Source organism: Oryx dammah, unplaced genomic scaffold (genome assembly GCF_014754425.2).
Source record: "Oryx dammah isolate SB20612 unplaced genomic scaffold, SCBI_Odam_1.1 HiC_scaffold_15, whole genome shotgun sequence".
Classification (NCBI taxonomy): Eukaryota; Metazoa; Chordata; class Mammalia; order Artiodactyla; family Bovidae; genus Oryx; species Oryx dammah.
In genome coordinates, this window is record NW_024070199.1 from 43,654,353 (window position 1) to 43,721,817 (window position 67,465).

Below are 67,465 nucleotides of genomic sequence, written 5' to 3' on the forward strand. Positions count from 1 at the left end.
TTCAGCTAGAGTTGTTTGAACAGGCCGAGATGGTGTCTTCAGGTCTCTGGAGAGAGCTGGGAAAGGATGGGGAGGTTTGTCCCACCTGAGCCTATAGGGCAAGATTAGGACCAAGAGCGGGGAATTACCCAGAGGCGGGTTTCTGTTCAGCCAGCACAAGACCTTCCTGACCATGTGAGGTGCCCACAAAGGGACTGGTGCTCAGGGGGGCCTGCTGAGCGCCCACCGGGGGCTGGTGTCCCGGAAGGGCCCCCGTGAGGATGGGACACAGGCGGCAAAGTGAGAACCAATTCCTGGATGCCTGTGGAATATCTCACTGTCTACAGCAAGATGGGAAAAACGAGACACAGTCAGTCTTCTAAGGCAGAATTAATTCCACGGAAGCACCACCCTTTATTGTGAGATTGGGTCCCTAATATTTCTTTGGTAACAAACATTTCTTGAATCAAATTATGGTAATGGCAACTGGAAAGGTGTTTTTTATTTTTTCTTTTTATTTATTTTATTTTAATTTTTTTTTGGAAAGGTGTTTTTTAAACTTCCTTCCTAGCAGGAAAAAAAACAGGGGTGATGTCATGCCCACGCTCCCCTTTTTTCCCCCACATATATCCCCTTTGAGAAAGCTCTTTTTAAACATTTTAATGGACCATGAAATCCCAAAGCTGGGAACCACTATACTGTAACCACTGATCTGGTATCTGGGGGGGAGCAGGTGGAGATCTGTTCCTGACGCGGATATGTGTCGGGTGGGGGTGGGGAGAACAGGGCCCCTGGGCTACTGTGACCCCAGGCTTCTTCCTTCCCATCTTCCCCAGGCAGCCCAGCTGGAGGCGGCTCGGGCCCCCCGGCTCCGCTACCTGCTGGTGGTTTCCACCAGAGAAAGCCTGAGCCAGGATGAGACGGTCCTTCTGGGCGTGGACTTCCCTGACAGCAGGTGGGGGCAGGGGGAGGAGGAACAGGAGGGCCTGGTGGGGAGGCGCTGGTGCTGATGGACCTCGCCCTCTGTCCCCGCCAGCTCCCCCAGCTGTACCCTCGGCCTGGTCCTGCCTCTCTGGAGTGACACCCAGGTGTACCTAGATGGAGACGGGTAAGAGGTAGCACCTGGAGGAAAGGAAGGGGAGGGGCCAGAGGGAGAAATAACCAAGTACGATGTCTGCCCGGGGGGTCGGTACTTGGGAGCACCTGCAGAACTCCAGGCTGGGCCTACTCTCAGCTCCACCTGAGATCCACCGTGTGAGCCTGGGCGAGTCACCCAACTTCTCTGGGCCTCAGCTGCCCCACGTCTGCAAACGGCTTATTTTGAAGCTCAGACGATGTGTATATATTCTGAGGACCAGCCTGGTGAGGTGGCTAGTGGGTAGCCCTCTCAGAGGTGCTGTTCTAGAGCCAGGTCCCACCTCACCGGGTCTCCCACAGGGGCTTCAGCGTGACGTCCGGGGGTCAGAGTCGGATCTTCAAGCCTGTCTCCATTCAGACCATGTGGTAAGGGGTGTGGCTCCACCGTGGCTGCAGGGTCTGGGGAGGGCCTCTGGGAGGACCGTGTGACCCAGCCTCCCCTCTGTCCCAGGGCCACACTCCAGGTGTTGCACCAGGCCTGTGAGGCGGCTCTCAGCAGTGGTCTTGTGCCAGGGGGCAGTGCCCTTGCCTGGGTCAGCCACTACCAGGACAGACTGAGCTCTGACCAGAGCTGCCTCAACGAGTGGATGGCCATGGCCGACCTGGAGTCTCTGCGGCCTCCCTGCGTGGAGCCCAGCCGGTCAGTCCGGGGAGGGGGCTTGGGGGGAGGTGCCGCGGCAGAGAGGGGAAGGGGCCCTGCACTGACAGGCTTGGGTCCCAGGCCCTCAGAGCAGGAGCAGATGGAGCAGGCGATCCGGGGCGAGCTGTGGGAGGTGCTGGACACCAGTGACCTGGACAACGTCACTTCCAAAGAGGTGGGCCGGGTGTGGGGATGAGGGGGGAGCTGGGCCCTGGGTGGGGGCCCTCCGGCTGGGCGCCAGAGTGGTCCCCTGGTGGAGCCTTCCCTTTAGCGCTCCTCCTGTCTGAGCTGTTCCCACATGCTTGGCCTCAGCTTCTCTGCTGTGATGGGACGCAGTACTGACTTCAGAGGCCCCAGAGGGGAGGGTGGGGTGAAGGAACCGTGCAAGGCACCCCAGCCTCGCTTCACCCGCCTGCCTGCAGATCCGCCAGGCCCTGGAGCTGCGTCTGGGATGCCCTCTCCAGCAGTACCGCGACTTCATTGACAACCAGATGCTGCTGCTCATGGCCCAGCAAGACCGGGCGTCCCGCATCTTCCCCCACCTCTACCTGGTGAGCTGCAGGCTGGGGGTGGGAGGTGGGGACAGCCAGAGCCAGCAGAGACCGAATGACGCACTCTCCCCGTTCCCAGGGCTCAGAGTGGAACGCAGCCAACCTGGAGGAGCTGCAGAGAAATAGGTAGGGTTTCGAGCCCTCTCAGGACTGCCCACCCTCCCTCTTCCCCAAGGGGAGACCTGGCCAGAAACTCCCAGAACCCTCTCAGCAGCTAACTCTGCTTCCAGCTCCGCCCTGGGGCTGTTCCCCTCCTATGGGCTCAGGCTGGCAGCTCCCTGGTCCTCTTTACCCTCTCCCCAGCTGTAAAGCAGAAAAGCCCCTCTCTGCCTGACCACGTCTCTTGGAGAAGGAAAGGCCCCTCTCCGGCTGCCTGCTCCCGACATTTCAGTCCCTTGTCCACCATGGGCTTTTGGGAAACCTATGACAAGGGTCATAGGTTTTAGCTCGTGCACATCCTGCCAGGCTCAGCTGAGCTCAAAAGCCCTTCTCTGGGGACTTCCCTGGAGGTTCAGTGTTAAGACTCTGCACTTCCAATGCAGGGGGTGTGGGTTCGAGCCCTGTTCAGGCAACTAAGATCCCACATGCTGCACAGTACAGCCCCATCCCACTCCCCCCAGCCCCCACCCCCAACCGCAAAAGCCCTCTCTAACTGACTTCTGATGATAAGATAAGGACTTGTAGCCTGCAGCTACCTGGAAGCAAGGCGGGGCGGGGAGGGGACAGTACTCAAGCCCAGTGGGGTAAACCGATTTGCTCAAGGTCAAAGTCACCTCCTCTTCCCACTGCAACTGTACCACCTCCACCCCTGACCCTGACCCTCAGCACAGAGAACACTAAGTGCCCAGGGTGCGCTGGCTCCAGGTCAGCCTGGCTCATGCCTGGGCTGCAGGGTGAGCCACATCTTGAACATGGCCCGTGAGATCGACAACTTCTACCCCGAGCGCTTCACCTACCACAACGTGCGCCTCTGGGATGAGGAGTCGGCTCAGCTGCTGCCCCACTGGAAGGAGACCCACCGCTTCGTGGAGGCCGCCAGGTGGGGCCATGCCACCCCGCCGCCCGCCCCACCTCAGCCGCCTGCCCTCTGCGGCCGGTGCCCACCGCCAGGCCGCCCTGCCTTCCGCTTTGCTGGCCCTCAGGGCCCTCGCCTCCTTCCCCTCTGCTCTGGGAGGCTAGCCCGCGAGCTGCCCTGCCCCCACACGGCACAGGACCGATGGGGAAGGGGAAGCTGACCGCGTGTGGCTCCACAGGGCACAGGGCACCCGTGTGCTCGTCCACTGCAAGATGGGCGTCAGCCGCTCAGCTGCCACGGTGATCGCCTACGCCATGAAGCAGTACGGCTGGAGCCTGGAGCAGGCTCTGCGCCACGTGCAGGAGCTCCGGCCCATCGCCCGCCCCAACCCTGGCTTCCTGCGCCAGCTGCAGACCTACCAGGGCATCCTGACTGCTAGGTATGCGGTGGGGGACAGGGAAGGGGGCGTGCGGCGGCCGCTGGGGGTGGCCGCTGGTCAGGAAGCTGACTCAGGGCCCCCCTCACAGCCGGCAGAGCCACATCTGGGAGCAGAAAGCGGGTGGGGCCTCCCCAGAGGAGCCCCTGGCCCCCGAGGTGGCTACACCGTTCACACCTCTTCAGCCAGAACCGGGGGGCAGTGGGGAGCTGAGTGTCGTGGGGTCAGAGGACAGCCAGGCAGCCCCAAAAGAAGCACCTGGGTCACGGCCCCGTATCAACCTCCGTGGGGTCATGAGGTCCATCAGCCTCCTGGAGCCACCCTCCGAGCTGGACAGCCCCTCCGGTGATGCTGACCTGCCAGAGGTGAGGCTGCGGCCATGGGAGGAGCCAGGCTGAGGCAGGGTGGGGGCCCGAGAGGAGGAGGGGGCAAATGGCGGGAAGACAAGAGAGTCCAGGACTGAGGCTTGGCTTGGCCCTGACCAGGGGGCTCCTGAGCATGCGGGCCATGCCCTGGTCTGCTCCTTTTCATCCGCTCGGAGCAGTGGAGGAGACACAGGGAGGACAGGTGACTCCGCTCTCCACAGGAGCGGGAGCACAGCCTTGGGACAGGGCCATCTGGCGGGCTCCACGGCCGAACAGTCCTAGGCTGGCAGCTGCAGGCAGCTCTCAGCCTGAAGAGGGGACTTGCTTCCTGAGGCTCAAGGCTGCCCAGACTTGGGGGAGCATCCTCCCCAGGCCAGGAGCTGCGCAACCAATTGCTGAACCCAGATGGGTGTGGACAACCCCTCAGCACCCGTTCCCAAAGCAGAGGGGCAACCCATTGAAGGATGGGGGTACAGAGTGGTCACAGCAGTCACACAACCAAAGTTATGGCTGGATAGTTGAGCGCTCTCCCTCTGCTGAGAGCTGCAGGGCACAAGTCTAAGACCAGAAGCTGGCCTCTGCCTTGGGAAGTCACCCCCTGCCCCCGCCATGTGACTTGCAGCCAAGGTGGCTAACCCGGAGGAAAGAAAGAAAGCCGGCTCGTCTCACAGAGGACGGGGACATTTGGGAGAGGCTGCCTGGAGGCGGCGGCGCTGGGTGTGGAAGGCTGTGGGGATAGATGGTTGATGGGGGTGTCAGTGTTTCTAAAGGCAGGGTGTCCTCACCCAGCACCCATCTCAGGGCCTGGCCTGGAAGGTGTGTCCCTTGGGGCATACGGGACGGACTGTACAAAGCAGTGGGGGCAGGAGGAGGAGAGGCGGGCTAAAAAGGGCTTCTTGGGGCCACACAGGGGCAGGTGAGGAGCGGGGGCAGGAGGCCTGGGGTGCTGCCTTCCCTCCTAGGGAAATCTGACCTGTGAGTAGCTCAGTGTTTCTGAATTCATTCAACAGACATTCTGCATCTACCCTTTTCACAGCCCTGCCCTGGAAAGACCTCCCTGACTCTATAGTCTCACTCTTCCAGGTTTTCTCTTCAAAAGAATCTTCAGATGAGGACCCCCCCCCAGCCCTTCCCTCAGCCCTCAAGCACCAAGGGAGGCCGGCAGGTCCGCAGGGGGCCTTGGCCTGCCCTGAAGTCCCGCCAGTCTGTGGTGGCCCTCAACAGCGCCGCCCTGGTGGCCAGCCGGACCCGGGCCTTCCAGGAGCAGGGGGAGGCCGGCTGTGCGTCCACACCCAGGCACCAGAAGATTGTGAGGCAGGCCAGCGTGGACAGCAGTGGAGAGGAGGGCGAGGCGTGAGCCCCAAAGCGTGCCCCTGCCCCCTTAGACACAAGCAGAGGCGCCTCCCGGGGCGAGCGCCCCTCAGTCCTGCCAATCTGTTCACAGTCCTCTTAGGAGGAGGCCGCAGGCTCCTGTCACTACAGCCTCAGTGCCTACAGCCTTAAGTCTCCGACCCATGTCCACTTCTCCAAGGGCTCAAGATTTTCTCCATATTTGGGGATATGGTAGAGACTGAAGGTGCCTTTGCGGGCAATAGTACCCTAGCTTCATTCGCAACTGCTGCCTGAAACACACACTTGAAGCCACAGATGTAAAAAACAGAGTTTCCCAGTGCAGAAAGGCTCAGGCTCCCTCCCTCTCGCACTCCTGTCTGCCTCATCCCCCCAGCCCCGCCATTTCATTCCTGAGGCCCTCCAGAGAACCAGTGGGCCCCCCTGCCCCAAAGGCCGGGAGTAGACTCAGTCCTCGGTGCCCAGAGCCCCCCGATGGGGCTGGCGGTCGGCCGGCCTCACGCGCCCTGTAAGCAGCCTGAGCCTGCTGCGGCCCCGGCGCCTCACCAGCACTGCACTGGAGCCCCGGGCACCAGGCCAGAGAGAGTCTTCACTGTGCTTCTCTGGCCCGTTTTTCATGGTCTTAATAGTGTCTCGCTTTGTACTCAGAAATAAAAAACATTTTCATACCATTTTCAATTTGACGATAAAGCTTGTCAGTCCACTCTTTCTCTGGTTACACGAGGAGTCTGGCCTCGCATTACCGCTTCCAGTCTCCTCACAGTTCCCAGGTATCTCGTGACAGGCCCATGTGGGCAGTGGTGTGTTTGGGGTGGGGTGGGTGGGAGGAAGAATGGGGAGAACAGAGGAGGCCAGAGCTATCTCCCTCATCTCCCAGGGCAGGGCCTGGGTAAATGCTGGCTCCACACACCCCCTCAGGCAGGTCAGCAGGGGAACAAGTCTACACTGGGCAGGAGATGCTGACGCTGCTGGGGCAGCGGAAGGGAGTTACCTACGAGGAAATGGAAGCTGCCAATGCCTATCTGGACAGGACCAAGCCTGTCCCGGAAACTAAGGTTCCTTTTGGACACTTGCTGCTAGTTCCTGAGCACACTTTGGGTCCCAAGAATCTTCCTGCTACAATGCAAGAGAGCCTCATTTTCCAAGCCAGCCCACCACTGCCAAGGAAGGAGCCGCGATGGCCCTTTCCTCTGCCAAGGGGTTCTTTCTGTTCAGTGGCAGTGTTCAAGAAAGAGTAGGCAGGCCCACCGCTGGCACTCCTCTCCCCGCTTCCCAAGATGATGCAACACGGTGCCCTATAACTCTAGTCTGGTTGGGGGCGGGGAGTGGGCGGGTGCAACTCCTTCCCTCACAGCAGAGCTCACAGATGGGAGCTGGTGGCAAATGTTCTCGTTAATTGAGACTCCATGCTCAGTTCTAGGAGTGACTCTCTCACCCAGAGCCTGGTTGGACCCCCAGCACTGCTGTAACCCTGGTGGACCGAGACTTGGGTTCTAGCCCTAGCTTTATCATTTGCATGTTACTTCACCTTAAGTCTCTGTTTCTTTCTGTAAAACAAAAGGATTAAACCAGGAAATCCCTAGGTCTCCCCTTCCTGCTTTGATATTTTTACAATACATGTCACCTGTACATTGACAGAATTCAGCCTCAACGTGCCCTCTAGAAGAGGAATCGTTTTTCTGTGGGTAGCAGGTTCAGGATCACAAGGTGAGGTTCAGAAAAGCTAGATCTGACTCTTGATCCACTAGGCTGATCCACCCTACTGAGCTGAGCCGAGAGGGGGTGGCCTGCCATCTACAGGCAACCATGGTTCCCACCCAGGCATCCCTTTCAGCAGTCTAAGGCCTAGGCTGGGGGGAAGTGGGGGTGACAACTCCCTGCCCTCCTAAAGTCTGCAGCTGGGAAGGCAGGATCCAATCAGGAACTCAGAGCTGCGGGGCCCACCATAATCTATGGAGGACTCTGAGAAGTAAGAATTCACCACGTGGAGAAACAAAAATTGGAAGGGCAATTATCTGCATCAAAAATGCAGATAAATGATTAAGAACTATATGTATACTGGGAGCTTCCTGGTGGCCAAGTGGTTAGGATTCCAGGCTTTCATTGCTGGGGCCTGGGTTCAATCCCTGGTTGGGGAGCTGAGATGCCTCAAGCCAGGTGGCACCCCCACCGCCTGCACCAAAAAAAAAGCACTATATGTATAGATAAAGATCACACAAATTGCTAATGGGGCAAAAAATACAGTATCTTAAAAAAAGATATGAAATGAAAATAGTGTCTCCATCTGATCTTGCCCTCCAGTCCTTCACAGGCAACCCACTGTTACCAGCTTGAATCCCTCCAAAAACATTCCATGCTTAAGTCATCAAATATATTTGTATATTCTTTTTAAAATATAAATTAAATCATTATTAACATCCTGCATTTTGACAATTTTTTTCATATCACAGAACTGCACATCAATGCAGTAAGCTCTAATTTTAAAAATAACCACACATATCCTCTTTAATGGTATCCATCATTATTTAAATGGTCATCTATCAATGGTGATTTGTTGTTTTGTTTCCATTTCAAGTAATGCTTAATTACCCTTGTATATACTTTCTTGTGCACACATGACCACTAATTTCATAGTATTTCTAGAATCGCTGAAGCAGAGGCTATCTGCATTTGTTTTTATTGTTTCCATTTATAAAATTTTATTTTTCTTTTTAAAAATTTTTATTTATTTTTGGCTGCTCCGCCTGGCATGTGGGATCCTAATTTAGCGACCAAGGATGGAACCCACGCCCCTGCACTGGAAGCGCAGAGTCCTAACCGCTGGACTGCTAGGGAAGTCCCACTATGTGCATTTTTAATTCTAAAAAGCACTACCTAATTTTCTTACCAGAAATTGCACTAATTTACGAGAATGGGAATGCCTGTTATCTGCACAGCAATCATCTCATATAAACCTTGCAACACTCTCAGAGGAGAAATGGGAGCCATTACAATTATCACGGTTTTTAGAAATAAGGAAACCGAGGTAGCTCAGGTAGCTCCTGGGCCAGCTCCCACCTCCACATCGTTCTTCCTCCGGCGGGCCCGGCTCGGCCCGGCCTGGGACGAGTCACCAGGCAGGGCATCCGCTCCTCAGGGCAAGTTTTCAATCGGCAAGACGAAACACTCCGAAGACCGCGAGCCCACCTCTTCACCTCGCCTCCCAAGAGAAACTACCTTTCGGCCTCCACGGCCTTCTACGCCGGCAGCACCCAGAAAGGGCCCAGGCCGGCCAGGGAACGGGGCGGCTCAGAACGGACTGCGACGCTGGGGCGCCATCTTGCGTCTGTTCTTCCGGCCGCCGGGTGACAGTCTGGAAACCACACTTCCCAGTGTGCCTAGCGCCTTCGCGCAGGCGCAAAGATCTCCCCCCGTTTCCATAGGAACCTCACCCTCCGGGTCCCGGTGGCTAGACTCTGAGAGTCAGTTGTCGGTCTCTCTGTGGTATCCCGACCCCGGGAGCGGGTCTATAGACTGTTGAGGGGCAAAGTAAGAGCCTGAGGAAAGGAGACCGGGTGGCCCTGCCTCCGGGCTGGGGCCAGCGCTTTCCAATTCTCCTCAGCGTCCAGGCGTCCTGGGGCCTCGGCGTTCTGAGGCGAAGGAGCCTGGGTTGGCGAGACCAAGTCGAGCACTGGTCTGCGCGGCCCTGCTGGTCCCACTCAGCACTTTGACATCCCCTGCCAAGAGCCCGCGCGCCGCCGACAGGTATTCCCGGGGCGCGGGGCAGGTGAGTTGATGATTGGCGCCCCAGGTGAAGGTGCCGGTAGCATCCGGCAGGATAACGGACGCACCGGGAGTTGGATCCCGCTCTGCCTGTGATGGATCAGGACCTGCGCTCAGGGCTTCACGTCCCCCTCGTAAAATGGAGCTTGGACTGGTACTCTTGTGCACATTGCCATTCCGTTGCAGAGCAGTTCCTGGCTCTGTGAGACCCTTTATCTCTCTGGGCCCGTTTCCTCTCTCTAAAGTAAGGAGAATGAAGCAGAGGATCCCTAAGGTCTCGTCTAGCAAGTATGGGGTCATTGTCCCTCATTGCAGACCAACTGCAAAAAGGAAAAAAAAAAGGAACCTGTATGGTGTGGCCAAGAAGAGCCAGAGACACTTGGGTATGTGACTTTGGACAAAGTGGCTACATCTCTTGAGGCTCAGTTTCCTGATTTGCAAAACTAGGGGTAATGATAGAACCATCTCAGATTTTTGATGGTTAAATGGAAGTGAGTTTTTAGCCTACCTGTAATAATTGCTCTTCCCCATCCCAGCCATCAGTTCTGATATTTTCAAAAATATTCCTTAGCCATTGTGAAAACTTAATTTTTGGAGTCGCTTCCTCCCAGGCAGGATGGTTTTATAGGCTGATCCAGATGGGAAAACCTAGGCATTTTTACTCAAGGCTGGATGTTATCTCAGGGCCGGTGTATTTCTTCCCTTCAGCCTCAGTACAGCACAGGATTAGGAAGCAATCTTGAGGACCAGTGATGGACACTCCTTTGGCTCTTGGGGCTTTTGTGTCATTCTTGGCTCTTTTTTTTCAATGGCCCACTCTTCCCCAGAGATATTTCTCTCCCAGCTCTGACCCACCTGGGAGTGGGAAACTACGTACCACACCAACAGATTGTTGAGACCAACAGCTGCTGCAAAGGAATGAGGCTGGCTCAGCAGCACCATCTTCAGGCTGGCTTCTAGGCCCTGCCCTTCCACAGGCCCGCCTAGGGCTGAACTTGTGCCAGGAGCTGATGCTGGGCTGATGCTGAAGCAGACCACTCAGAACAGCTGTCCAGTGACCTGGGGAGTGGAGAACTTCTTTAGGATCTGAGATGGAGCTGTTACTTGAGGAAGGCAGAACAGAGAAGATTGAAGGGAGAATGGCTTGAGGACAGGGCAAACCCTTCCAAGTCTTATTTAGAGGTCCCCTGGGATCTTCTGTTGCTCACAGAGGATGTGGTCATCCTCTGAACAAGGAAGCTGAGGAGAGGTTAAGTGGGTACAACCTAGGAAAGGATGGACCAGAGCTGACACTCTGTTTTCTCACTAGATGTGAGGTGGTGCAGGACATCTGGGGGCCACAAATGCTCCTTTTCCTGGAGATGTGACCCAAAGTGAGCTGTCACACCATCTTCCTGGTAATGTGTGCGCCCACCCTGGGATCCTGCATGTCCCCTCCTTCCTGCTTCTCCAGTTTGCTCTACTGCACTGGCTGCAGCTAAGTGCCTTCTGGGTGTGTCAGGATTCCCATGTAGTGAGGTGCTCCAGGAAGCCTTAATTACTCCAGACCTGGTGCAGCTCAGGGCCAGCCTACGTCAACCTACTGCAGGGTCATGGTGATCTATTGCAATTTACAACAGCTGAAAAGTCTTAGGACTTTCACTTTCCCATCTGAGGGATATTGAGTTTTTAGGTTTAGGTCCGGAGAAGGCAATGGCACCCCACTCCAGTACTCTTGCCTGGAAAATCCCATGGACGGAGGAGCCTGGTGGGCTGCAGTCCATGGGGTCGCTAAGAGTTGGCACGACTGAGCGACTTCATTTTCACTTTTCACTTTCATGCTTTGGAGAAGGAAATGGCAACCCACTCCAGTGTTCTTGCCTAGAGAATCCCATGGACAGAGGAGCCTGAGAGTCGGAAGAGAGAGTCGGAAAGAGTCTGAGCGACTTCCCTTTCACTTTTCACTTTCATGCATTGGAGAAGGAAATGGCAACCCACTCCAGTTTTCTTGCCTGGAGAATCCCAGGGATGGGGGAGCCTGGTGGGCTGCCGTCTATGGGGTCGCACAGAGTCAGACACGACTGAAGCGACTTAGCAGCAGCAGCAGGTTTAGGTCACAGAGCTAGTGATAGCACTGAGACCAGGGCTCTTTCTACAGCCTTGGCTGTCACTGAAGGCATGCCATCTGCCTCTTGATAAGGCCACAGTCCGAGGCTAACCTGCAGTTAAACCAGAGCTCTCCTTCCTCCCATTTCAGCCAGAATTCCCAATCCATTTCCCCCAGTTTTCCAGCCCAGCTTCTCTGTCATTGAGCATATTTGACCAGAGCCTCTCACTCTCACATCCTTGCAAGTTGCTGACTTGTTTCCATGGCAGCAGGTCGTACCAGTGCTGGCAATTCCTCTCCTTTCTCTGCCAGGCTTGCTGGTTCCCAAGCAGTGGGCTTGGAGGGTTAGGACATTTTAGGGAATTCTGTATCTGGGCTTGAAGACCAAGAATACGAAAGCTGTCTTCCCAATGGGTAGGGGGGCAAGGTGGTAACATCTGCCCAGTGGGAATCCCTGGTCTGGGCAGTGATGTCACCCCCCACCCCACTGGCACCCCTCAGTGAGCCTTGGAGGTAAAGTTGGGGAGGCAAGAGTGGCAGGGATGGGGCATACAGAGCAAACCCTGGCTAAAGCAAGGCCCACATGCTGGCCTAACTCAGGCCAGACATAATTGTGGAGGTTGGGAAACAGTTTGGGTGAAGAAGGCTGCCCTGGAAGCTGGCATGGGGAAAAAGAGCTGATTGTATGCACCCTACATTATTGATCTTCACACAGCCTGAGACAGCGTGAAGCTGGGCCTGTCTTCACGCCACCTGTCTCCACAGGCTGCACTCTGCTGTGCAGCTCATCTCTTGGTTTGGAGAACTGGCTCTGAGACCTCTGACTTTCTCCATGGCTTCCACTCTCACTGTTGGCTCAATGCCTTGTCCAGTTCTGGGCACAGTCTGATTGTCTCTGTGTCCCAAATGTTCCTGCACTAGACTGAACTCTGCCTCGTGAGAATGTCCGCTCTCCTGCCGACCCCAGGCTTTTATTTCCTAAACAGAAATGGGAAGTTGGGGAAACTGGGAGGCTGAGTGCCGTGGGGATACAGTAAATGGTTTGGGGGCAACAAATAGAATTATTTGAGGGTCAGTGGGATGACTGATCCGGTCAGCAGAGATCCCCCCAAACCCCAGTACTGCTAGGTGCCCTGTGTGGCAGGTGTGGCTGGCTGGAGCAAGGCCTACAGGCTCTCCCTGCAGCCAGATATGCCTCGGGTGGCCCCTGATGCCCCACCCACCATCCTGCTGCAGCCTCCCCTCAGCTCAGCCCTACTATGTCCTCTCTTCCCTTTCCTCCCTCCACCCCTGGCCCACTCATGCCTGAGCTGCTTAGGAGGGCTGAGCTTGGCCTGCATGCTGGAGGACAGGTGCTCTGAGGCAGATACCTGATTCCTCTCCTCTTACAACGGAAAAAGGACTCCGAAAAGAAAGGAAGTTAGAGCAAGCGGACAGAACTACCTGAGAGGAACTCGGGGTACCAGTCAGTTCTAAGGGCCTGCTGGACTCGGGGATGGGTTGTGGGGCCAGGTGAGGCTGGTCTAATGGAGAACTCTGTTTCAAGTTGGACCGCTTGACAGCCTGGGGGTCTGTGAAGGATTCATTTGACAGGAAGACAGGCATAAAACTAAACCCTATTCCTTTTTCTTATAATTCTTCTCTTCAAGCCTTGAGCTTCAAACTTTTCTCTCCTGTCGACTTTCCCACCTCCTCTATTTACACCCAGGTGTAAATCTCAGGGTGATAACCCTTACTTTTCACATTTAATCAGTTATCAAATTCTGTGAGTCCTCCACAAAGCAGTTGCCTTTTATTCCCACTTCCTCTACCTAACCCAAGCTCCTGCTCCCACTCCTAGACTACTGTAATAGCCTCCTAACTGTGATGCCCTTTGGTCTGTCCAGTGTCCTGACTAGATTAATCTTTCAGGAGAATTACATCACTTCACATGTTACTCCCATGTTTATTGCCTTCCATGGTGCTGCTGTTGCTTGCCAACTACAGTACACACTCTCTGTTCTTTTGTTCAAGGCTTTTCCCAGTTTGGCACACAGCCTACCTACCTTTCTGACTTATCTCCCAGAACGTCCTAGTATGCACCTTTGACTCAAATCAAACTAGATTACTCACTGTTTCTTGAAAACAACTTTCCCTCCCGTTAACCTTTGTTCCTGCTGTTCTTTCTATCTAGAAGTGTCCTCTGTCATGTTCATTTATTCACTTAAAAATATTTATTAAGGGACTTCCCTGGTGGTCCAGTGGCTAAGACTGCCCTCCCAATGCAGAGGGCTTGGGCTTGATCCCTAGTCAGGGAACTAGATCCCACATGCCACAACCAAGACCCAGTGCAGCCAAATAAATAAGAGTTTATATATATATTGAACGCCTTTTTATTTTGAACATTTTCAGATTTAGTTGAAAGTAGTAGTACAATGAACACATATCTAAATTCACTAGTTGTTAATCTTCTGCCATATTTCTTTCTTTTCTCCCCCCTGCTACTGCTGCTGCTAAGTCACTTCAGTCATGTCCGACTCTGTGTGACCCCATAGACGGCAGCCCACCAGGCTCCTCCGTTCCTAGGATTCTCCAGGCAAGAACACTGGAGTGGGTTGCCATTTCCTTCTCCTTTCCCCCCCTAGATTCACTAAAAATAAGTTTCGGGCATTAAGAGACTTCACCCCTAAATATTTTGGCCCATATCTCCTAAAAATAGGATATTTTCTCACATAACCACAATATCCTTTTTAAAAATTGTGGTAAAATATACATAACATGAAATTTACTATTTTAACCATTTTAAGTATATAATTGTGGCATTAAGTTTGCAATGCTGTGCAACCATCATCATTATCCACTTCCTGAACTTTTCCATCATCCTGAAAGGAAACTGTACCCAGTAAATATTCCATTCTCCCCTGGCAATCTCTATCGTACTTTATGTCTCTATGAATTTGTCTGTACTCAGTAAGTGTAACCATGTAAATGGAACCACGCAATATTTGTCCTTTTGTGTCTGGCTTATTTCACTTGGCATAATGTCTTCGAGGTTCACCCATGAAGCATTATCAGAATTTCAGTCCTAAGCAATATTCTATTGTCTGTATATATCACATTCTGTTTAGCTACTCATCTGTTGAGGGACAGCTGGCTTGTTCCACTTTTTGGCTGCTGTGAATAATGCTGCTATGAACACAGGTGTACAAGCATCTCCTTGAGTCCCTGCTTTCAGTTATTTCAGGTATATCTCTAGAAGTGGAATTCCTGGGTCATATGGTAAGTCTATGTTCAACTTTATGAGGATCTGTGGAACTGTTTACCATAGCAACCAAGAAATTGCACCATGCAGTATTATTATCTAGGCTAATCAGGCCATAATAGCTTTCTCCAAATATCCCTAAAATCTAGTTCTCCTGCCTTCTTGTTTTTCATGACGTTGATATTTTTGAAGGATCTAAGCTAGTTTTCTGGTAAAATATCTCTTGATTTAAATTTTCTTTGAATGTTTCTTCACAACTAAATTCAAGTTAAACCGTTTTGCAAGAATACCACATGAGGGACATGTTCTCTCTGTTGCGTTGTTTTGGTCATTTAATGTTGGTTTATCTCATTAATGTTGATGCTGAACCAAGACACATTACATACAGAGGTACTATGAAAGGAAGAAAAGACAGATTGGAGTCAATGAACCACACTTTTAAATTGCTGACAAAGGGAGAGTTTCAGTCTAGAGTTCTATATCCATTGAAAATACCCTTTAAAATGAAAGAGAAATAAAAACATTTTCAGAAAAATGAGAGATAAGAAAATTTATTGTCTGCAGACCTGCACTATGAGAAATACTATGAAATTATTCAGGTTGAAAGTAAAAATTTGGAAACTTGGATCTATAGGAAGGAATGAAGAGCCACAGAATTGATAATTCTGGGTAATTATAAAATTTTTTTTCTTCTCTTAATTGCCATAAAAGACAAATAATTGTTTACAGCAAAAGCAATATAAGTGTTCAGTTCAGTCGCTCAGTCATGTCTAACTGTTTGTGACCCCATGAATCGAAGCACACCAGGCCTCCCTGTCCATCATCAACTCCCAGAGTTCACTCAGACTCACGTCCATCAAGTCCGTGATGCCATCCAGCCATCTCATCCTCTGTCGTCCCCTTCTCCTCCTGCCCCCAATCCCTCCCAGCATCAGAGTCTTTCCAATGAGTCAACTCTTCGCATGAGGTGGCCAAAGTACTGGAGTTTCAGCTTTAGCATCATTCCCTCCAAAGAAATCCCAGGGCTGATCTCCTTGCAGTCCAAGGGACTCTCAAGAGTCTTCTCCAACACCACAGTTCAAAAGCATCAATTCTTTGGTGCTCAGCTTTCTTCACAGTCCAACTCTCACATCCATACATGACCACTGGAAAAACCATAGCCTTGACTAGTTGGACCTTAGTTGGCCAAGTAATGTCTCTGCTTTTCAATATGCTATCTAGGTTGGTCATAACTTTTCTTCCAAGGAGTAAGCGTCTTTTAATTGCATGGCTGCAGTCACCATCTGCAATGATTTTGGAGCCCCCCAAAATAAAGTCTGACATTGTTTCCACTGTTTCCCCATCTATTTCCCATGAAGTGATGGGACCAGATACCATGATCTTCGTTTTCTGAATGTTGAGCTTTAAGCCAACTTTTTCACTCTCCACTTTCACTTTCATCAAGAGGCTTTTGAGTTCCTCTTCGCTTTCTGCCATAAGGGTGGTGTCATCTGCATATCTGAGGTTATTGATATTTCTCCCGGCAATCTTGATTCCAGCTTGTACTTCTTCCAGCCCAGCGTTTCTCATGATGTGCTCTGCATATAAGTTAAATAAGCAGGGTGACAATATACAGCCTTGACGTACTCCTTTTCCTATTTGGAACCAGTCTGTTGTTCCATGTCCAGTTCTAACTGTTGCTTCTTGACCTGCATATAGGTTTCTCAAGAGGCAGGTCAGGTGGTCTGGTATTCCCATCCCTTTCAGAATTTTATTGTCACAGTTTATTGTTATCCACACAGTCAAAGGCTTTGGCATAGTCAATAAAGCAGAAATAGATGTTTTTCTGGAACTCTCTTGCTTTTTCAATGATCCAGCAGATGTTGGCAATTTGATATACAGTTTATGATATATGTAAGAATACAATATATGATAATACAAAGGATGGGAGAATAAATGAAATTAAGGCTTTTTTAATGAAATATGTTGAATTACACTGTGATAAATTAGTGATGCATATTATAATTTCTTGGTAGTGTCTTCTTTTTTTGTCTCTTAAAATTTTTTAAATACTTTGGAGGTGGAATCTTTATAGAGGTATTACGTTAAAGTGAGGTCATTAGGGTAGACCCTAATCCAATATGACGGGTTTCCTTATAGGAAGAGGAAATCTGGACACAGACATGTACAGAGAGAAGACAAGGTGGAGACACAGGGGGACGATGGCTGTCTACAAGCCAAAGACTGGGGCCTGGAACAGATCCTTTCCCACCCACCTCGGAAAGAACCAACCCTGCCAACACCACGGTCTCAGACTTCTTGCTTCAGAGCTGTGAGTAAATAAATTTCTATTGTTTGAGACCCCCAGTCCATGGCACTTTGTTACGACAGCCTTTGCAAACTAACGCAGACTTAAACCCAACTGTATTAATAACTCCACTAAATATAAATGCTCCAGTGAAAAAAACAGAGCTGGTCAGATTGAAAAATGAAGACCCAGCTATAGTTGAGCCTTGAACAGTGCAGAGGTGAGGGGCACCAACCCACCCAGCAGTGGAAAATTTGAGAATTACTTTACAGTTGGCCCTCCCTATCTGCAGTTCTGCGTTCACAGATTCAGCCAACCGCTGACAGTTTAGTACTGTAGTACGTATTTATTGAAAAGAAATCTTTGTATAAGTGGGCCCTGCAGTTCAAATATGTGTTGTTCAAGGGTTAACTATATATATCTAAGATATAATTTTAATATACAGATACAGACCATAAAAGATGAAAAAAAGATATACTATGTACATAAAAAGCTGGTATGGCTACATTAGTGTCAGATAAAGTAAATGTCGAGACAAGGAGAATTAGCAGAGAAAAAGGCATTTCATAATCAAAAAAGGGTCAGTTGAACAGGAGGCTATAATCCTAAATGTGTGTGCGTGCACGGTCGCTTCAGTCCTGCCCGACTATCTGCGATCCCATGAGTTCTAGCCCTCCAGGCTCCTCTGTCCATGGGGATTCTCCAGGGAAGAATACTGGAGCGGGTTACCTTGCCCCTGCACCAGGGGATCTTCCAGACCCAGGGATCAAACCTGCGTCTCATGTCTCCCGCATTGGCAGGCAGATTCTTCACCACTAGCGCAATCTGAATCCTAAGTGTATACACCTAATAGCAGAGCTACAAAAAATGAAATAATTGACAGAACTAAAGGGAAAAACAGACAAAAGGATAATTACAGTCAGAGATTTGAAAACCCCTCTACTGATAACTGATAGGCAAGAGAGCAGTGGGATTTAGAAAATCTAAACAATACAATCAACCAACCTGATATAATTGACATTAAAGAAACTCCACCCCATAAATGCAGAATGCACTTTTTTTTTCAAGTACATATGGAATATTCACTAAGCTAGGTTTATATCCTTGGCCATAAAGTAAATCTCAATAAATTTCAGAAGATTAAAATCTCATAGAATATGCTCTCTAATCACAGTGGAATTAAGTTAGATATAAATACATAATATAGCCAGAAAATCCATAGATGTTTAGAAATTAAAGACTGTATTTCTTTATAACTAATGAGTCAAGAAAACAAATGAAATTAGAAAATATTTAAAGCTGAACCATAATGAAAGCACAGTGTATCAAAATTTGTATAGTGCAGCTAAAGAAGTTCTTAGAGGAAAATATTTAACTTTAAATGCCTATATCAGAAAAAAAAGAAAGAAAATTTTAAAGTCAGTATTCTACGTTTCTACCTTCAGAAGCCAGAAAAAGTTTGGTGGTTTCTCAAAAAGTTTAACAGAATTACCATATGACCCAGAAGTTCTACTTCTAAAAATACACCCAACATACATTCATATAAAAACTTGTACATAGGTGTTCATAGCCACATTAGTCCTTTAGCAGAAAAGCAGGAACAACTCAAATGTCCATCAGCTATTGAATGGATAAACAAAATATGATATATCGGCCCAATGGAATACTATTCAGCCATAAAAATAAATAAAGTAGTTACATGTTAGAACATGTATGAATCTTGAGTACCTTATGCTAAGTGAAAGAAGTCAGATGCAAAAGGCTGCATATTGTGTGAGTCCACTTACATGAAATACTCATAACAGGCAGGGCCATAGAGATAGCAGACTAGTGGTTGGCCGGGGAGAACTAGGACTGCCTGCTGGTAGAGTAATGAAAGTGCTCTGGAAGTAGATGATGGCGATTATCGCACAATGTAGCGAATAGACTAAAAACTGTTGAGTTGTACACATTTTCTTTTTAGTCATTGTGTATTTTTGGCTGTGCTGGGTCTTCATTGCTGTGTGGGCTTCCTCTAGTCGCGGTGAGTGGGGCCTACTCTTCAGCGGCAGTGCGTGGGTTTCTCCCTGCAGTGGCTTCTCACTGCAGAGCACTAGTTCTAGGCACGCAGGCTTCAGTGGTTGTGGCGGGCAGGCTGTGAGCGCGGGCTCAATAGTTGTGGTGCACAGGCTTAGTTGCTCTGCGGCATGAGGGCTCTTGCCGGACCAGGGATTGGCAGGTGGATTCTTTACCACCGAGCCACCAGGAAGCCCAGATTAAACACTTTTATAATGGCAGTTATATGAATACTATCTCAAAAAAGGAATAAAAGTAAAAAAATGAACAAGTTAAACCCAAAGGAAAGAATAGTGAAGAGCAGAAACTAATGAAATAGGAAATATCCAAAGAACAGAGAAAGTTAGTGCAGCAAAAAAATATTTAATTAATTAAAAAATAATGTAAAAAGTAGAACCACTTTGGAAAGCAGATGGGCAGCTTCTTATAGAATTGAGCGTATATTATGTTACACCTCCCAGCAATTTGACTGACTGACATCTACCTGAGAGAAATGAAAATATGTGCCTATACAAAGACTTGTACCTAAATATTATAACAGCTTGATTCTTAGAGTCCCAAACTAGAAATAACCCAAATGTTCATCAACTGATGAATGGATAACTACATTTTAATATATTTGTACAATGGAATATTACTCAGCAGCAAAGATGAGTGAAGTGCTGGTATACAATAATGTGAGTGGATCTCACAGATACTGTACTGAATTGACGTAGCTAGATATGCTGAATGGTGGCATTTATATGAGTTCCAGAAACAGCAAAACAAATCTTAGATTATAGGAATCAAATTGTCTAAGATAGGAGAAGAGAGAGAGACCAGGTGCCAAGGAGAATGGGGGAATTTTCTGGGCTGATGAAAATGTCCTAGATCTTAATTGGGTTGGATTGGTAGTTACACTGGTGCATAACTGTTATCTTGGTGATGCAGCCAAAATTTAAAAATAAAATCTATGTAGTTTTGTTGTAGATAAATGATACTTCAGTAAAGTTAATTTTTTAAAAATGAACATACTGATACCGCCAATTCAACTCCAACACTTCAGGACTCTTCCCCACCTTCCCCCATTCTAATTTCTCCCCTCTACATGGCTTGTGGCATCTTCGTTCCCTGACCAGGGATCAAGCCCACGCCCCCTGCAGTGGGAGTGCAGAGTCCTAACCGCTGTACCGTCTGTCAGGGAAATATCCCTCAATTCCATATTTTACCTCCCTTTTTTCACAGTCAAGTCTCTGGTTCCCAACATCTATATAGTTATTCATTTGTTTCTATTTTTAATACAAAAACAGAAACAGTTTTAGAATTTATGTACCAATACCATTTATCAGCAACAAATCTACTAAGCAAAGCTCCAGATTTCTTTTGTGTGTGGTTCTTTTGTTCTTACAAAGTCCATGAATTGTGTTCAAAATTTACAATTCTTCTATTCTTTTTCTGTGAGGTTATATTATTAATTTAACATATAGTTGGATTCATTTGCTACCATTTATATTCAACTTTAGGATTTTTGACAATCTCTTTTGATACATTTTTAAATATGCAAAATGTTTATGTGGTTCAAGAGCTGAAATTGTATAAGAAAGTATATTTAGAGAAATCTCATTCCCATCCTGTCTCATCCACTCTCTTCTTACCTACCCCAAACAGTAACCATTTTATTTGTTTCTAGTTTACTGTTCCAATGTTTCTTTTTTCAGATATATATCTCATTTCCCATTCTCTCTTACCCAAAGGTAGTATACTATGTATTTAACAGTTTGTCCTGGTAATCACTCCATATCAGCTAATGGAAATCTTCTTCATTTTTCAAAATGGGTACACAGTATTCCATCGGGAGGGTTTGTTTAATCCGTGGACCAGAATTTAGGGGGTTTCCAATACTCTGCTTTCACGAATAATTCCAGCAAATACGCTTTTGCATCTGTTGCTTCACGTTTGTCGAAGTGACTCTTGAGGGTCAGTTCCTAGAAGTGGGGTTGCCGGGTCAAAGGTAAATGCCGTGTCGTCTTGTCAGTGCTCCCAGATTCCCCTCCATGGAGGCTGTGATGTTTTCTGCTCCTGTGTGTTTCCCCCAAGCCTTGTCAACAGAGTACACTGGCCAAATGTTTCAGCTTTTACCAGTCTTTTTTTTTCTTATTTATTTATATATTTTCGGCTGGGCCGTGTCTTCATCGCTGTACAGGCTTTTCTCTGGTTGGGTCAAGTGGGGGCGACTCTTCATTGCAGTGCTCGGGCTTCTCACTGTGGTGGCCTCTCAGGTCATGGAGCACGGGCTCTAGGGTGTGTGGGCTTCAGCAGTGTGGCACGTGAGCTCAGTACTGTGATGCACGGGCTTAGTAGCTCCAAGGCGTGTCGGATCCTCCCAAACCAGAGATAGAACCCGTGTCTCCTGTATTGGCCAGGCGGGCCAATTTACCGCTGAGCCAGTAGGGAAGCCCTTTTGCCAGTCTTATTTGGAACGAAGTGGCACATCTTTTGATGTATTCAAGAGTAGACTGAAAACTCTTTTAGGCTTGGCACCCAAGCCACATCCTCCACATAACTCATCATGTTTGCACTCTTGTGAAACCTGTTCCCGTAACAGGTTGCCTCTTGTCCTAGCGTAGGGCAGTGCCAAGTGCTTGGCAGAGGTCTTGTGAACAGGGAGATGGGCCAGCCAGAAGGAGTGAGTTCCGGACCTTCCCACTGCCAAGACCTCACTGTATAGACAAGTAGAAGCCCCTTTCCCCCCTGCGCTCTCCCAGTGGGATATGGTGAGAAGAGTGTGGCATCGTGAGTGCAGGTCACAACCCACTGCAGTGCACGACACAGAGCCCTGCATCCTAGTGGAATTGTTGCTGTTATTATTATTATTATTTGTCCATGCTCAATAGCGTGTGGGATCTCAGTTCCCTGAAGTACTTGTTAAATAAACACATCAACATGGATGTGGTGAGACTTTTTTCTTATTGATTGATCAAATAGGTAATAATATAGTTATAAATCCAAGGTTCAAAAGTCTCATTTAATGAGAAATTTCCCTTCATTCCTATTTCCAAGCCACCAAGTTACCTTCCTTCCAAAGACAACTGATGGTATCGAGTTCACGGGTATCCTTCAGAGATATGACATGCATTAAAGAAGCGAATGCACACACATTTTAACCCAAACTGTAGCATAGTGTGCACACTGTTCTGTAAATCCTTTTTTCCCACTTTACTGTTTATTTCAGAGATTAGCCGATTCTGTACCAATACATAAAGAGTTTCCTCAAACTTTTTCACAGTACGGTATCCATCATATACTACTACTTACTTTCTGGTTGCCTTATTGATAGGTGTTTAGGCTGTTTATAGTCTTTGCAATAAAATGGAGAAGGCAATGGCATCTCACTCCAGTACTCTTGCCTGGAAAATCCCATGGATGGAGGAGCCTGGCAGGCTACAGTTCATGGGGTCGCTATGAGTCGGATACCACTGAGCGACTTCACTTTCACTTTTCACTTTCATGCATTGGAGAAGGAAATGGCAACCCACTCCAGTGTTCTTGCCTGGAGAATCCCAGGGACGGGGGAGCCTGGTGGGCTGCCATCTCTGGGGTCACACAGAGTCGGACATGACTGAAGTGACCTAGCAGCAGCAGCAGCATAGTCTTTGCTATTACAAACAGTGCTATGTTATTTTATACATACAAGAGTATCTGTAAGATACATTTCTACATACGAACTGAAAGGGATCTGTGTACCAGTAATTGTGATAAACAAGGCCAAATTGGTGTCCTTGGGGTTGTCCCAGTTTACACACCAGCACTGTGGGGGTGAAAAGGATCCTGGGCAGCTGTGCTCTTGAGAGCATGTAGAGACGTTGGCTGGATGTTGTCTCCACGCCATGGAGAGGTGGTGGTGGTGTAGTCACTAAGTCATGTCTGACTCTTGTGACCCCATGGACTGTAGCCTGCCAGGCTCCTCTGCCCATGGGACTCTCCAGGCAAGAATACTAGAGTGGGTTGCCATTTCCTTCTCCAGGGGATCTTCCTGACCCAGGAATCCAACCCAGGTCTCCTGTGTTGCAGGCAGATTCTTTACCAACTGAGCTACAAGGGAAGCCCAGAGGACCTCAGATGAATGCTCAGTGGGCTGGCCCAGAGAGGGGAACAGGATCCTGCTTCAGAAGTCGACAGCCTTGATGCCTTCCTTGACAAGAAGGCTCTAGGAAAAGATGGCTTCTGCTGTCGAGGTCACACAACCCCAAGAAGTGACTTAGAAGGAGATCAAATTGCACTGGAGTTCAGAACTAGCCTTCAGAACTGGGACCTAAATGATTCTCACAGGCTGGATGGGACCAGCAGATCAAATAGTAGGTGAGAGTGCAGCGGGGGGTTCTTTCAGCTCTGAGTGCTTTGCTGTTGATGTTGTTCAGGTGCCCGCTTGTGCCTGACTCTTTGCAACCCCGTGGACTGCAGCACACCAGTCCTCCCTGTCCCTCACCATCTCCCAGAGTTTGCCCAAGTTCACGTTCATTGCATCACTGATGCCATCCAGCCATCTCATCCTCTGACCAAAATACTGGAGCTTCAGCTTCAGGATCAGTCCTTCCAGTGAATATTCAGGGTTGATCTCCCTTAAGATTGACTGGTTACTATGCAGCAGTGCCTGTGCTGATTACTCTGGTGACAAGGATAAAATACTCTCCAGCAGTGGAGATGCTGAAATGTCATAATAAAATATGAGCTTCCCTGGTGGCTCAGATGGTAAAGAATCCACCTGTAATGCAGGAGACCTGGGTTCTATCCCTGGGTCAAGAAGATCCCCTGAAGAAGGAAATGGCAACCCACTCCAGTATTCTTGCCTGGAGAATCCCATGGACAGAGGAGCTTGGCGGGCTATAGTCCGTGGGGTCACGAAGAGTAGGACATGACTGAGTGCCTAATACTTTCACAGGAGGAAGTGGAACCCTTAATTCTCCTCAGGGAAAGTGCCTGGAGAGAAGAGCATGCAGTCAAGGTGGGGCTCGCAGGAGGAGGAGCCAAGGGAACCTCCTGCTGGGGTGAGAGGCTTCCTCCTCATAGGAGGTCTCTAGGAAATGCCTGTCCCTTCAGAACAGAAAGGACCGAAGTAGGGCTCAAGAATTACCCGGGACTTGTTCACCATGTGGAAGCCCCTACTCATCCTTGAATGCTGAGCTAAAGGGCCGTTTTTTGGATGTCTAGGTTCCCAGAGTTCAGTTTACACCCATCTTACAGCAGTGTCTACAGTTCTTTGGCACATCTCTTCTCTGTCTCCCACTGCAGTAAGCTCTTGGAGCTTAGGGACTAGGGTTCTGATCTGCCACGACCAGCACGAGGCCAGCACAAAGCTGTTTGCTAACTTAGGGCTCAGGTGGATGGACTGGAGGCCGGCCTACCTGCCGAGGAAACTAGCAGTCGTGTTCCAGATCCCCTAAGTCCTCCAGGCAGTATCAGCCCCGCTCAAGCTGGCACCGGTGTGGCTTCCATCTACTCCTAGACTAATTCAGAAACATCTTCCTTTCCCTGTTTACTCAAGTTTCTCGGTAAATTAGCTCCCTAAGCCCTCACGCTACCAGCGAGTTTGTCTGAGTTTGAAGGTGGATAAATGTTGCCACACCTGAGTCAATAAAGAATGAATCAGTGTGCCCCTCATTGATGGGTGTGGCATGGTGGTTACTATGACAGCTGAGCTGCCAGTGAGAACTGCAAAACTGGGACAGAAGGAAGCAGGAAATGTGGGGACCAACTTAGGGTGAGCCATCCTGCTCCATCTCCTCCTAACGAGATCTTCCTTGATATCTAGGCATCATCACACAGGTGCTACCACGTGTGGAGTTCTCGGGAACCTCCCGGACACGACACGACATGACCTCTCCTGCCACTCTGACACTGTCCCCTCCTCTTTGCTAGTCTTCTTCTACCTTCTAGAGAGACTTTTCCCAAGTGTGATGTTTGGTCCTGTCTCCCTTTCCTCTCTCTGAGAACTCATCCGTGCTCATGGGCTCGAAGGTTGGTTCCAGGCATGTGATTCCCCTCAGTCCCCTGGATTACACACACTCTCTGTCCTTGCTTCAGCACTTGACCTCTGGCTTCCCATTGCCTAATAGATGTTTCCATTCGGGCGTCCTGTTGTCATCTCAAACTAAACATGCGTGAAATCAAGCCTGTCCTCCCCTCCCAGTTTCCACTTCTTTTCTGCCCACGGCACCAGCATTCTCTCATCCATCCACGCTCAAAACCTGAGTCATGTTTGACCTCTCCTCCCCATCCTTGCCTTCCCAAAGGCAAGTCTTGCCAGCTTCCTTTGTGACTTCTCTTATTTTGTCCTCTGTGTTGTCTGCTCATCTGGGTCTCAGCCCCCATGTTTTGAATATTTTAGAGCTTCCTGCTTGGCCCTCCTGCCTGCAGTTTGCCCCCGATCTAGTCTCTCATACCTGGGCAGATTCTCCAGAGTGATTACTTTTATCCCGGCCTTTTCTGCTCAGAACCCTTAGGCACTGTCATCACCATCGAGGAGTCCACACTGCAAAGGCCCCAGGCTCAAGCCCCTGTGTCGGTCAGTCCCAGCCACCTCACTAGCGTCGTCCCACGTGATATGAATGCAGGCTGTGCAGCGGGACTCTGGGATCAAATCCTGTCCCTCACAGTCACGTGCTGTGTGATCCTGGGCAAGCACTTAACCTTTCTGTGCCTGAGTGTCCTCTTTAGATTGCCTTGTAAAATGTTTATAGTCGTTTCTAGATTTCTGTGAGGATAAAGGTCGCTTAGGACAGCGCTGGGTCCGTAGCAAGCGCTGAAACCCTAGCTTCGGGCCGTGCTGATTTTCCCAGAGCACGTGCTACTGTCCCACACGTTTCCCCTGGGTGCACACAACCACCCCTCCTCACGGCCTTTGCTTAGCCCACTCTCTTAGTCTAGAATGTTTTCCTCTGTCTGCTGACTCTTACTCACCTGTCAAGGGCCACTGACTTCCCATTTCCTCCCAATACACACTCGTGCTGCTCAGCCTCAGCTGGTGGTAGTGGGTGTGTCGTGCTATTTGAAACCAGCCATAGGCCACACATGAATGCGTCTTCCTGGGGTTCATTTTACTTGATAAGTAAGTTCAGCCGTTTTTGTTTTGGTTTTGGCTGCGCAATGCATGATGGGGGATTTTCGTTCCCCAACCAGGACTGAACCCACATCCCACATCCCCTGCAGTGGAAGCTGGGAGTCTTAACTGCTGGACCACCAGAGATGCCCCAGGTTCAGCCATTTTTATGTTACAGCAACTACTTCAGACATACCATGGAATAGAATACAAAATTTGCCAAAGATAAAACACACAATTACTAAGAATATTCAGAGTGGTCCCAGGGGTGAGTGTGCACTCATTCTGCAGTGGAAAGGTCTGAGAAGCAGGGGCTGAGGAGGGGCCACGTGTGGTAAGACGAGCAGGGATCATGCAGCAGGATGTAGCAGGCTTGGGCTCAGGGCCCTTGCGGTGAGGGCCCGCGTAACACGCTGTGCTCAGCCCTCCCTGAGAACTCTGTTGATGCCTTCCTGCCTGCCCCAGGGCAGCACTCGTAGTACGTTGCTTCTTCACTTTCCACATGGGCAGGTCTTTTCGATGCTACACTAGACACCTGGAGCAGGTGTGGGTGGGAATGCAGGTGTGGGGCCTCAGAGTGGGAAGGCAGACCTGGGTGGGAGTTGGGCCCTGGTGTCCACTGATGAAGCAGGGCACTTTTCCTCTCAGCCTCGGTTTCCTCATCTGTGAAAGTGGCTGATACTCACCTGACGAGATTGTTCTGAGCAGCCAGCTAGGTGGCGTGAAGCGCAGCAGATGGCACGGGTCAGTGCTCGGTAAACATCTGCTCCCTCCCAGCGTACCAAGCTGTCAGCAAACGTCTGATTCTTGAATGTCCCCTCCCCCAGCCATGTCCCCTCCCCTGCATCTGCCCCACTCCCTCTGGCTCTCTTCGGGCCACTCTTCCTTGTGCTCTAGTCCTGGCCCTCCTCACCTTCACGGAGACCCCACTCATCACCTGCGTCCGCTGTCTCCCGGCCCTCAGTGCCCCACCCCCTGGTCTCTCCCTGCGCCAGGCCATTACGCTATGTGTCACTCTAACACGAAAGATGGAACAGGGCAGCAAAGATTAAGCGCCGCTCCTTGACCCCACATCCTCTCTAGTTGCCACTCACTTCTCTGCTCCTTTCACAATAAAAGGTCCCTGGAAGGCCTGGCCTGATTCTTGTCTCCACTTCCACCGCCCCTCCCTCTGCGCCCACTCTAGGCCCAGTCCTATACCCACCAGTCCAGGGGAACTGCTTGTCGCCAGTGACTTCCACGTGGCCAAGTCCAGCGTGCACGTCTCAGGTCTATTTTACCAGCCTGTCAGAAGCATCTGAGACTTTGAAACACCCTCTGCCCAGGCCTCCCAGGCCCTCCTCTCTCCTGACTTCCTGCAGTTGTGCCCCTCCTCAGTCTCCTTGCTCAGGCCCTTGCCTCTGTCTATACTCAGGTAATCTCATGCCCACACATGGCTTTCATTGCCACCTAAAGGATGCCCAAATTTTGATCTCAAATCGAGAGCTCTTCCTGGAATTCCAGACTTACGTATCCACCACTGCCGACTCCCCAGCTTGGCTGTGTCACAGACCTCAAATCTGAACTCTTCATTCCCCGCCCCACCCTCCCCTTCCCGCAATCTTTCCCATCTTAGTAATGGGAACTCTGTTCTTCCAGTTGTGCAAGCCAAACCCTTTGGAGTTATCCTTGGCTCCTCTTACTTTAACCCCACAGCCAACCCATCAGCAAGTCTTGTCAGTTAGTTCTTCCTTCAAAATACAGAAGGAGTCTGGCCACCTCCTACCCCTCACCTCATGGTGAGGCATCACCATCACCTCCAGCAGCCTTCTGCCCCCAGCCCCTCACTGTGTTTTCTACCAACAGCCATCAGTTTGTCATTTGTTGGCGTAAAACCCATTGACGACTTCCTCTCTTACTCAGAATGAAATCCAGATTCCTCACCCTGGTCTGCAAGGAGCCCTGGGACCAACCTGGTTACCCCTCTGTCCCCATTTCCCCTCACCCTCCCCTGGCTCCCTCTGCCCCACCCTGGTCTCTGTGCTGCTTCTTGACCGGGCTGGGAGCACGCCTGCCTGGGGAGGGTGTGCTTTTTGTCTCTTCTGCCAGAAGCCCTCCTGATGCCAGACAGTCTCCCCTCACAGCCTCTCTAGCACCCTTGGCACTCTGTCCTCTCACCCTCATTTTGCCCAGCACTGACCACTGCCTGACATAATACTTATGTGTTCGTTTTTGTCCATCTCCTCCCACTGATACCCCCAGAGGACCTCTGAGTCCGGCATGCAGCAGGTGCTCAGCAGCCAGGCGGGGCAGGGGGAGACGGAAGAGCCTAGGGCACCTGGCCCCTAGTCTCTGCGCCACCACGTGCCTGCTGGTGCTTCTGGGCAACTCTGTACAACAGTCTAGGCTTCAGTGTCCTTCTACATAAAACCTACTGTGAAGATGTTTTTGAAAACTTAGAGATAATACATTCAAAGTGACTGAGGCATGGTCAGCGCTCAGTGAAAAGACTACTTTGCTGCCCTCTGGCCTGCTTCCAGAGAATTAATAGTTCTGTCTCTAGCTGCCGCAGGACAGAGAGCTGAGGCATCGTAAGTACTGATTCCATTCTCCATGTCCCAGGGTCCCCTAAGCATTGTTCGTCGATACAACCAGTTCTTCTCCATCTCTAGGACCTGTCAGTTCCCTACCGAAGCTCCTCAGATGATGGCCATCTCTGAGCAGGTCCTGTGGGTTGAAACTCTCCCCCAACCCTGCTTTAGAGCCAGGTGGCCCCCAGTGGCAAGTGGAGGTGCTTTCTGGGAATGTGATGTCTGTCTGGACCTTATAAGTGGGCCCATGGGTCCTGCTCTAACAAAGGACCCATTTTTGTGAGTTGGGCAGCACTGGGCAGGCTAGGTGATGGGTTCAGGGGTTTTTTCCTGGCTGGTCGGGGAAGGTGGCTAGAGTCGTTTTCCTGTGAAGCACCAGGGGGCGCCAGAGGTTGCCCAGCGCTTGTGAGGACTGACCGTTGTTTTTTTTTGAAGGTGTCTCTCCTTCCTCCCCGGTCTAGGGTTAGGAGTGGAAGAGACACAAACACCTTGCAGGAAGTCATGGTGCTGGTTCTCAGCCACCTATCAACAGCCCAGGCAGGCCCACATAAAGAGACTGGTCAGGTTTCTAGGCTCAGAGTTCTTTATTGATAAGCACTAGTGAACCCCTTGCCCTGTGAGCTCAGCCGTTCTGCCCTCGGGTTCCCAGCCTGAGGAGCGGGTGCATCTTGGCCTCTGAGGTCATCTGCCTTCTGCCGGAGTCTGCTTCTGCCCAAAGCTGCGGCTGATTTGCCACATCATGCCAGGGACCACGGGGTCCAGGACAGGGGTGTGGCAGGCTTCAGAAGGGTCACAGCCAGGCCCTCGTCCTCAGAGATCACTCTCCCTGTAGGGGGCACCTGGCTTCCTCTGTGCCGGTTCTCAGAGGGGGCCCTGGAACCCGGCTGGTTAGACCTCCAGATTCCGCCTCTTTCCTTCCCTGTGAGCCTCTTTCCTGCCAAATATTCTCCACAGCAGGGCTGAGCCGCGGGGCAGCAACTGGCTCTCACTTGTGTCTGGTTCTCAAGTAGCAGGCAGGAGGTCTTCGGCGGCGCGTCAGAGGGGATAGAAATGCCAGAGGCTGTGCAGGGGGGTCGGGATGGAGAGAAACCTGAATCAGAGAAGTCTCTCCACTTGCTCTCACCAGCCCCAGCTCTCGGCCACAGCCTAAAGCCCTTGGCCAACCTTTGAGCATGAAATAGTCCCTTGGGCCCCAGGTGTACTTTTCCTCCACCGTTAGCTCAGAGATAAGAATTACGAAGGCAAGCTTCTGCCTCCTGAGCCCAGCACCTTGTAGAACCTTCTTGCCTGCCCAGTGACGGTCCCCAAGCCTGCGCCTACTTCTCCCGCAGGTCAGGACAGCCTCCATCCTGGGCCAGCATGCTGGTGGTGCCTGAAGTCCCTGCTTCACCCCCCAGAGCTCTCCCTGGCTTGTCTCTGACCTGCACTGGAAGCGGGGATCCCCGGGGTGGCTCTGCAGCACCTGACGCACTTCTGGGGGAGGCTTCAAGCCCATCTGCTCTGCCCGATGCCAGCGCTGCAACCGTGTGATCCCTGCAGGAGTGCAAAGGAGACAGTGAGGCCTCGAGAGGGCAGGGAAAAGTCCAGGCTAGAGGGTATGTTTGGAGGGGTGAGTCAGGACCTGCATGTGCCCCCGTCTCAGGAGATGGTGTCCAGAGGGTCAGGCAGGGGCTGGGGTTGCTTGGGAGACGTGTGGGTGGCAGGAATGGCCCCTGGATGTGCTCTCGGGCCTGAGGGGCTCTCACCTGTGCAGGGCCCATACTGCCAGGCCAGGTCAAACTGCCTCAGCAGCTCCAGCTCCGCTTCATCCACGCTCAGGGTTAGGGGCTCTTCCCCTGCAATGATATGCTGTTCCTCAGGCCTGCCCAGGCCTGTGCCCTGCCCCTTGCCTCACAACTGACCCACTGTTCCGCAGTTCTCACCACCCCTCTGCCTGTTACCCACTGCTGTCGGAAGTAGAGGACATACTCCACTTCCCCTTCCACTGCCCACGTCCTTTCATGTCCCTCACGTCCACTCCTCCCGCCCTCCCACATCTCAGAGACCTAGCTCTGGTGCCAGCTCCCCCTTGCTGTGCCCAGCGGAGCCCTCCCTCCTCTTCACTACAGGGTAGGAGTCAGTGATGAGCCGTTTCCGGCCCATGGCGGCCACCCAGGCAGGCAGAGGAGGAGGCCACTGCCGGGAAGGAGAGGCAGGCCAGCGGGCACGAGAGACAGCTGCTGAGAGAGAGCGAGAGAGGGCTGGGGCCAGAGAGCGAGCCTGGGGCCAGCGATGGGCAGACGGACGACCCAGACAAACAGCAAGGAAGTCAGAGGGTTCCAGGGAATGACGCGTCTCCCCCACCCCCGCAAGCATGCAAACAGCAGACCTAAGCCAATGAGAGGCCGCCTGTGCGGGGCGGGGCCTGGTCTCAGCCAATGGCAGGTGGGGCAGGCAGGGGCGGGGCAGTTGATGCAGCTGTGCTCTGGGGGAGGGGGGTGAGGCTGAGTGGGGGACCTGTCAAGATGCCCCAGACGGCACCACCTCCTCCGGCCACCCCACACTGGTCTGCAGTGGGTCTCGGGGGACTTACAGAGCGTTATCCTTGGCCTCTCACTTCCCGTTTTCCCTTCCTAGGCAAATGTTCTTTTCAGCCTCACTAATCCCCGTGGCCGGTCTGTAACTCCCCAGAGCCCAGCCGGAGACTTCCACTCCCTCCCCTTGGCCCAAAGAGCGTTGTGGGGGCAGGTCTGGAGGTCCGGAGAGAGTTTGGGCTAATCCATACCCCGTCCCTGCTCCCACCCCGCCCCCACCGGCCCCAGGAGACCTGGCTGGCTGGAGAAGCCCAGGGGTTCTGAAAGCTCCTTTCTCACAGTCTGCGCCCAGAGATATTGCCCACTCTTAGTCCAGGCGAGTGCTTGCCTCTTCCACTGCCCCGGGGTCCCACAGCCTGGCCCTGCCTTCTGTTCAGGAAGATTCCACACGGTGCAGGAGGCCAGAGTGTGTTGGACCCCTAGTCCTTCATCAGTAAAACCTGTCTCAATGTGAGAGTATGAGTAGAAAACACCGACAGTAAACCTGCCACTTACACAGTGTGCCACGTTCTGTCCTGAGCACCTTCCCACATACTCTCTCAACTAAAATAGACAGAAATGGTTCTTGAAAGTAGGAAGTACTGACTTCCTTGGCAGTCCAGTGATTAGGACCCAGCGCTGACACTGCAGGGTGAACGGATTCGATCCCTGTTCTGGGAATTAAGATCCCACAAGCAGACCAGTGCAGCCAAAAGAAACTAACAGGAAGTCGGAAGTCACGGGCACGGTGGGGCCCTGGTGAAACCATTGTCCCTCTGTGTCCCCCAGGAGCTCACAGGCCAATGGCAAGCAGACAGACACACAAATGGCAGTGCAAGGACAAAATTCCTAACAAACTAGAAGAGGACGACAGGGTCACAAATGAGTTGTACTGTGAGGCTGGCTGAGCACTGGAAGTCCTCCTGGAGGAGGTGGGCTGCTGTAAACAGTGTCTCTCAATTCTCCACCCATGACCTTTGTCCCTTGGGCTCCTGTCATCGCTGACTCACCCCTGTACCCGCCTCCTCCTCACCAACTTCCTGGCAGCAGGCAAAAGTGCTGGCCAGTGGGAGTCTGGGAATCAGTGCAGGGCCCAGCCCAGTGCTAATTGCCTTCTACAGATCCCATCCGGTTCTTCCTCCCAGGGCACAAGGGCCTGCTCAGGGGCTTCTGCTTCCCCCTCTCCCACTGCTCTGGGGTCTGGGCGCCCTGTTTCAGGAGGAGTGTGGGCACAAGGGAGGAGAATGCTCTGGAGAAAGTCCACCAAAGAGGAGGCGCAGGAGCAGGAACAGGCCTATCTGCAGGGGCCTCCTCCCGCCTGGCTCTCCCCATCCCTTCCTGGAGGAGAGCGGAGTGGAGGAGTGAGAGCTCCTGGGTGCACTGCATGGAGCTGGAGGGCCCTTCCCTGCTTTATTGTTTGGGCTGGGCCAAGTCTAATCCCCCCATCTGCCTCCTGGACTAAATGGGGCCCACAGGGAGGGAGACGGGGGCCCTGCTGTGACAGGGAGGAAGACAGGGAGGCCCTCTTCACCAGGCGTGGGAAGGGCTTCAGTGTTGGGTCCAGTCAGGCAGGGAGTACTCCAGGGAGGGATGGTGCTCAGGCTCTGTGGGTCTGACCACCCCTCTCCAGAGGGCGTGTCCGGAGGTGTGTGGCACCCAGCTTCTGAGCCCACAAAGCCCTAAGGGAGTAGGGAGCCATGGGTGGGGCAGACCCCTCCTCATTCCTGGTCCCTCCCACCCCTGAAAGCTGATAGCCGTGGGGCCCCGCCGCCGCCCAGGGAGCGTGAAATGGGGTATGCGGCGGGGCGGCCACAGCGGCTTCTGCTGCTGCCTGAGCTAGGCCCTCTCCCCTCAGGCACCCTGGCTGGCTCGATGGGCACTGTCTGGGCAATCCCTGCCAGCTGCCCCCAGCCCTGCCTGGTCCAGGCCCTGCTAGCCTGCCCTACTCAGCCTGGAAGATGTCTCCCTTGGCCTTTGGCTTCTCCTAGTCCAGGTTATCAGTTCAAGTGCAGGCACCCTAGGATGGGCTTTCTGGCCTGGAGTTGAGCAAACTCTCCACAGGCAGCATGGCCCCCTCTCCTAGTCACACAGAAGTGGGCTCAAGCCCCAGGGCCTGGAGTTGGCACTCAGGGGTTTTGGGGACATCCCTGTCCAGTTGGCATCTTTGCCCAACTTGGCATCTGGATTCCTAAGCTGTGCTGGCAACTAGGCCACACGTCTGCCTGCCCATCCTCAGGTGTTTTCCTTCTTTGCTCTCCAACCCTGTCTGCCTCTTTTGCTCTTCCTTTCTGGAACCCCTATCCCTACTCAGGCAACCTCCTGGCCTAGCCCCAAAACCGCTGTCCTGGGGCCTGTCGTGGTTCAGGCTTCAGGCTGGAAGGCCAGGCTAGAGGTCTGGCTTGGGAGCTGAACTCTCTCTCTTTCAGGGAATTTCCTGAGACCCAGGTGTAGGTTCCTTGTCAGCCCTAATCCCCAGAGGCTGGTGATGACACTAGCAGGAATGACCTTGGAACACTCAAGGCCCTTGCCTCACAGCCAAGTCCAAAGTCTTGGGGGACCCAAGAGAAAAAGAGAGAAAAGACTTGGAATAGGATCCCACCACCTTCCTGAGGGCTGAGGCCTGCCACTGACTGCTCCGAGGGGAAGGGGGATTAGGCCTGGCTTGGCTCAGACAATGCGGCAGGATGGGGGGGGCCTCAGTACTGCACATGCACCCTAAGAGCCCCTTCCCTCCCCCCCAACAGTGGGGCCTGCGGGGAAGGCCTGTCGGAGCTCAGAAGAGGGGGCAGGTGGAGAGAGGGGAGCAGCTGCCTGGGGCCCAGCAGGCGGTGGGGCACAGCCGCTCTCCTTCCCTCCCCAACATCCCCCTTCCTCAGGCCCTTAGGCCCTGCCACCCGCCCTGAGCTGGAGATTCTCAGCACCAGACTCACACCCCTGAGCCCCGTTTCCCACCCTGTGGGGCCAGAATTGTTTCCGGCAGCTCCTCCTGGTCCCTGCTGACCCCCTCAGATATCCTCCTTCCTCCTGCTCCAGCTTCCCTGGCCTCGTGGGCTTCAGGAGCCTGGGGGAAGGCAGAAGTTCCCCTGGGTCTGGGTTTCTGCCACTAGTTGTCTCTTCTGCCCTGTCTCCACCACCCCATCCAAACCTCCCTCCCATCACCTCCCATTTCACCTTCGCCTTCCCGGCTCTAAAGAAGTCCTAGGGAACTTTGTTTGAAAAGGGGCCCTTCTGGCCATTCCTCACCTTGGCCACCAGGTGTCAGACTTTGTCCAGCTGGGAGGAGGGTCCTCCTTCGCATCCACCCCATGCGCCTGGCCTTGTGGAGAAGAGGGCCAGGTGGGGCGGGGCCTAGAGGTGGCCTCTGAACTAGGAAGGCTGAGACACACTGAAGGCTGGGGAAGGGCTGCAGCTCCGGTTCTAAAGCTCACAGTGACTCCCTCACTGCCCCCCGCCCCCCCCACCATGAGGGCTTTGTCCACTGCTGGGAAACCGGGGAAACAGGCTGAGTCAGGGAGCTCAAGACTTGAAGGGACAAAGGCAGGGACAGTTGTGGCTCCAGAGAATAAGGGGGAGCTGAGAGGGAGCCACCCGGCAGAGTGCTCAACCAGGCCTGGATCGTCGCCCTTGCCCTCTAGGTTAAGAGGAACAAGGGCCTCCCTTGGCCCTCTCCACTGTGGCAAGTGGGTGAAGAATATGTGTTTGTGTGAGAGCGAGTGCTTGAATGAATCTCCCCACACACCAAGGGGGGACCGAAGTCCTAGATATGGGTCAGTCTTTGCAAAAGCAGGGAGCTGGCAAAGCATGACTGCCGTCCTGCCGCCTCCCAGCAGAGTCTACTGTACCCGGCCCCACCCCCCCCCCACCCCGAACGCTGCCTCACCCAACTCACAGTTCTCCATCTGGTAGGCGTCTCAACATGGGGGTGAGATTTCTTCTTCATGCACTGGTTGGCGGGGTTGGGGGGGTGGGGAGCGACAGGGAGGAGGGCCTTCTCTCCTTCCCTCCCACCCTCCCTAGCCTTTCTGGGGACAGAAGGAGGTCCAGAGGTAATGCCCTTCCCCCCAAAACCCCCCAGCCATGGTGACTGCAGGGCTCTGTGTTTCAGGTTCTTAAATTGACCTCTGCCTCCCTGGGCCTCTGGCTATCAGTTCAGCTCAGTTGCTTAGTCATGTCCAACTTTTTGCGACCCCCTGGACTGCAGCACACCAGGTCTCCCTGTCCATCACCAACTCCTGGAGTTTACTCAAACTCATGTCCATTGAGTCGGTGATGCCATCCACCCATCTCATCCTCTGTCTTCCCCTTCTCCTCCTGCCTTCAGTCTTTCCCAGCAACAGGGTCTTTTCCAGTGAGTTAGTTCTTCGCATCAGGTGGCCAAAATATTGGAGTTTCAGCTTCAGCATCAGTCCTTCCAGTGAATATTCAGGACTGATTTCCTTTAGGATGGACTGGTTGGATCTCCTTGCAGTCCAAGGGACTCTCAAGAGTCTTCTCCAACACCACAGTTCAAAAGCATCAATTCTTCTGCACTCAGCTTTCTTTATAGTCCAACTCTCACAACTGTATGGACCTAACAGAAGCAGAAGATATTAAGAAGAGGTGGCAAGAATACACGGAAGAACTGTACAAAAAAGATCTTTATGACCCAGATAATCATGATGATGTGATCACTAATCTAGAGCCAGACATCTTGGAAAGTGAAGTCAAGTGGGCCTTAGAAAGCATCACTATGAACAAAGCTAGTGGAGGTGATGGAATTCCAGCTGAACTCTTTCAAATCCTGAAAGATGATGCTGTGAAAGTGCTGCACTCAATATGCCAGCAAATTTGGAAAACTCAGCAGTGGCCACAGGACTGGAAAAGGTCAGTTTTCATTCCAATCCCAAAGAAAAGCAATGCCAAAGAATGCTCAAACTACCGCACAATTGCACTCATCTCACATGCTAGTAAAGTAATGCTCAAAATTCTCCAAGCCAGGCTTCAGCAATACGTGAATCATGAACTCCCTGATGTTCAAGCTGGTTTTAGAAAAGGCAGAGGAACCAGAGATCAAATTGCCAACATCTGCTGGATCATGGAAAAAGCAAGAGAGTTCCAGAAAAACATCTACTTCTGCTTTATTGACCATGCCAAAGCCTTTGACTGTGTGGATCACAATAAACTGTGGAAAATTCTGAAAGAGATGGGAATACCAGACCACCTAACCTGCCTCTTGAGAAATCTGTATGCAGGTCAGGAAGCAACAGTTAGAACTGGACATGGAACAACAGACTGGTTCCAAATAGGAAAAGGAGTACGTCAAGGCTGTATATTGTCCCCCTGCTTATTTAACTTCTATGCAGAGTACATCATGAGAAACGCTGGGCTGGAGGAAGCACAAGCTGGAATCAAGATTGCTGGGAGAAATATCAATAACCTCAGATATGCAGATGACACCACCCTTATGGCAGAAAGTGAAGAGGAACTAAAAAGTCTCTTGATGAAAATGAAAGAGGAGAGCGAAAAAGTTGGCTTCAAGCTCAACATTCAGAAAAAAAGATCATGGTCTGGTCCCATCACTTCATGGGAAATAGATGGGGAAACAGTGGAAACAGTGTCAGACTTTATGTTTTGGGGGCTCCAAAATCACTGCAGATGGTGATTGCAGCCATGAAATTAAAAGATGCTTACTCTTTGGAAGAAAAGTTATGACCAACCTAGATAGCATATTGAAAAACAGAGACATTACTTTGCCGACTAAGGTCCGTCTAGTCAAGGCTATGGTTTTTCCTGTGGTCATGTGTGGATGTGAGAGTTGGACTATGAAGAAGGCTGAGCGCCGAAGAATTGATGCTTTTGAAATGTGGTGTTGGAGAAGACTCTTAAGAGTCCCTTGGACTGCAAGGAGATCCAACCAGTCCATTCTGAAGATCAACCCTGGGATTTCTTTGGAAGGAATGATGCTAAAGCTGAAACTCCAGTACTTTGGCCACTTCATGCGAAGAGTTGACTCATTGTAAAAGACTCTGATGCTGGGAGGGATTGGGGGCAGGAGGAGAAGGGGACGACCCAGGATGAGATGGCTGGATGGCATCACGGACTCGATGGACACGAGTCTGAGTGAACTCCGGGAGATGGTGATGGACAGGGAGGCCTGGCGTGCTGCGATTCATGGGGTCGCAAAGAGTCGGACACGACTGAGCGACTGAACTGAACTGAACTCTCACATCCATACATGATTACCAGAAAAACCATAGCTTTGACTAGATGGACCTTTGTTGGTAAAGTAATCGCTCTGCTTTTTAATATGCTGTTTAGGTTGGTCAGAACTTTTCTTCCAAGGAGCAAGTGTCTTTTAATTGCATGGCTGCAGTCACCATCTGCAGTGATTTTGGAGCCCCCCAAAATAAAGTCTGTCCCTGTTCCCACTGATCCCCCCTCTGGCTATAAGATCATACTTAAGAGGTGGAGCATAAGATAACAATGACAGTGACTAATGAAGATGACCAGAGAAAACTCAGCATCTCTCCTGAAGCATCTATGGATGGAGAACCCATGGCAAACCCATTCACAGAAAAGCCTGATGAGCTGTGGTTTGTCAGGAGATGCTTGCCCCATGGTCCGCAGGGCCAAACCCCAAAGAAAGACTCAGCACTGATGTCACAGTAAGGAACTGTTTGGGGGAAAATGACCTTTCCAGCTGGGTTCTCCTCTGTGTCCACTGCCTGCCCTCCCCACCCCCCACCCCCCGCCATCTCCCTCTGCTCCCCGCCCAGCACCCCTGCACACAACAGCTCACAGCCACTCAATATGTACTCTCTAGCCCTCTAGAGCCTCTCACCCCTTGATTCTCTGCCATCCCTGCCTTGCCAGTTCTCAACCTTAGGAAATAGCCTCTCTTCACTCTGTCCACCCGCTCTGGCCACCCTGGCTCGCTAGGAAATGTCAGAGAATGTCACAATCCTGCTGATGAGTCCACAGCAGAGTCACTGGTGCCCCAGCAGTCCCTTTGATTCTCCTCTGCCTGTCCCTGATTCCATCCCCCAAACCTCTCAGTCCTTCTCCCCCGCCACCCCTCACCCAGCAACAACGTGTCCTGACCTCCTGCAGGTAAAAACGCCCACAGCAAACCACCCAAGCAAAATCCCTCCCGTGATCCTGCTGCTCGCTCTAGAGATTCCCTTTGCCACTAAACTCCGGAGAGAATCGGTCTATTCTTCTACCTTCCTTCTTACCACCTCCTTCTTTAATCTCACAGTTCAGTGTCTCTCAACTGCTCTTGCAAAGGTGGCCTATGACTCCCTGGTGACCAAAGCCAATGCAGTTTCTCCCCTTCTCCTCTCCAGTCTCCTGGGGCTGCCCTTTGAAATGCTCTTCCTTTGGCTTTTCACATACTGTTGTCTCTACGCTCTTCAAATCAGATTATCGAGTACTTTATCATTGTGGGGAAATGCTTCAAGGATGCAACAATGAGTACACGGTGGAGCCTGCCCTCAGGATGCTACCTGGTTAAAAAGGAGGTGGACACAACCAGCCCTGGTCCTGCCCACCCTCCAGGAATGGTGTCAAATCCCCCTCAGGAGCACCCACTGTGTCCTGGGTTCTGGGAATACAGCAGCAGGGATTGCAGACGCCACTTCCTCCCCAGTGGAGCTGGCAGACCAGCAGGGCCCTCTCCTGCTTGGATGCCATCACTCCTTCCTTCAAATAGTATTTCGCCTGCGTCTTTCTGCACTTAATCAGATTCTGCCTTGGATTCTAGCATTTGGCAGGGGGTGGGGATGGGGCGGGGGCTGGTCGCTTTTCCTGGATTGTTTCATTCCACACGCTAATTGAACACCTTCTTTGGGCTTGAGCTTGAGCCTGAGCTGTGTGCTGGAGAGGGAAATGGGGAAGACTCAGAATCTACCCCCAGGAAGCACACAATAGGCGGGAAGTACCTTCCTTCAGCCTGCATCCTGTTTAGCCCCTTGCCTGGTGCCTCACAGAACAACGACTGCATGGGTGCAGCCCAGATCCCCTTTTCTTTCTATTTCCTTAGGCTGGCGGGTGGTGGGACCTGCAGGTGTCCCTGGCCACGCCTGGACCCCTCAGGGTGGGTGTGTTCTCCCCACTTGGGTCAGGTGACTCAGGGGCCTTTGACAGAGCCCGGCTTGCCCCACCCACAAGCAGGTTCAGGGCTCCTGCACCTATACGCCCAGATCTCCCACTTCCGGTGACGCTGCACTTGTCACCGCCTCCCAGGGTCTGTCGGCAAGAGCAGGCTTTTGTGCTTTTGTTTCTTATCGGCTCAGGAGCCCAGTTTCTTCCCAGAGAGACTTCGGGCTCTGTAAGGGCAGCACCCAGGTCAGGTCCTGGCCTTCTTTTGGCTCTCCTACACCAGTTAGCACAGTGATGGGCAGGTAATTAGGTCTTTAAAATATCTGTCAACTGGTTGACATCACCCTCATTTGTTACTCCCTTCACTTAGGGCACTGTCTGCAAGAGGCCCTGGTAAAATATCCCCATATTACCTGGGAACAATTAGCGCATTGATCCACCCAGCAGCTCTTCACCAGGGCATCCTGATATGCTGATATCAGTCATCCGTGATTATGGATCCTTGGTACCTCAGCCAAGCATCTTACTATCACTGTGTCTCTTATCTCTTCCAACATTCTTAGAAGGGTGTTAATTTTACCCATTTTACAGATGGGGAAACTGGACAATAGAGAGCTTTAAATCATTTGTCCAAGGTCACCCAGCTGGTAGGTTATGGACCTGGAATTTGAGCTTGGGTCATCCTTGATTGGGGTTTCCCAGGTGGCTCAGCGGTAAAGAATCTGGCTGCCAAGCAGATGACAAGGCTTCGATCCCTGAGTCAGGAAGATCCCTGGAGAAGGTAGTGGCAACCCTCTCCAGTATTCTTGCCTGAAAAATCCCATGGAGAGAGGAGCATGGTGGGCTACAGTCCATGGAGTTGCAAAGAACCAGACGTGACTGAGCGACTAAACAACATCCTTGAACAGCGTCTGTCTTATTTGCTTGCATTGCAGTGTGAGTTCTTCTCTCTCCTCTATTAATTTTAGGTGGAAGAGCAAAGAATCACAGCTGAAGCTTGTGACTTGGCCTCAGTCTGTCGCGCTCCCTGGGAGATGGAAAGTGTCTAGAAGGTGAGGGTTACTGCTGGGGGCTCAGACAGGCAGCCCCAGGTGGGGGTCCTGGGGAAGCTGAGGGGCTTGAAAAGAGAACCAGAGGGCAGACAGGCAGCTTTGCACAGGGACAGACCTATGGGACCACTAAAGTGAGCCAGAGGAGTAAGGTGGATTAGCAAAGGCTGGGAGAAGGAAGGGAAGCGACAGAGGGGAAGACATTTGGGAGGACTTCTTGGACAGCAAGGAGATCAAACCAGTCAATCCTAAAGGAAATCAACCCTGAAAACTCATTGGAAGGACAGATGCTGAAGCTCTAGTACTTTGGCCACCTGATTCGAAGGACCAACTCACTGGAAAAGACCCTGATACTGGGAAAGACTGCAAGCAAAAGGAGAAGGGGGCAAAAGAGGATGAGATGGTTGAGTCCACTGACTCAATGGGCATGAGTCTTGAGCAAACTCAGGGAGATAGTGAAGGACAGAGAAGCCTGGCATGGTGCAATCCACGGGGTCACAGAGTCAGACATGACTGAGAGGGTGGGTGAAGGGCAAGAGCGTCTTCCCGGTGGACGTGTAGGAGAGAGCCTCTTCCCCGGCTCTTGGCCTCTCCTGGGCTAACTCTTGGGCTTCTGGCCCTCCACCAGCAGGTGTGGGAGCCTAGGCCGGGGGTGGGCAGAAGAAATGCCAGGAGAACACGAATGAGAGCCAGGGGTGGGGTCAAGCAGAGAGCTGACATTCTGGGGCAAGCGTTTTATTTGTTAATACAAGAATAGAAATTCTGCAATAAATATCATCTAATAAATAACATCTCCAAATAAATAAATATTAATACAACAAACTTAAAAGAGGCATGAGTTGGGTGGGGCTGGGGGGCAGGGCCTAGGGGAGCTGCCCCCGTACCCCGAAATGCTACCGCAATGTAAACTTTCAGGAAATTCTGTGGCTGTGGCTATGGTTGCCCTCCCCAGCCTGGGCAACCCACAGATACCCTGGGAAAGGGGGCAGAAGGGAGGCACCCTGTAGCTGGCAAGAAAATTCAAGGCCATGTCCTTTTGGATGACACCCTGTGCCACGGACCACCTTGGTGACCCCTGGGTCCAGTCTGTCCCTGCCCCTCTGCTTTCAGTATTACCTCCATTGCAGACCCCACCTCTTCTGTTTTTCGTCCCATCTCTTCCGTCTGGACTTGGCCACTGTTTCCTGAACTGGATGTATTGAGTTGTTTGAGGGGTTGGGGAGCAACACCCATCTAAGGAGAGCAGGGCAGCCAAAGGGTTTCACCCCAGAAAGGCACATGTGATGGTGCCCCCTCTCCCTGCCCTTCAGGCACGGTTCCTGGAAGTGCCACCTGAGGGGCTGGGTGGGCGCTGGCAAGTGGTGGGCAGGAAGCAGGAAGCTGCAAGAGCCTCACACTGACTGCAGCCACTCTGGGTGCCCTTGAGCATGACGTCCTGTGGAAATGGGATGGGGCCTATTGCACCTCTTCCTCAGACCCGTAGGACTTAGGGAGGCCAGGAGGGGATGGGCCTCATTGCAGCACACCCTCCTCCAAGCACAGGGAGGCTAGAGGCTCACGGCTTCGGTCTCCTGGCTCAGCAAGTGTTGGTGTACGCATTTCTCCCTCCTAGAGTGGGAGCAGGGCTGGAGGAGGCGGGGAAAGAGAGGGTGGTCGGCGGTCAGAAGCCACGGGCCTCCAGGCGCAGGGTGACCGCGGTGGCCGGAGGCTGCACCCTCTTCTTGAGCCGGTTGAAGTCCTTGGCTGAGCGCCACAGCCAGGTCTGCAGCTCCTTCAGCAGCCAGAAGTCGCCCATCTTCTGGAGGAAGTCGCTGTGGGCAGGGCCAGGGGCCCAGGTGGGCTCGGTCCCGGGCAGAGGCTGGGGCAGCGGGTAGCCCAGAGCTGCCATGACGCCCGCGATGCTGCCCAGCAGGCCCTGCAGGCTGGTGCAGAAGTGGGCCAGGCTGCGGCGCAGCTCGGCCGTGGCGGCCTGGCGGTTGAGGCCCCGCAGGTAGCACAGGAGGTGACTGTAGGCCTCGTAGTTCTGGGTCAGCCGCAGTTTGTCGTTGAGGCTTCGCCACACCTCCAGGTTGACAGTGGCCTTGGGCAGAGTCTCCACCCCCAGCCGAGGGGGGTTGAAGTCAGGCTCGTTGAAAGGGGGGCCCAGGTAGTTCAGCTGTGAAAAGGAGAGGACGATGGGGAAGGAGGGGGGCGGAGGAGCCGGCTGGCCTGCTGGGAGATGCTCGCCCCCAAAGCTTCTATTTCCTGCGTCCCCTGACACTGGCCCCATCTCCATGCTAGGCCTCCCCTAAGTTTCTCCAGGGATGTCATTGGCATGGAGGTGACAGTTGAAGCAACGAGGGGGATGAGCTCCCCTATGGAGAAGTGCAGAAAGAGAAAAACACGCAGGAGAAACTCAGGAAGGACGTGCTGACCGGCTGAGAGCACCAGCCTTGGGAGAGCGCCCCGCGAGGGCAGGGCAGAGCGGAAGAGGAGCCCTGAGGACCCAGGAGGCCAGGCCACAGAGGTGAAGGTGGACCAGGAGAGTGCAGAGCCAAGAAGAGGAGCTCGAGAAGGCAGCAGGGCTCAGCAGCGGGGCTGCAAAACAGAGAGCGAGGAGAGTGAGTCTCAGGAACACCGTTGGGCTTGGCAAGAACGAGGTGCCTGACGACCTTGGAGAGAACGGTTCCAGTGGCCTGGAAGCCAGATTGCAGGGGTTAAGGAGTGAGTGGGTGGAGAGGAAGTGGAGGCAGAGGGTGTAGACCACTCCTTCAAGAAATTTGGCAGGGAAAGCCCGGGGAAGCAAAAGGGTCGGGAGCTGGAGCGGGTAGCAGAGTCAAACAGAGGCTTCCTGGATGGGAAGGCAGAGAGGAGAGCGGGTGGGAAGGCAGAGGGCCGGGGGGCACCCAAGCTACGCCTGCCCCTGACGAGCCTGGGCCACTTGCTGGAGGGCAGGGGACACGGTCCTCACTGAGGCCCCCAGAGAAGGGTTCAGAGGTGCAGGGCTGCCGGAGGCAGAAACGGGCCATCTCAAGAGCTGGGCAGGAGGAAGGGTGTGAAGACAGTCTAGGGACAAGGACAGAGCCTTGCCAACCCTCAGGGGAGAGGCCTGGGGCCCAGGGAGAGGGCGAGGGAGCCGGCTCAGCTGGGAGAGAGAGGGAGAAGCAGGAGGCAGGCCTGGGATAGGCAAGCCCAGGGGGAGGTTCACACGCTGACAAGCTCAGAGACAAACTAATTTCCTCGGTGTATCCTGGGGCTGGAGCCAGCTCCCCCGCCACCCTCCTCCCCCTGCTTTCCCTGGCTCCAGAGTAGGGTCTGGGATGTGGAGGAGGAACACGGGAAGAGGGGCCAGTTCCCCATGGTCCTCGGCAACCTTGACCCTCCTCCCTTCTCTCCTGGGCTCTCCGAGCACCTCCGAACCGCACCCAGATCCTTATGGCATAGCTTCCATCCACGCCCTGAACCCCCTGCTCCTCCTGGCTGGGGTTCCCTACAGCCCCCTTTTCTCCCCAAGTCCCCCTTAGGAGGCCCAGCTAGGATGGGAGAGGCAGAAAGAAGGGAGGCCCATGGGTCCAGAGCAGCAGGGCCCCAGGTCTGGGGCAGAGACGAGCTGGAACACAGGCATGGGGGGTGGGGCCCTCCAGCCCCACCCAGCCCCACCCGGGCAAGAGACACCACAACACGATGTAAACAGAGGAGACTTCCCTGGCCCTCAGGGGGAGGTGGGCGGCTGGGCCGGCAGCCAGTGTGGCAGTGGGCCAAGGCGGGTGCGAGGCCTGCCCACATGCCTAGTCCTGGGGCCAGGGATGGGGAGGAGGGGGCACCTTCCCCAAGAGGGAGGGCAGGAGATGGGCCAGCCAGGGGGACTCCTGAGAGCCCAAGCCCCTCCCCATCACCCCGTCATTCACCAGGACCCCCACTCTCTTGGTGTTCTCTCTTCCCTCACCCCCGTTCTTCATCTGGCTCCCAGCCCCTGAACAGCCCTGGATACTCACATAGGTCCCAGCCAAGCTGCGGAGCTGGTGCTCCAGGTAGCGGGTGAGGTCATAGGTTTTCTGGATGGAGGGGCCGGGCCCCGGGTCTCCTGTGCGGTTGAGGGCTGGCACTGCAGGGAGCTGCCAGAGCACAGTGCACAGGCACGCGAGCATCCCCCACGAGTCCCCTGTGGACAGGGCAGCGAGGAGTGGGAGGGTGGCCTGGCCTGGCCCAGGAGGCAGCTGGCAGCTGGCAGGTGTCTGACCCACCTTGGGCGGGAGCGTGGCCAGGGTGGGACACCAGATGGGAGCAGGCGGAGTGGAGGAGGGGCGCTTCCTGGCCTGAGAGAGTGTGTTCATGGAGGCATATTTGTGTTTGAGGATGAGGGCTTGGCCTGTGTGTCTACCAGGAGGTACTGGAGAGCATTTGTGTGTCAGCTAAGAGTTGCCGTGTGTGTGTGTGTGTGTGTGTATGTGGGGGCACAGGCTGAGGGACTGAGAATCAGAATCAGTATTCCCAGGTTCCAGCTGTACCTCGGCTTTCTCTCCCACCCTCTGCAGTTTAGGGGGAGCCCAGGGGTTGGGAAGCAGCACGTGTCAGAGATTCAAGTTGAGAGAAGTCAGCCCTGAGAGGGACGCACGAGAGGCAGCCACGAGTGGGAATCGAGCCAGAGGCAGGACGCAGGGTCAGACCACCAGGGTCAGAGGCAAAGTGTAGCTATGGACACCAGGGCCGGGCAGGCCGAAGGACATGGGGCTGGCTCGGGTGGGTGGCAAGGGGCTACATTCTGGGATTTGATTCCGGCGCGTGAAAAGTGTAGGATCGAGTTAGACTGAAGGAAATGTGTTCGCTCTGAGAGGCTGGCTGCAGTCAGATCTGCCCCATGCTCCTCTAGGGTATTGGATGGGGAAAGTTAGACCTGAATGAGACTGGTGGATTGGTCTGCCGTGAAGACAGGCCAGGGACAGCTTGTCCGCTGGTGGTGCTGGAGAGTTTGGGCCCCGGAGGATACCAGAGGCCAGGGATCAGAGCTGTGAGAAAAGACTCGACCATTGGGAAATATGATGTTCCCAGCTTTCAGGTGAGGTTCAAGGTCAAGAGCACTAGACCAGGATTCAGTGGGCCTTGGGATTGGCAGTGGCAATGAGGGTTAGGAGACACTAAGGCTGTAATTGGCACTGGGCTAGATTAGGTTTAAAGACTGGGTTCCTTTTAAAGTTTCAGGTTAGTTTATTGGGATCTGGCTGACTGAGTGTGGTTGAGGTTTGAGTCCAGCTGGGGGATGTGGTTAGGTTTGGGCAGGCAGAGGGTTGGCTGGGGCTGAAGTTTGTGCATCTGTTGATGTAGCTGTCTGATGGGGCGATACATGGTGTGTCACTCGGAGGAGGGCTAGTTTGGGTTTTAAGCTTGGAGAGGTGTGAGGTCGAGAGTGGTTTCCTTATTTTATAAATTATATCCTGTCAAATTTTCTACAATGACATATGTTGCTTTCATAAAAATAAGTTGGATATGAGTTTAACAAGTTGATTGTACTTAGAGTTATGGTAAGTGTGGAGTTAGAATTAAGATCAGGTATGTTTAGACTTAGTCATATGCTGGGTCAGGGGTTTAGATAGGGTTGCAGCCTTGGAGGGTTTAGGATTCACGCGGTCTGGAAGGTCTCTGTGGAGGGCAGGGCTCAGGTGCGACCTTCTGCAGTGGCCCGCTGGTCGGTCTGACTGTTTCAGATGCTTTACTGGCTGGCTGCACTGATGGAGCATGGTAACAGGGTGCCTCTAGTCTCAGGGATTCTGCTGTCTTGAGTGAAGGGCTCTTGTTTGAGGATATGTGTGTGCGTGCGTGCATGCACACACGCACACACGTGCCCCACCCATGTGTGTTTCAGGACAGAAGGCAGGGCCAGACCCATAACTGCTGCCTAGGGAGACAGGCTCCCCTTTTCCTCTTCTCCATCTGTAGCCTGTGGCTTCCCTCCCAAATGGTCCTCTCTTCATCCATTCCTTTCCACCCCTAGCTCTTGCTGACTCTGAGTTCCCTTCTTTTTCCTCCCCACCCCTCTCTTTTTTTGGCTGTGGTGAGCAGCATGTGGGGGGATCTTAGTTCCCAAAGCAGGGATCAAACCCGTGCCCCCTGCAGTACACACGTTGAGTCTTAACCACTGGACCACCACAAAGTCCCCCTGAGTTCCTTTCTATCCCCTGTTCTTCACCTCCCAGACAACTCCAGGCCCTTCTCTGCTGCCCTCAGCCTCGCTGTCTGGCTGAGTGCCCAGGATCCCATGGGCACAGTGAGGGGTTAGTTTCAGGGGTTGCAGACCTGCTGAGCAGGGAGCAGCCCTTCTGGGACTGAGTCCGGTCTCTTCTCGAAGTTAGTGATGGCGCCGAGGGTCCCAGCAGAATCGGCAGTTAGGAGCTAGGCTCGGCTCTTTACCCCACCCTGTTCTGGGCAGCCCTGCCAGCCAGAGTTCTAGGACTGGGCGCTGCCTGGCGCACAGAGGGTGGGGGCGGGGGGTCAGGAACCTAGTTCTGGGCCTTGTTCTTCCCTCCCCCTCTGGGCCCTGTGGGACATCCCTGGGGAGGACTGGCTCCCTACACAGGGACAGCACGGGGAGAAGCCTCTGGAAAAACAAGAGCGAAGTCATCTGGGCAGAAAAACGGCTCATGAAATTAACCAGACAAGGCCGGTGTTTCCAGGAATATTTCAGTTCTGAGGTAACTGTGTCATTGAAGGCTGGGGGGGTGGGGGGTGGGGGGAGAGAGCTGAAGGATCTGAGGATCAAGAGGGAAGGAGCCTCAGAAATCCAGAGGGAGAAGAGGCAGCAGGGGAGTAGAAGGCCAAAAGGCTCTCCTCTGTCGGGATGGCCACTGCTTTGGGCAAGATGTCCCACCTCTCAGGCAGCAAAACTGAGAGCTGTCGGGGCAGAGCACACCTGTGGGTCAGCCGCGGGCCCTGGACTCGGCGCAGCCTGCCTGAGCCTGCGGAGGGCAAGTGCTGGGGGCACCCTGGAGTCCTCACACTCCCCCTCCTCTGCAGGCGCAGGGTGTGCAGGTGGGCCGGTCACTGGGGGGCTGTGTCCTGGGCCCCCTCCCCCAGCCCTGGCCCCCAGCCCGGCCCCCGCCCCAACTCTGCCTCTGGCTGCTGCCCACTGATTGTTTACATCCCGTCTTCCCCTGTGTTTATAAATCCGGCTGAGCACGTGAGGAGCTAATGAGAGCAGCTCACATTTCCTGCTGTGGGGGCCCCCGGCCACCCCCCATCCTGGCCCCCGCCCCGGCCAGCCCCTAATTCCATCCAGATCCCTGGGCCCTGGGAACTGAGGCCCCCCTCATGAACACACACACACACACACACATACTCAGCCCACGCACGCGCATGGCCACCCTGACACGGCTGCACAGGCAGGCAGACCCCATGGACGCGTGTCTCTAGGCAGCTGCCCCCCTCAGCCCGTCTCCCCCAGTCTGACCTCAGTCAGGAAAGATAGGGGGCTCAGCAGTGCACACGAGCCAGGGCAGTCACAGTGGGGAGGACCGGTCAGCCAGGAGACTCTGCACCTTGGACTGGTGGCTCAGAGCCATCAGCCCGACAGGTAGGAGCTGGGAGGCACTGCCCAGAGGCGCTGGGCTGAGGGTGCAAGGAAGAGTGAAGGCCCTGCCTGGAGGCCGGGCCAGGCCCAGCACCCTGGTGACCTCGGAGGGCTCAGTGGGGGAGCACCGTGGGAACGCAGCCACTGAAGGCGTGCTGGGTCCACGGTGGCGGGAGAGTCAGGGAACGGCCCCGGGGGCCACCCCCCAGATCCCCTTCTCAGAGAGCCCAAAGGAATAGCCCAGCTTTCCTGGTCTTCTGGGTTGGCTGCACCTCCCCTGTCATCCTTCTCTCCCTTCCATCATTCTCTCCTTGGTTCCCTATCCCCCAGGCAACTGAGAGAGGCTTAGGGAGTGGGTAACGGGTGGGAGTGGGTAACCGGTGGGCCCAGAAGTCAGGAGACCTCTCTGTCACCAGCCCATCCAGTGGCTGGGCTTGTGTGATGGGGTTGCACTGTGCAGCTAAATTTCAAACCACGTGGCACTCCTGCTCTGCCGTCCTCTTCAGCAGCCCCCTCCCTGCCCTTCTCTTCCAACCTAAATGATACAAGAGGAAACTGAGGCCCAGGGAAAGAAGCAGATGGGCAGCCCGCCTTCCAGCCTTGAGGAGTCCATTCCCAACCAGGAGTCAGGCCTTTGTTGGAGTCCAGGGTCGGGGTTGTGCCACAAGAAGACCCTGGCTGGAGCCGGGCAGAAATAAAGCATGTGAGGGGCGGGGGGGGGGGGGGGGGGCACAATGAAGGAAATAGTCCAGCAATTGTGTGGGTGTGCTTGAAAGGGTGTTGTTACCCAGAGAGTGTGGGAGGGGCTCAGGGAGCGTACAGGAGCCCAGTGTGAATAGACAGGTGGGATTGTGGGGAGGAATGTGAAGTGTCACTAACAGAGTAGCTAGTGCCGAGGGGGGTGTGCAAAAGTGTGAGCGGCCCGCGCAGGGCTCTGCCGGCGGAGAGGGAGCCATCACACCAGCTGGGAGGCGAGGCCTCTCAGGGCTGCTGCGGGACAGTCGCTGCCACCTCTGCCTGGCGCCTGTTTCTTCCCCCCGGTTGGCTCCAGGGCAGCGAGGGTGTCTGAGCCAGTGGGGGCACCGGGTCTGCTCTGTTGAGGGGGGAGGTGGTGGTGTGTCCCGCGGGAAGGGCAGACATGTGCTCCCGCAGCCGGGGAGGGGCTCCGTGGGGACAGGGAAAACACAGAGGTGTCAGCCTGGAGGAGTCAGAGAGCGCCCGACCGAGGAGCGCGTCCAGTGCACCCCCACCCCCCCTCCGCGCCCCACAGCCGCACTCCAAGGCTCGGACCGCGCTGGCCAAGCCGGACCTCCAGCCGCCCCTCCCCTCCCGGCAGCCCCCTCCTACCCCAGAGGGGCGGGCCGGGCCGGGCGCAGGAGGAAGCGGGGACGCGTCCTCTGGGAGGTGGGAGTCTGGGGAGGGCATCTGGAGCGCAGAGCGGAGTCGCTGGGAAGGAAGGTGGGGAGAACCGGGATGAGGGGACTCTGGCGAGGCCCGGGGCCTGGGGGTTCCCCCGAGGGGCTCGGCCCGCTCGCCCGCCCTGCCCCCTCGGCGGTGACCTCTCGCCCCCGGCCCCCTCCCTGCGGCGGCGGCGGCGGCGGCGGCGGCGGCGCCTTCCCCCTGTGTAGCCCCGGCGCCCCCGGCCCCGCCCCCGGCCCGCTCCCGCCCGGTCGCTCCCTTCCCGGCGGCGGGGGCGGGGTCCGGGGGCGCCGGGGCTCCGGGCTCGGCCGGGCCGCTGCCCTTTTCCGCGCCGTCCACTCCCTGCCCTCCCTCCCGCGGGCCGCCGGGGTCGAGCGGCCGCCGCCGCCGCTTCTCTGCCGGTGACAGACTTTGCTGCCCGGTCCGGCCGGGCTGCGCCCGCCACCGCCCCCCCCCCCCCCCCGCCCCGCGCCAGGCCCGCCCGCACTTATCACTCCCAGGCCACTGCGGGCCGGCCCGGGGGGCTCGCGGCCGCCTCCCGGCCCCTACCTGCCGCCGGCTCGCCCGCCACGGGCAGCATGGTGGGCTCCGGCCGCGCGGCGCGCAGCGAGGAAGCCGCGACTCCCGCGGCCCGGCCCGGACCAGCCCGGCGCGGCTCTGCCCTCCGCCCTCCTCTCGCCCGCCCTCCTTCCCGCCCTCCCCTCCCGGCGGGCCGGGGAGGGAGAGCGGCGCGGCCCGAGGTGTCGGCCTCCCCTCGCCTCCCGCCGGCCCGGCCTCGGGCTCCCCCGAGCCCCCCTCCCTCCCGCCCGCTTCCTCTCCCGGCCCCCTCCTTCTCCGCGCGCTCCGTCTCCTCCCGCAGACCCGCTCCCTCCTCGGACTCGCTCTCCGGACTTTGGCGCGGGGCTCGGTCCTCCGGGGTCCCGGGACCCCGCCTCGCCAGGCTCCAGGTGGCCGCCTCCCAGGTCTGCGGGTCGCCCGGGCTGCCGGCCGCGCTCCGGCCACCTCCTGGCCCCGCCGAGCGGACTCCAGGAATGCCGCGTCCCCGCCCGGCCCCTCTCGAGGGCGCCCGGCCCGTGCCCCCCCGCCCCGGCCCGAGCCCCGCAGGCGGGGGCAGCGCCCGGCTCCCCGGCCCGGCCCCGGCTCGAGACTCCCTGGGGGAAGGACGGGAACCGGATCTGGCGGCTCCCGGGCGGGGGCGGGGGCCGGGGCCTCGGACGCCTGGCTCCTACCTGCTCGGAGGTCCATGGGGCTGGGGGCCGGGCGGGCCGGGCGCGGCTCCTCTCCCGGAGGCTGGCGGAGTGGGAGGGCGAGCCGCGGCTCCGGCGAAGCTTTAATAATCCCATCCGCCAGGCCCACTCGCAGGTTTTTTTCGCTCGGTTTCGGATTTTTTTTTTTTTTTTTGGTGTGGGACATTCTGCAAACTTTTTTTTTCTGACGTGTAAAGCTGTAACCACAAATTGTAGCGGCCCTCCCCGGGGTGGGGGGAGGAGGGGGGAGGAGGGAAGGGAGGGCTTCTGGGGCTCCTCTCCCTCCCACAACACCGAGAGGGGGTGAGGTGAGGCGAGGCTGCGGCGGTACCACCCCGGGCCTCCTGGGGGAGGGGGCAGGAGGGCATCCGTCCGTCGGCAAACTCCCCAGAGGCAGGGGAGTGAGCTGGCCGCTCCTTTTCTTCTCCCTGGGTGTCGGCCTGGGGCGCCGGCCCCCCGCCCCGGCGAGGTCCCGCTCTCACCCTACCTCTGCCTCAGCATCTCTAACCTCCCTACCCCTCCCTCCGCACCCCCCACCCCGAGTAAACGCAATGACACATTCTCCCAAATGCCAGCGAGCTGGCTTCGAAGCAAGTGATGGTGTTTTTCCTGCTGCCCTTTGTCTGGGCTGACCGCCCCCCTTGCCTATTGTCCCGCCGCCTGTCCCATTTCCAAACGCCGAGGCTAAGCGAGGCGCTCAGGCTGGGGCAGGTGACTAACCGGCTCACAATGCCCCTCCCCCGGGGGGGGGGTGGGCAGAGGGCACCACAGGCCCACTGCCCAGTGCGGAGGGAAGAGGGCACTTGGCAGAGGGTTCTTCCGTCCAGTTCACAGGGTTCTGCATTCTTCCTGCCCCTGGCCAGGAGAGTGCTTATGGGTGGGGGACTCGTAATTCATTAATCAGCACGAGGCACCGGACCAGTTTCAACACCAGAGGTTTCAGGGGTGACTCAGCGAGACCGCTTGGGTGCAAGGCGATGGAGAGACCCAGAGTCCCCACTTGTGAAATGCTTTCCCATGAAGACTCTGCTTTCTCCTGCCTTTGGAGTTGGGGCTGTGGGCTTTCCAGGTGGTGGGGTAGGGGTGCCTGGGCTGTGAAGTGCCCTCTGTCCATCCTTCCCTTGGGACTGGACAGGGACTCGCCAGGCGGGACCCCTAGGGGACCCATAAGCCCAGACCCTCCCTGGAGGGTCTCCCTCTCTCCCTGCACAGAGGACTGCCAAGGAGAGCGCAGAGGAAACGCTCTCCTCTGGGGCGTGCAGACATCCCCACTCCACGACTTTTCTTTGGTCATTTGGTCTCCAAGGCTTGAATGCTCTAGAGGGCCAGACCACCAATTAAATCACTTGGTAATAAGTTGCTTTTGTTGTAGTCTGTTTGCCGCCCCAAGGAGGGAAAGGTGGTGGTGGGCCAGACCTGCACAGTGACTCCTCTGGAGAATGGCATCAGAGCCTGTGCCCACCATGCCCACCCTGGTGCCCCCAGAGAAAGAAGGGTGCCCTGCCGGCCCTGCTTTTGCCCCTCGAGGCTGCGGGTCAGAGAAGGAGGCACAGTCGTGCCCAAAGCCGGGTTCCCAGGGCAGCTCTTCCCTTTTCTGCACTTCCCCACCTGGGGGGGGGGGGTGGGGGGGGGGGGAGAAGTTTGTTTTCAATTACCTCACTGGAGTGGGACAGACTTTGTTGTTGGTTTTTTTTTTTTTTTCCCTCTTTCTTTTTTTCCCTAAACGAGGAGAAAAAGAGCTGGGAAAGGGGAGCTGGCCTGCGGTGGGGGGCAGGGGCTTTTCTTGGGAGTCAGGAGCAGCTCCGATGAAACCTGCTTTGGGGGGGCCCTTGGAGAAGTGCTTAGGGGGGGCCTCCTCCCGCCCCTCCCCCAGCCAGAATGCTGGAGTTTCAATGACATTCTTGGCGGGCGAGCCCGAGGATCTTTTGATGCCCATGCCAAGGTCAAGGAGGCAGATGCCCAGTGGATGACAGGCACTGAGACTGGCCAGGAGGTCTCCTAGCAGCTACCCTTTTGGAGGGAAGGGGCGGGGAGGAAGGGAGGGGAGCCGCTCAAGCCCTTCTCCCCCGGTTTGCAGCCTGCTCCTTGAGGAGAGTGTCTGCACAGACAATGTGGTTTGGATTTGGCTGAGCCCCTCAGCACCTTATAAAGCACCTTGCTGAGTCAGGGAGAAAGCAGCCCCAACACTGGAGAGAAGGAGGGGGCCAGGAGAGAAAGGGGAAGGAGGGAGAGGGGAGCTAAGAAGGGGGGCGCTGAGGGAAGAGGAGGGAGAAGAGAGAAGGGACAGGGCAGGAAAGAGGAGACACAAAGAGGCAAATCGGTAGGTGGGCGTGGGAGCGGGAAGGAGGGGAGGCCCACCCGAAGGAGGAAGAGGAACCTGGTCTGGTTTAGTGGAAGGGGAGGGACGCGTCCACGCCCCCCACCCCCACCCCGGCAAATGTTCACCTCGGGAGTCTAGAAATCATTGGTTTGCAGGAACTAAGGGTTGCAGCTCTGGAATGGGGACCCAGACCAGCTGGTGCAGGGACAAGTGGCTTTCCACACAGCCACCCCTCCCCCTCACCCCCCCCCCCCGCCCCTGGCCCCCGACCCCATGAGCTGGGGAAGCCCTGTCCTCCCTCTGCCTCTTGTCTGGACTTGCAGCCCTGCCCTCTCCCCTCACCTGGGGGGTGGGGGTGGGGGGGCAAGCCTCTCCCCTCCCCATCTTCCCCACTGCCCAAGGGAAAATCATCTCCATCTCCAAGCTGCCAGTGCCCCTCTGCCATGTCTGGGCAAAGGCAGCATGCCGGCGACGAGCTGCCAGTTGGGCTGGGGTGGGGGCTGGAATAAAGACAGTGCCTTTATTCTGCCAAATCCCCAAGGGGGTGGGCTGGTGGGGGTGGGTGTGGGGAAGGAAGAGGGAGGGGTGGAAAACGGAGAGCCCCTGCAGGGTTTCTGTGGGGTGGCCTAGCACAGGTGGCTCCCCTCTGATTTCCAGGTGGAGACCTTGGGGGAAGGTCCTGCTCCCCCCTGGCTCTCAGACAGGGAGGTTTGCCAGGGGCCCTTCCAGAGGTTCCTGGTGGGGGCAGGGCAGAGGGGAGATGAGGGGATGCAGAGGGGTGGGGGCAGATCCATCTGCCCCACGATGGCTCCTACAGGCATTTCCTGACCCCCAGCTGGGTGCCAGGTCTTGTAAAGGACAGAGGAAAACCCACCTTTGCCTTCAAGAATTTCAGAGTCTGGTGACAAAGGACACTCATTAAACTGAGATCAGGGGGAAGGCCAGCTCTGGGAGGAGGCGGAGCTTTTGGGTGGACGTGTGGCTGGATGGCAGGAGGGGTGGCTACAACCGCTGGCTGAAGCCCTGAGGTCCCACGGGCTGCCTGATGAGGGCGGGTGGAGGGCAGGACGGGGAGTCAGGATGCTGGGCTTCCAGCTGGCTGGCGTGGCCTTGGGACAAGCCCGTCACCTCTCTGTGGAATGGGATATGACCACCTCCCCAGGGCATGGTGGGAGTATCCGTGAGCCGATGAGAGGATGTTGTTCTGATGCCCTCTCTGGCCTTCTTCCAGACTTCACTCCTTACCATCCGCAGGGGTTAGCCAGTCAGGCCTCAAAGGGTGTGTCTGGGTAGGGGGCAGGGCTGGCACCCAGAGATGACTGAGCTACGCTCCAAGGGGGTGGGGGTGAGTCAGTGTTGACTCAGGGATGGGCTAGGGTTCCACTCCTCCCTCCTGCCTCCCCACCTCCCCCCATAACTGGCACCCCCAGGGAAGGCTGTCTATATGCCCTAAAGACACCATGTCCCACACAGCTGCAGAATTGGCACTGAAGGCACCGTGGCCGCTGGGGTATCCGGGGAAGCCTCTGGTCAGTGCCCTCTGGGTGGGTGAACAGGGGTGCAATACTGAGAAGACACGGAAGTGAGTGAGGACATCCATCCATTCATCTATTTGTTCACCAAACCTTCACGAGTTCCTGCTCCATGCCAGGCACCAGGAACCCTAAGAGGCCCTAAGAGGGGTCAGGGAGTGGAGGTCCCGCCCCAGAGGCTGCCAGCCTGCTGCGATGCCCGGCGTTTCTCAGTGACGCGCTATTCTTTTGCACCTCTCGGGCTTAACTCACGACAAGTGTTAAGACACACTGAGCTCTCACCACGAGTCAGGTCCTGTGCTAAGGCTTACGGGAATGATTTCATTCCATTCTTACAATAACCCTAGATAATAAGAACCGGTGTTTGCCCATGTGATACACGAGGGGACTGAGGCTTGGTAAGATGAAGCCACTTGGCTGAGGTCATGCCAGGAGGTAGAACCAGGGCTGGATCTGAGGGCCGTTGGCCTTGAGCACGGCTCCCTCTTCACCACACCCACCGTGCAGGGACCCTTGAGAAGAGAAGAGGTTGGATGCAGAGACAACAGCATGTGCTGAGCACCACCTGGCTCAATCAGTTCAGTTCAGTCCAGTCGCTCCGTCGTGTCCAACTCTTTGTGACCCCATGGACTGCAGCACCCCAGGCCTCCCTGTCCATCATCGACCCCCGGAGCTTGCGCAAACTCATGTCCATCGAAGTCAGTGGCTGGGAGGCATCCGACACTAGCAACCGCTCTGGGACAGAGAGTCTCGTGTGCCTGGAGCAGCAGGCCCGGGCTCTCCTGCCCACAGCCCCCACCCACGGCTGATGGGCCAGGCACCCCACGAGCCGGGAGCACTTGCGTCCCTTCAGTAGATTCCATGAGCAGAGCATGGAGTTAGAACCATGGAATGAGCACTGAGCTGGGAGTCAGATGGTGGCCTGCCAACAGAACCAGGACAAGGGCTTCCCCGTGCCTCCTGAGGGCCCGACTCTGCGTCTGCAACATCCCAGGAGGCGCAGCGGCCACAGAGGGCAGGAGGGGGAGGAAAGGCAGCGTGCACTTCCCCTTTTCCTCCAAGGGCAGGAGCCCAGAGGGGCCCTGCCTCACCCTGAGCTGGCTGTGATGCCAGCGGAAAGCCCAGGACCAAAGGCCTGCTCCTACCTTAGCAATGGCCCTGCCCTGCTGCATATCCCCCACCTGCGCCTGGACCACCCTTGCCCTCAGCCCCCTGCCTCCTACTATCCAGAAGAACCCTGCTGCTTCCTGCCTCTGCCCTACGGGGCCAGGGTGGGGGCGGGGGGTGGGGTGGGATGCTGGGGCGGGGGAGCGGCTCGCTCTCCCCCACCCTGTCTGCAAGGATGTCAGGGTGATGGATGTGTGAGGAGGACAGGGCAGAAGGGACACCCCCTGCTGCTCCCCTCTGTCCGTCCGCCAGGAGCTTTCCCCACCATTCTCCGGGATGTTCCGCTGCCCTGGCCAGCCCATGCCGCGGGCTCTGTGACTCTGTCTCCCCTGGCAGAGGAGTGGGGTTACCTCTCCCTGGGCTGGAAGATCCTTATCCTGCCCTGCTGAGTCACTGCTGGTCCCCTCCCTCCCACCAGCCTTCTTCCTTCAGTCTTTCTCCAGACTGTCTGGGTTGCACAGGGGCCCCCGGGGGGGTTAGAGGACAGCCAGAAGCTGCCACCTCCTTGGGGCCATCCCAGCACGGCTGGGAGCTACCTTCACCAGCTGCATGACCTTGGGCGAGTCACTTGACCCCTCCACACTCCGTCTTCTCTTGCATAAAACAGGGTGATGATAATGGTATCCTCCTCAGAATAAGGGATAATTGACTGGGCACGGCAACCCACTCCAGTATTCCTTCCTGGAGAATCCCATGGAACCTGGCAGGCTACAGTCCATGGGGTCGCAAGTCGGAAGTGACTTAGCACCCATGCAGTACTTAATACAAGTCAAACCTCTGGCACTTAACGTGCGACAATGTTACATATTATTATTTTCTCACTCTGTCCTCCTGTCTCTGGTTATGGTGCTGCCCTGACCCCTGACCCCTGCAAGCCCCATGTTAACCTGCCTGCACCTTCTGTTCTTTCCCTTTGGCCTTCTTCCTGAGCCCCGTCCCCAGCACCCCCACTCTGACACCCCACACCAGGCACAGACACGGAACCCTGGAAAGTTATAGAGCTGGGCCGCTGCTCAACTTTCCTCCAGCGGGTCCTGAGCGTCGGCCTCGGCCTCCCGCACGGCCTCCTCGTAGGCAGTCAGCGTGTTGGAAGATGGACACAGGCACAGTGAGCTCGGAGGTGAGGAGAGGAGCCACCCGCCCCCCTGCAAGCATCCCGGGTGCCAGCCCCCTTCTGTCTGTGAGGGGCTCCCCTCTCCCTGGCCCCAACAGACACCTTTCTGGGGCCCACCTCAGGGTCCCCGGCAGAGCCCCCAGAACATGTCCGCTTCAGCTGCTGACCGCTGCGAAACTTGTTCAATGAAACCAGGGCTCAAGAGCTCGGACAGGTGCGAGAAGGGCTGTGGTGCCCAGAAGGCAGGGAGGTCAGGAAGATGTCAAGGGAAACTGTGAGGGTGGCTGGGGAAAGCCAAGCAGTTGGGGAACCACTCTTGGCCTGGAACAGGCTCCCAGGCCGGGAGGAGCTGGCGCTCAGGTCTTTGGGGCCCAGTCACCCCCAAGGCTGTCTGAAGCACCTCCTATATGTGCCTGCAGGCAGCATGGTCCTATGGAGACCTGCACCCTGCCCGCCAGAGGCTGGGGTCTGTGGGGACAGAGGGAAGATGGCTGCAGAGCCGCCCTGCTCTTAATGAGTGGTCTCCTCCCTGCCCTGCCGCACTAAGCTCTCTGAAGTCTCTCCTCCCCGCTGCTCTGTAGCAAGCCCACCTCAGCCAAGGAAGATGGCTCTCGGGGCCCTCTCCCTTGGGTGCTTAGCGCAGTGTTGGACACCCCCTGGGGCCCTTGGGCGCCCACTTGCCCTCCCCAGGGCAGCCTGGTCTCTGAGCTGGAAGCAGGAACTGGACACGGCGTCTGTCTCCCTCTGCTGGTCCCTGAGGGCACAGCCAGGCCAGGCCGCTTTTCCAGAGCTGGCAGTGCCCACGGCTCCCCAGACAGCCGACTGCAAGCGTTGGGGACACTGAAGCAAGGGCCTGGGAGTCAGACTGGGCTCTAGGCTATAGGAATACGGACGCTGCCTCCCGGGCCCCTGGAGCCCGAAGCCTGCCTCCAACAGGGGCCTGGGGGTGGTCTTAGGGAGGCCAGGTTGTCTCCCTGATGTCTTCACGGGCCAGCAGGCCCCAAATAGCTTCCTTCCCTTCTAACCCATGAATGGAGCTGTCATCCACAGATTTATCTAAACCTTTTGTGAAGCTATTTCTATTTCCAGCCGAGACCACATCTTGGGGTAATGAGTTCCATCGAGTCCTCCCCTGCTGGGGGAAGCACGCTGCCTTTGATTTGTCCTGAACTTACCTCACTTGCGCTCCAAGGGGGCCCTGTAACTCCAGCATGCCAGGTTCTGCTGAACAAGCCTGAGCTTTCCCCTTCCCATCTGCGGCCTTAAAAATTTCCATCTCATCTCCCGTTCACCTCCAGCCCTGAAGACGGAAGGGACCTGGTATGTCAGCTGTGCTCAAAGCCTGGCAGTGCCAGCCCCTAGCAGCTGGCCAAGATGGTGAGGGCTCATCTTCTGCCTACTGGGTGGTGGGGGGCAGAGGGCGCGCCGAGGGCCCAGGATCCGGTGGGCGCACGGCCGGCTGCAGCCCTGTGCCTTTTCCTGGGGGCTGGCCTACTCCTGCCCCTCCTCGAGCTCTCCCTCTGAGCACTCTCCGGTTCTTGGCCTCCAGACCTTTACTCTGTAAAGTTACTGTGGGGGCGGTCCCTCCCCGTTCCTAGGGTAGATTCACCCTGGCCTCATCTGTGTCGATGATTTATTCTGTCCCTGGTCCCGACGCCAGAATACCATGAGGGGCCACTCCAAAGGCAGAGGAGCCAGGACACCGTGACCAGAGTAACAGCAATACTGACCGCGCGAACGAAGGGCTTTATGAACGCTGAGAAAGTTCATTTTCGCGGCCCTCTAAGATGGGGACTGTTAGCTGTTCCTCCCCCAATTTACAGATGAGAAAACTGAGGTTCAGAGAATATAAAAGCAAAGCATTCATTTGCACAGAACCTGAAAGTGACGAGGCCAGGATTCAGCCTCAGGCACACAAGGGCCTAGAACCCCATGGTCCATCCCAACAGACAACGTGGCTTCAAGTCTTGGGAACTTTCAGAATCCGACACTCTTCGGTCACACGACCCGTGTTTGTCAGACCACTGCTATGTGCCAAGCTTGTTCTGGTTGCTGGGAGAAACGCCAGGAACAAAAAAGGCCCAGGCCGGGCTCGCCTGCGAGGGCTGGAGGCACCCAGTGTGCCACAAACCCATCGCATGTGGGCAAGTAGAGCTCCACCAGCTCAGTGCCGTCAGCTCAGAACTCCCTCACACGCTGGGAAACCCCAGCGTCACCACACACAGCCCGTTCCCCGTGTGTGCACAGCCCAGCCTTGGCAGTGTCAGGCCCTCTGGAAGGGATTTTTGTCCTGGGCTCTCTTTCCCACAGCTAGAAAAGTGTGTCTAACACGTTAGTTTGTTTGTTTTTTAGTGTGTATTCAGATTGACCCTATTAGAAATGTACGTTTTAAAAATTACTTATTGACGGTGGCGCTGGGTCTTCTTGCTGTTCCAGGGCTTTCTCTAGTTTCGATGCACGCTGGCTACTCTTGGTTGTGTGTGGGCTTCTCATCCTGGTGGCTTCCCTTGTGGAGCGTGGGCTCCAGGGCCGGCAGGCTCCAGGAGTCGCGGTGCAAGGGCTTAGCTGCCCCCCGACAGTGTGGGATCTTCCTGGACCAGGGATCGAACCTGTGTCCCCTGCATTGGCAGGTGGATTCTCATCCACCGTACCACTAGGGGAAGTCCTAACGTGTGTTAGATGAATGAATTACTGAGCTCTGAGGATTCTGTGATTTCAAACCTAACACACTGGGTGAGAAGCGGCGGTTGAAATTTCCAGACAGATTATTATTTTAAAAGTTTGAAATGGTAACCACCTCCCTCCATTTCATATCTGCCCCCGAGACACACACACACACACACACACACACACACTCCCACATAATCACATACTGTGTACTTGCAGGAGGCCATCTCTAACGTGGGGTATGGCGAAGACTGTAAGAATGTGGGGTTTTAAAAGCTCTTGAGACAGCATCTCACTCAACCCACTCACTTTATCAAGGAGGAAACATACCCAGAGAAGGGCCTTGACTTGCCTGAGGCCGTCTGTGAGCCGGGCTGGAGTCTCCTGTGCCTCCTCCCTATTGGACCTGGAAGGCCTTCTTGGCTACCCCAACTGCCATCCTGGAGAGGCTACCTGACCTCCAATGGGAGAGCTCCCTTCCAGCCCCACAGCCTGGGGCAGCAGGCCTGCCAGTTTCAGCTCTTCCCCAGAGCAGGGGTGGCTAGAAGAGGGGCTCAGGGCAGTCGGAGGGCCCCTTGCGATCTCAGCACATCAAGTTGGGAAGAGGCATCTCATGCCACCAACCACATTGTACAGTTGCAGACATGGGAGAGACTCACCCAAAGTCACAGTAGAGTCAGTGCTGAGGACAGACCAGAGACCCAGGACTTCTGATTCCCAGCTCTGAGCCCTTCAGAAGGGTCAGAGCTTCCTGGCTTTGGCAGGTGTGTGTGCCTGCACGCATACATACACACACACACACACACACACACACACACACATACACACACAGAGCTTAGGAAAGACGCATCAGAAGTCCAAAAGCATTTCTGTCTCCTACCTCCGTACAGTCAAAGCTATGGTTTTTCCAGTCATCATGTATGGATGTGAGAGTTGGACCATAAAGACAACTGAGCACTGAAGAACTGATGCTTTTGAACTGTGGTGTTGGAGAAGACTCTTGAGAGTCCCTTGGGCAGCAAGGAGATCAAACCAGTTAATCCTAAAGGAAATCAACCTTGAATATTCATTGGAAGGACTGATGCTAAAGCTGAAGCTCCAAAACTTTGGCCATCTGATGTGAAGAGTCAACTCATTTGAAAAGATCCTGATGCTGGGAAAGACTGAAGGCAAAAGGAGAAAGGGGCAACAGAGGATGAGATAGCTGGATGGCATCACTTACTCAATCTACATGAGTTTGAGCAAACTCCGGGAGATGGTGAAGGACAGGGAAGCCTGGCGTGCTGCAGTCCATGGAGTCACGAAGAGTCAGACATGACTGAGCAACTAGACAACTTCCTCCCCCCAGAGCCTTGCTCCAAAGCCTGGAGGCTACAGCCCCGTAAGAGTCAGGAGCAGAGACCCAGCTGTTCGATTAGTCACAGCTTCCCTCCCTGCCTTCCAGGGAGTGTTGGATATATCTCCTGGGCTGCTCAGGCAATGGCTGGGGGAGCAGTGGAGAAGCCATGAGAGCTTGGCTGATTCTCGCTGGAATAAAAAGAGCGTGAGATCCAGCGAGGAAGAGCAAAGCAAAGAGGAGAATAACGACTGCTAGGTTCTTTGTGGGCAAGGTATGGACTGGACAGAATGTGGGGTGACAGCTATCATCCACGGAAGGGTAGGACTGTGGGCAGGGCTTGGAGATTTTATTTAATCACAGCACTGTGCTAAGAGGCAACCGGAGTCAATTCAGTTTCAGCTGGGTCACACACCTATTCACTGAAGGCATACTTACTAATCACCTGCTGAGGGCTGGGCCCTGTGGGAGGTACGGTGACGCAGGAAGAAACACAACAGACTCAGTCCTGGCCTCACGGGCTGACATACTAGAGGCAGTGCAGTAGACATGCGTGAAATAATGTGGACTTGTGCTAAGTGCTGCAGATGACTTGGAGCACAGGATTAGCTGGGGGGAGGGGGCCTGGAGCGGGGAGGCAGAGAAGGCCTATTTGAGGATGGGTACCTGAAGCTGAGCCCCAGGAAGAGAAGGTGACTCCGTATGAGAAGGGGGGAAGAGCATTCCAAGTGGTGGGAACAGCTTATGTGGAGAGCCCAAGGTGGAGAAGGATGTGGTTGATTCAGGAAATGGATGGGGCCAGTGCAGCTGCAGAGGGCGGGCAGAGACAGGTGAAGAGATGGGCAGGGCCAGGTCCTTCCTGCCGGTTTGGGGTAAGGGGTTTAGTTTTTGGTAGCTTATTTATTTTGGCCATGGTTCATTCCCTAACCAGGGGTTGAACTTGCACCCTACGCAGTGAAAGCTCAGACTCCTTACCAGTGGATCCTCAGGGAATTCCCAAGGGGTTTAGATTTGCTGGCAAGTGCAGTAGTTGGAAACCACTGCAGGACCTAAACCCGGGAAAAGCGTGACATGACTGACATCTTAAGAAGGTCACTTTGGTGCTGTATGGAGAGTGGAGTGGAGGGGCAGGGAACCACTGAGAGTGCTCCCATCAACATTCAAGTGAGAGATGATGGTGGCCTGAGTCAGAATGATGGCTGTGGGCATGGGAGAGGAGGACCAAGTTGCCATCTGTTTGGGAGGCAGAGCGCTCAGGGCTTGCTGAAGGATTGCAGTATGTAAGAGGTGGGTCAGGATGGAGTCAAGGATGAGTCCCAGTTTACTGACCTAAATGCCTGCGTAGAAGTGGTACCATTTACACTGAATCCCTTAAAAGGCAAGAATAATCTCCTCCAGTAATCCAGGGAAACCTGATAAGGGAGGAAAACTGACGTAAGGAGAGGAAGTGGGGTCCAGAATTGCAGAGCAGGAGGGTAAGGGTCCCACAAACGTGGCTTCCTCACTGGCGACACTGCCAGAGGAGCAAAGCCCTAAAGGAACGCAGAGGTGCCCAAGGGTCCCTCAAAGCACACCAGGTGCTGCAAGAAACCAGAGGCCAGGAGCCCCTCCGTGACTTGCCCTCCTCTTCACACACCTGCGGACCGAGGCTGAGGACGAGGGGAAGACCTGCCCGCTGACTGCTGTGTCCCGCCGGCGCAGTCGCGTCGCACCCTTGTGACCCCATGGACTGTAGCCCGCCAGACTCCTCGGTCCATGGGATTTTCTGGGTAAGAACACTGGAGTGCATTGCCATTTCCTCTTCCAGGGGATCTTCCCGACCCAGGGATTGACTAAGCCCCTCTTCTGGCACCCTCTCTTGGTCATTTTCAAACGGCCAGAGACGCAGGAGTCTATCCTCATAAAATGTTTCCAGTGCTTTCCATCAGTGACCCTCATCATTCAGAAGCCCTCCTCTCACAAACCCACTTTCCTCCCAACGGAGGGAAAAGCCCCACGTGCTGCTGATTCTTGACTCTCGCCTTCTCCTGCTGGCCAAATCCTTCTACCCCTTTTCGTCCGGGGAAGCTTCTGTTCTTTGGGATCAAAGAAGGATCGTCGAAGCCACGGCGAGCAGCCACTTCCCACCCCGGGATCCTGTAGCAAGGTGCGTTACTATCTTTTCAGAGCTGACAGTTACTGCTTCTGTCCGCGTCCCTTGCCCGCCCGGACGGGGTGAGACGGTCTTGCATCGACCCCGTACGCACCCCGCCAGCGCCCGACAGACGTCCAGGAAATCCGTACTAGTGACCCGGGCCGGGCCCGCCCGCACAACTCCGGATTCCGAGCCCACTGTTCGCTCCCCGACACCCTCTGGGCGTCTCGCGTTCGGGTGAGCAGCCGCGGTGGGGCCGGCTGCCCGTCGTACTTCCCAGAGGCGCTCGAGGGCCGAGACTGGGCCTGGACCGCACAGAGGAACCGGGCGCTCCCGGGTCACGTGACAGGGCCCGCCCCGGGCGCAGCCTCCGTCACGTGACGGCGCAGTCGGCGAGCGTCTTTCTCACGTGACGGAGCTGCCGGCCTACGGCCCAATCAGGGGGCGGGGGCGGGGCTTCCGGGGGCGGTGCGCGGGAAGGGAACCCCAACCGCCGGGAGCCGCGGGAGAGACCCGGAGGGGATCGTTGAGCTGGGGTCCGGCCTGGAGCCCCCCGCCCGCCCCATCCCGGTCACTGGGGGCAGCATGAAGTGTCTTGTCACTGGCAGCAACGTGAAGGGTGAGTCGGGGCCGGCCGGGGGCTGGAACCACGTGGGATGGCCCGAGGCGCCCGCAAACCGCTGTCTCTCTCCTCCTCCTCGCAGTGCTCGGCAAGGCCGTCCACTCCCTGTCCCGCATCGGGGACGAACTCTACCTGGAGCCCCTGGAAGACGGGGTGAGGAGACCGGGTATGGGGGAGTGGCGTGAAAGTCCCAACAGGGAGCCCTGATCGGGGCTCGAGTCTCGCCCCATCAGGCAGGGTGTCCGGTGGGCACGTTTGCTGAGTTTAACAGGGGCCTCCGGTGTTGCTGGGGTGTCCCTTTGGGCCCTGTCATCTTCCCAGACCGGTGTCTGAATCGAGAGCCCTTGCCCTCCCTAAAGTGCCCGGTGGTGGATGGGGGTGATTAGGTAAAAGGCGTGGGTGCTGAAGGCTGGGTCGCGCCCTTGCTGTGGAAACGGCGGCGCTGAGGCCCACTCGGGACTCCAGGAAGGCTTCATGGAGGACACCCCTGATGACTGAAAGGAAAGGGCGGGCTTCTGCAGGTGATGGTGGAACAGAAGCCTTTGGGGCAAGTGCCTGGGCAAAAGCTGGCTTGAGGGCTGGGCCCAGCACTGCTGGTGACCACATCTTTCTCCCCACTTTTCCTGGCCCCAGCTCTCCCTCCGGACCGTGAACTCCTCCCGCTCAGCCTACGCCTGCTTCCTCTTTGCCCCCCTCTTCTTCCAGCAGTACCAGGCTGCCACCCCTGGGCAGGACCAGCTGCGCTGTAAGATCCTGATGAAGGTGAGGAGGATCCCTCAGCAGTGGCAGGGCACTCCCCCCAGGAATCCCTCCTGGCAGTGCAGTTTGCTCTGGGGCACAGAGCAGGTGTCTGCAGGAGGAGAGATGTATACTGGAGCAATCCGGTGCAAAACACAGAGCCTGGCCGAGTAGAGACATCCATGGGGGTAACGGGCCAGATGGAGAGGGTAGCTGAATCTGTCAGGAAACTGCAGGGAGTAAATGACTCTCAGGTTGGTCCTTGAAAGATACGCAGGTGTTTTGAAGGCATTCCAGACCAGGGTAAGAGCACGAATGAAGGCCTGGAAGGGTGCAGATATCTGCATGTGTGAGGGGTCCTTTCCTGGTGTGACAGTGCTGAGCCCATGATGGGCCAGAGCCCAAGAGGACTGGACATGAGAGCTGGTTGGCGGAGGCGCAGTGCTGAGCAGATGTGTTTCCCTCGCCTAGTCCTTCCTGTCTGTCTTCCGCTCGCTGGCAATGCTGGAAAAGACTGTGGAGAAATGCTGCATTTCCCTGAATGACAGGAGCAGCCGCCTGGTAGTTCAGCTGCACTGCAAATATGGTGAGTGAGCAGCTGGCTGATCCAGGGGTCCTTGCGGTGTGGGATTAGAGGTTGGCGAGCCCACTGAGACCCTGTCTGCCCATCCAGGGGTGAGGAAGACTCACAACCTGTCCTTCCAGGACTGCGAGTCCCTGCAGGCCGTCTTCGACCCAGCCTTGTGTCCCCATGTGCTCCGTGCCCCAGCCAGGTGAGCACGCCCCTGGTTGCACGCTGAGCCCTAGGCTTTTCTCTTCCTTCTTCCAGCCTCAGGAGTCAGTTTAAGGAGGCACCTCCTCCGTTTTTCCTGCAGGGTATCTGTGAACCTCAAAGCGTTCATCCAACCCGGTTTGCTTTCAGGGCCTTGCCTGGCCCTTTAAGGGCAGAGGCTGGAGTGAGGAGGGGGCAGATGCTCCCTTGTCCCATGTTCCTTTCTGTCTCCTGAGTCTGTATTCTCCACCTCAGAGTCTGACTTGGCTTTCTGACCACTCAGCCCCACTCTGACTCCTCTTTCAAAGAACAGGTCTCCGGCTTGCCCTCACGTCTCCTCTGGCCTTTGAAGGTCCGTTAATTTTTGTGGCTCCGGGACTTGTAACCTTTCTCTGACCCGGTCATCCTTCTAGGATGAGTCCCATTCAAGGGCAGCCTCTCTTCCTACCTGGCTGGGTTCTAGCCCTGAGGGGTTCTCAGGCCACGGTTGGACAGGGAGGTCACGGTCCTGGAGGGCTGCCCAAATAATCAGCTATAGAAGAGGAGCCATTCTGGGCAGTCACAGGGGCCGTGGGGGGCCTGCGAGATGGGGAACCCAGCAGACGCCAAGGTCCCTACAGAAGACCAGAGAGACTTGGGTCCCCTCCCACCTGCCCACGTGCAGGGTGTGCCTTGCACTCAAGTAACCCAAGGTCTCAAGTTTCTTTGCTTTTGGTAGCCACAGGACCTGGTAACTTGAAGGTCCCTTTGAGCCCTGACTTTGTTTTTCTGAGTTTTGTTGAAATAGCACTACCCAGGATCCCTTTGGGTAGAGAAAGAATCAATCCGTGGTCTGGGTTTTGAGAATTTTTCTTTCTTTTAAAACGAGTGATTGTTTCATCTTCTGTCCCAGTTGTCTTGAAGCAAATTCCAGGTATTATTTCACCTGAAACTATTTACTAGCCTATCTCTACTAGACGGGGACCTGAGGACTCTTTGTAAGGCGATGTTCATGCGGACAGGGTGTGTCTGGTCTCCCAATCCTGGATGGGCAGGTGCCACCTGCCTGGTTCGGTTCAGCACACACCGCCTGAACTTCCTGCTGCCTTCTGTGGGCCTGTTCTTGTCTGCCTCCATCTCTTGCAAGAGGACTGCTCTCCTACAACATCCTGGGAACCTTGGGTGAGGCAGGGACCGTGTCCTGCTGCCCCTGTGCTCCACCCTGGGGCCATGCTAGGCCTGGCCTGGTTCTCTTTGGACGTTGGTGTGCCTTGCTGTCCCGCCTCCGGTTCTCTGAGAGCAAGCCACTGGGCGGGACCGGGCTCCGGGTGTGACACTGAGCCCCTCACAGGGTCCTGGTGGAGGCTGTCGTGCCTTTCCCCCCTGCGCTGGCTGAAGTGACGCTGGGCATCGGCCGTGGCCGCAGGGTCATCCTGCGTAGCTACCAAGAGGAGGAGGCAGGTGAGGGGCCCGATGGGGCTTGGGGCAGAGAGCAGAGACTGGGTGGGGGGGCGCAGAGAGCAGAGACAGGCTGGTGGGGGCAGAGCCCAGCTTCCTCCTGTCGCTGCCCCCCAAGACAGCGCCATCAAAGCCATGGTGACGGAGATGAGCATCGGAGAGGAGGATTTCCAGCAGCTGCAGGCCCAGGAAGGGGTGGCCATCACTTTCTGCCTCAAGGAATTCCGGGTGAGGTTCCTGCCGTGCGCTCACCACCCCGTCCACCTCTCCTCCCTGCCCAGCCTCCATGCTCTGCTTCTCCCTTCCCAGGGGCTCCTGAGCTTCGCAGAGTCAGCCAACTTGTCCCTAAGCATTCACTTCGATGCCCCGGGCAGGTAAGGTCCAGCCTTGGGATAGGGAGGGGAGGGCTCTGGGGTGCCAAAAGCCAAAGGGCCTTGACCACGCCTGGACCTGTCACCTGCCCAGGCCAGCCATCTTTGCCATCGAGGACTCTCTGCTGGACAGCCACTTTGTCCTGGCCACACTCTCAGAGCTGGACTCACACCCCCAGACCCCGCACGCCCAAGAGGAGCTCCAGCGGCCAGAGCCGCAGCTTCAGGCTCGCAGGTGAGAGCTCCGCCCCCCCCCCCCCCCTTCTCGCCCTGTGCACCCAGGCTGCAGCCTGCCGCTTCTGGAGTCTGCAGCCCCCACCGTGTGCTCCTCCCATCTCCACTTCCTGTTGAGCCCCCGCCCCTACAGTGCTCACAGCTTCCAGCCCTGCAGGCTCAGCCTAACCAGTCAGCTGTACTCAGAGATCCCCCCACCCAGGGAAGTGTCCCCAGGGTCGGGCTGGCTTCCTTCTCTGGCTGAGGCCTCCTCCCAAGCCAAGGAGGGAAAAGGGCTGCCGGGAGGCAGGGGGCTGCCTGGGATGGGGAAAGCAGGTGGCTGAAAGGGCAGGTGGGTTGGGGAGGATGGGCCCAGCGTAGTTTAAGTGAAGGAAGTTTGGCCTGGCCCTCTGCCCAGCATGTCACTGGGCCCCAGCGCTCTCCATTTCCTGTCCCCTGGGAATGTGGGGGCTTGGGCCCCAGGTGGCCCAGCTCACTGGACTTGCCGCTCCCCTCCCCCAGCCGAGCTGAAGCAGTCCCCAGGATGCCTCCCTCAGGCCTCTACCTGAACTCTGATGAAAGGATTCTCGGGTCGACCCCCTCCGGG

General features: G+C 55.2%; 4 protein-coding genes across 6 annotated transcripts in view; 2 read left to right on the top strand and 2 right to left on the bottom strand.

Moving 5' to 3' along the window:
• SSH3 (slingshot protein phosphatase 3) overlaps positions 1 to 5,480 on the top strand; it is a 7,102-nt gene extending 1,622 nt beyond the window's left edge. The window contains 12 exon segments of the mRNA XM_040256433.1: positions 816 to 934; positions 1,016 to 1,087; positions 1,417 to 1,482; positions 1,568 to 1,756; positions 1,838 to 1,931; positions 2,179 to 2,307; positions 2,387 to 2,433; positions 3,200 to 3,346; positions 3,561 to 3,761; positions 3,850 to 4,123; positions 5,207 to 5,239; positions 5,241 to 5,480. Coding sequence (XP_040112367.1) covers positions 816 to 934; positions 1,016 to 1,087; positions 1,417 to 1,482; positions 1,568 to 1,756; positions 1,838 to 1,931; positions 2,179 to 2,307; positions 2,387 to 2,433; positions 3,200 to 3,346; positions 3,561 to 3,761; positions 3,850 to 4,123; positions 5,207 to 5,239; positions 5,241 to 5,480 — 1,611 coding nt within the window.
• A 23,639-nt stretch (positions 5,481 to 29,119) lies between these two features.
• POLD4 (DNA polymerase delta 4, accessory subunit) lies at positions 29,120 to 30,907 on the bottom strand. Of its 2 annotated transcripts, XM_040256434.1 has the most exons (4): positions 30,595 to 30,899; positions 30,295 to 30,384; positions 29,971 to 30,082; positions 29,120 to 29,609 (listed from the first exon to the last, which is right to left on the bottom strand). In XM_040256434.1, the coding sequence occupies exons 1-4, from the start codon at positions 30,689 to 30,691 to the stop codon at positions 29,585 to 29,587; spliced, it is 324 nt and encodes a 107-aa protein (XP_040112368.1). In that variant the 5' UTR covers positions 30,692 to 30,899; the 3' UTR covers positions 29,120 to 29,584. The 2 variants fall into 2 exon arrangements, 1 of the variants encoding a protein (XP_040112368.1); XR_005723704.1 differs by having other exon boundaries at positions 29,971 to 30,384; positions 30,595 to 30,907.
• Positions 30,908 to 40,943: 10,036 nt separating this feature from the next.
• Positions 40,944 to 50,657, bottom strand: CLCF1 (cardiotrophin like cytokine factor 1). The gene is made up of 3 exons (XM_040256435.1): positions 50,418 to 50,657; positions 44,204 to 44,370; positions 40,944 to 42,384 (listed from the first exon to the last, which is right to left on the bottom strand). Exons 1-3 carry the CDS (start codon positions 50,599 to 50,601, stop codon positions 41,890 to 41,892), a joined length of 846 nt encoding a protein of 281 aa, XP_040112369.1. The 5' UTR covers positions 50,602 to 50,657; the 3' UTR covers positions 40,944 to 41,889.
• Positions 50,658 to 63,164: 12,507 nt separating this feature from the next.
• RAD9A (RAD9 checkpoint clamp component A) overlaps positions 63,165 to 67,465 on the top strand; it is a 5,877-nt gene continuing 1,576 nt past the window's right edge. The window contains exons 1-9 of one of the 2 annotated variants that reach the window (XM_040256437.1): positions 63,165 to 63,324; positions 63,410 to 63,480; positions 63,961 to 64,089; positions 64,537 to 64,651; positions 64,739 to 64,838; positions 66,168 to 66,277; positions 66,393 to 66,502; positions 66,584 to 66,648; positions 66,740 to 66,880. In XM_040256437.1, the coding sequence (XP_040112371.1) occupies positions 63,291 to 63,324; positions 63,410 to 63,480; positions 63,961 to 64,089; positions 64,537 to 64,651; positions 64,739 to 64,838; positions 66,168 to 66,277; positions 66,393 to 66,502; positions 66,584 to 66,648; positions 66,740 to 66,880 (875 nt within the window). In that variant the 5' untranslated portion in view covers positions 63,165 to 63,290. Of the gene's footprint in view, positions 63,325 to 63,409; positions 63,481 to 63,960; positions 64,090 to 64,536; positions 64,652 to 64,738; positions 64,839 to 66,167; positions 66,278 to 66,392; positions 66,649 to 66,739; positions 66,881 to 67,465 lie in introns of both variants that reach the window. The other variant, XM_040256436.1, reaches the window with a different exon arrangement.

Excerpts from the sequence above, each read along its gene's own strand:
- POLD4 (XM_040256434.1), bottom strand. The coding sequence starts at position 30,691 with ATGGGCCGGAAACGGCTCATCACTGACTCCTACCCTGTAGTGAAGAGG. Across the intron at positions 30,385-30,594 it reads GGAGCTGGCACCAGAGCTAG|GGGAAGAGCCCCTAACCCTG; the intron begins GTCTCTGAGATG and ends ATATCATTGCAG. Across the intron at positions 29,610-29,970 it reads GATCCCCGCTTCCAGTGCAG|CCTCTGGCATTTCTATCCCC; the intron begins GTCAGAGACAAG and ends CCCCCTGCACAG.
- CLCF1 (XM_040256435.1), bottom strand. The coding sequence starts at position 50,601 with ATGTCCCACACCAAAAAAAAAAAAAAAAATCCGAAACCGAGCGAAAAA. Across the intron at positions 44,371-50,417 it reads CCCCATGGACCTCCGAGCAG|GGGACTCGTGGGGGATGCTC; the intron begins GTAGGAGCCAGG and ends CCCTGTCCACAG. Across the intron at positions 42,385-44,203 it reads GCAGCTTGGCTGGGACCTAT|CTGAACTACCTGGGCCCCCC; the intron begins GTGAGTATCCAG and ends TCCTTTTCACAG.